This window comes from Ailuropoda melanoleuca, chromosome 9, assembly GCF_002007445.2.
Source record: "Ailuropoda melanoleuca isolate Jingjing chromosome 9, ASM200744v2, whole genome shotgun sequence".
In the NCBI taxonomy this organism is placed as follows: Eukaryota; Metazoa; Chordata; class Mammalia; order Carnivora; family Ursidae; genus Ailuropoda; species Ailuropoda melanoleuca.
In genome coordinates this window covers 89084783-89155995 of record NC_048226.1, presented here as the reverse complement: position 1 = coordinate 89155995, position 71213 = coordinate 89084783, and the positions used below count along the sequence as shown (strand labels likewise).

The window sequence follows — 71213 nt, the reverse complement described above, 5'->3', positions numbered from 1 at the left end:
GGCTGGGGCAGCTCAGTTTTCCCAGGCAGCCCATCGATGAGCACACCGAGGGCTGGGTCCCACAACACCTTCCCACAAGGGCTCCCGGAGCCCGATCCTATCTGCCATCTCCCAGTGAAGCAATCCACATAATTAGCCACATTAATACCAGGGCTGTCTGAGGCCGCCCGTCTCAACGCAGGGCCTGGGCGCCTGCTGCAATGAACACTTTAATGATTATTCAGCGCCCTCCCAACCAGCTGAGTAGAAAAATGGGGTCTCACTCTGGAATGGCTGCCTAGCACCCTACTGTGCAGGACAGGTTTTTCTAGAAAGTTGACCCCCTATGAGCCAGAAGAGCAGTATTTGGACATGGCAGCCAAAATCCTGAAACAACCCCAGGCATTCTGGACCTTGCTTTGGCTCTAGACATTTTTTCTTAACCAACATCTTTTGAGATTTTTTTATGGGCAAAGCCCTATAGGGATTATTAAACTACTCTAAGGAAGGTCCTCTGGTCCAATTTCCTACTGTTTCATAAAATAAGACCCATGTATCAGAAAATACAAATGGGGTGGGTGGGGAGCAGGGCTGATGTCTACACTGAGCAAGGAGGGAAACGCTGCCTCTGAAAGTATTACTCTCCCCATTTTAAAGGCTCAGATTTGTTCAGCAGAACCAGGACCAGAATGTTCTAAGAATACTCCATGTGGCCTGAAGTGATTTGCTTGACCTCTCTGAACCTTCAATCCTGATTAACCCAAGACTAGTTAGTCCTAAGACTAACTAATTATTCCGCCAGCTTCAGTGCAGGTGGGTGTCCTTGCAGGGACCAGACGGCACCCAGGCTCACCTGGCCCTTCCAGAACGATGCTGGTAATGGTACCCACAGCCACTGGCCCTGGGGATGGAGGGGGGCTGGCTGGCTCTGCCCTGGGGACAGAGTGGGGGACACAGGCAATGAGGGACCCTGAAGGGCAGAAAAGGAGGAGGTAGAATTAGGTTTTATAGGGTCTAAGAAACAGGAAAAGCTCAGATGTGGAGAAACAGACAGGGGAAGTTTAGGGAAGAGTAAGACAACGAAAGGGACCCTCACACCTGTGGCTCTGCCTCTCCAAACTCCCAGAACCTTCCTTTCTAGAATCGTCCACTTCCTCGGAGATAAAGCTGCATTGCTCAGCCCTTGTGCTCAGCAGCTCACGGGGGCCCCAGGCCCATTCCCAAGAGGATAGCAGCCATCGCTGTGGATGAGCGCGTGGATCGAGCTCAAGCCAGGAAAGATTCGCGGGATACCTTGCATGGGTGTCTCATCCAGCTGTCCCCATCTCCCCTTGACTTTTCTCTTTCAAAGCCCATTCCAAATGCTACCCCTGGCATACCACCACCTGACCAGCAGCATGGGGTGGTGGCTCTGCGTTCAAATCTGAGCTCTACCGTGTAGAAGCCAAGCCCCTCAGTTTCCCAGACTGTAAAATGGGCCGTATCACAAAGGTTCACTGTGAGTCTTAAGTAAGCCCAGTGCGCGTACTGTCTCCAGAATAGCACCCAACACCTCGTGAGTGCTGCATCAGCGTTAGCAGCGCCTAATTATTGCATGTGGCTTTCCTTTATTCCCTCCTCTGGGAATCACTGTGTCTCTGCATTGGCATAACACCTTTTCCAGGAGGTGCCGGAAAAGATGGGCTAGTCATCGAGGCGACTTAAATCGGAAAGCCAGAGACAGCATGGCGTAGAGGTTCGTGGGTTCCGAGGTCCCACAGCCCGTGCGTGAATTCCAGACCTGCGAATTACAAAGGGTGGCTTTGGCAAGTGACCTAACCTCAGTTCCCTTCTCTGTAAAATGAAGAGTAAAAGAGCTCCCACCCGAAAGATTCCTCGGCAGATCAGCAAGGCGAGGCACGAAGACTTCACCAGAGCACAGGGGCTGGGACACAGGGAGGGCTGCTACGGCTCTTGCTCGCGCAGGCACTTGCCCTCTGAGGGGTCAGCGTGTCCGGTTGGAGCTAGGGCTCGAAATGAAGAAAGGGGCGGGTCTTGGTGTCTTCTTCGTTGGCTCCCCCTCCCACACCAAAACAAAACTTTCCTTCCTTTACTCAGTTAGGTAGCTGTGGGAGGGGTAGCCTTAGTGCACAGAGGACAAAAGTCCTTGCTCTGCCAAGTACTATGTGTGTGGCCTTGGGCAGGTCACCGCATATCCCCAAACCACAGTTGCTGGTAAAACACCACACCAATTAAGTCATTCACATAATTAGACTACCTGGGCCTTCCCCAAAGGAAATAGCCAGAGAAGCTCCTTAAGCATGGGTCCCTACACAAACATTTATTGATCACTGGGCTGGATGCTGGAGATGCAGTGCTGGGGGGGTGCTTCCAGAAGTTTCCAATCTCCTACAGGAGGCAGAGGCTCAGACAGGAAGCTCCACTAGAGGTGCTGAGAGGCTAATGTGCATCGAGTACTCAGGGCAGAAGGCACTAACTAGGCAAAGAGCTGTTCAGACATGATCTCTTTCCACATTGCTACATCTCTCTATTGTAAGTATGGCTGCTATCCTAGCCATTTTACAGCTGCGGACACTGAGGCTCAGAGAGGTTATATACGGTACACAGAGTCACACAGCTAATCAACTGCTCCCAGAGAGGCACAGCACAGAGGAGGACCCTAGCAGGAGCAGAGGGTTTGTCAGGAGAGAAGACTTCCTGGAGGAGGCGGTGTCTGCATCTTGGAACATAAGGAGTCAGCAAAGGGGCAGATGTATAAAAAGAAGGGACAGCAAGGGCAAGAGCCAAGGAACAAAGAGACTGCAAACAATACAAAAGGGATATGACCATGTAAAGCAGGAAGATAGAGGTCAGGTGGCTAAAGGCTTTGCTGCCAAGCTAAGAACTGGGGGTTTTATATAGAAGGCAATGAGGGCCCATTGAAGGGTTCTAAACAAGAGAAAAACAGATCGGATTTATAATTCTAGAAGCTCTGCTCACTGGCTCCCATAAACATCCGGGCTTCCTCAGGCTCCCATCTCCAAGAGGAAGTCTGCAAAAGGCTAGGGGCACCTCTCAGACAGCAAAAGGCCCCTTTCCTTTAGGCCACCACAGCCAGCCCATTCCTTTGACTCCACACTACATACCGGCCCAGCTACTTTATCTCTCTGAACCACAATTTCTTCATCTGCATTGTAAAGTAACAGCAGCCCTGTGGTTGCACTCTTATGAGCAGGAACCTGGGATTGCATCTGTAAATGCCTACTCCAGCACCCAGCACAGCAGACACGCTCAATCAAGGAGCTGCCTTCCCTCCTCCTTTTCCCGAGAGGCATCCTTCTTGTTCCTACGCTGAAAATAAACAATTCACAGACATGTTCTTTGACCCAATGACCGATGGATTGATCGGACCTTTATTATTTTCCATATGGACTAGTTTTGACTATTCATGAGCAACCCGGAAGGCCTGAAATGTAGTGGTTTGGAATTTAGCTGAGGCCTGGCAGAGAATGGCAGAAGCAATAAAACTGGTAAGAGGAACAAATCTTTCAGCTAGTGAGAAAGTCTCACCATAATGACTTAGGTGGACACTGAGCTGCCAAAACCAAGGGGTCCCAGAATGCAATGGCTTAAACAACACTGAGGTTCTCTTTCATGAGACAGACCCGAGATGAGCCAGCCAGGTCATCGATGAGGCTCTGTTCCATGTGGTCCTTCCCACATCCAGTTTCTCTACCATTCCCTAGACTAGAATATTACTGCTGTCTGCACGGTTGAAGTTGGGCCACCACCACGGCTGGGTCCCAGTTGTCAGAGCAAGGAAGAAGTTTGCCCAATGACTGAAGTCTCAGAGCCGCGAGGGGTACACACAACTCCCACCGGCAGGAACTCGGGCACATGGGCCAGCCCAACTGCTGAGAACAATGGGAATGTAGTCTAAGTGTCCACCCACAAGCCTATCTACAACTCTCACAATAGAAAAAATAGAAGAATGGATTTTGATAACCAACTCACAGACAGCAACTGCATCACGGGCTGCCATCAACCATCTACAGGATACGAGACTTTGTTGTAAGTCACCATTGATGGTTCTCAGATGCATTTTATTTACCCAACACAGGGGTTCACAGTTTAGGGGAACTGATGGGCCATTAGGCAGAGTACATTCTCTCCAACTCAGCCACAGAGCTCAGCACTCCCTATTTTCATAACGCTGGCCAAATTTGCATAGTTATTGGCATATTCTTGGCCACTGGCCTAGGGCCCTTGTTCTATAATATCACTTATAATAATAACTATTGAGGCTGGGAATATTATTGAGACATTATGCCTGAGATGCATACCAACCATCTTACCACTTACTACACTCTATTATGTGTCATATCTTTTTATTCCCATTTGCTTTTTATTCCCATTTCCTGTTCAGCGAACCCATGCTCTTCTCTTCATCCTCAGCACACAGCTAGACTAAACTCTATTTCCCAGCTCGACTATAATGCCCAGCCTCTCCTGCAGTGAGGTATGGCCACGTGACTGAATTCTCCCTGAAGCAATATGAACGGAGGGGATACTAGGCCGGACGCATAAAACCTCCATGCACTCTTTAACTACGGGTTGAATAGATGGCTGAAATGAGACCCCAGATGACCATGAAAGCTACATACTTAAGACAGCAAAGCCACTGGAAGCCAGTGTCCCCAAATGACTGCAGGGAGCACAGCCACCGCCAACCTGGAATCACCTTAGACCGTTAGGTAACAGAAAACACCCTTCTTGACCCATGATACATGTGGGGTCTATTTGTTACAGCAGTTTGCCTACCCTAACCAACACACTCCATCTTACAAATAGAGCAACAGACACATTGAGAGGTCAAGACATCTGCTCAGCATCGCAAAGATAATATGTGGGACTCAGTAATTCAAACCCACCAATTCCAAAGCCTGGGCTCAAAATTATTCTTATGACTTGTTTTTTAGGCAGGTTTATTGAGGTATTATTTACAGCAATACAGTTGATCCTTTTAAAAGTTTTATGACTTTTGATGAACGCAGTCATGTACCCCTCTGCACAATCAAGATATGAATATTTCTGTCATCCCCCAAAAGGTCTCCTGTGCTTTTTGGCAGTGAACCCCTGTGTTTCCCCTTCTCCCAGCCCTTGGCAACCACTGACCTGACTTCTGTCTCTATACTTTCGGGATCACATAGTATATGTATATGGCCTTTCAAGTATGGCTTCTTTCATGAAGCATAACAATTTTTTTTAAGGTGGTTTTTTTGGTGTTTTTTGGGGGAGGGGAGAGAGAAAGGGAGCATAAGTGGGGGTAGGGGCCGAGAAAGAGAGAGAGAGAATCCTCAAACAGACTCCATGCTGAGTGTGGAGCCTGATGCGGGGCTTGATCCCAGGACCCTGAGATCATGCATGACCTGAGCCGAAATTAAGAGTTGGACACTTAACCAACTGAGCCACCCAGGTGCTCCACTAAGCACAGCGATTATTAAGATTCACCCACACTGTTGCATATATCAGTATTTTATTCTTTTCTGGGTAGTATTCCAGTGCATGGAGGTAACACTATTTATTTGTCTGTTCACTAGCTGATGAACATCTGGGTTGTTTCCAGGTTGGAGCTATTACAAGTAAAGTTGTTATAAACATTCACATCCAGGTATGTGTATGGACTCATATTTTCATTTCTCTAGGGAATGATGGGTCATACAGAAAGTATAGGTTGAACTTCACGAAAAACTGCAACCATTTTCCAAAGTGGTTTCCCAGGTTTTCATGAAGATGACGACGGAAGTGAAAACGGAAACCCTTGTCTCTACCAAACACTTAACCCAAGGCAAAGGCTTCAAAGAGTAGGAAGACAGTGTTGAAAGGTGTCCACGGCCACCAAAACAGTGAAGATCCACATGTCACCTACTTCCAGCCCATGATGCTGTGGCTCCAAAGGCAATACAAGTAATCTTACAAGAGTATCCCTAGGAGAAACAAGTCTGACCATTATGCCACCATCCAGGACTCCCAACCAGGAAGTTGGCCACGATGATCAGGTCACACTGGTGTTCGTCATGGACATCAAGGCCAACAAGCACCAGATCAAACAGGCTGTGAAGGAGCTCTGTGACCTTGACTGGCCAAAGCCAGTACTCTAACCAGCTCTCATGGCGAGAAAGTGCGTATTTGATCTCTGACAACTAAATACTTTGGGTGTTGCCAAAAAATTGGAATCAGTTAAACGGAACCCCATTGGCTAATTCCAAATATAATAACTTTTTTTTTTAAACATCTTAAAGAAAAGCAGTTATCCCATTTTGTCTACCCCCACCCCCCGTAATGGGCATGAGTTCCAGTTGCTCCGAATCCTCACCAGTAGTTGGCATTATCAGTCTTTTTAATTTTAGCCATTCCAGTGGCTACATACTGGAATTTCACTGTGGTTTTCATTTCCATTTTTCTGATGGCTAATAATACCAAGCATCTTTTCACAGACTTATTGGCCATTCATATATATTCTTTGACAAAGTGTTTATAAAAAATCTTTTGACCAATTCTTACTTAAATTGTTTCTCTTGCAAATATTTTCTCCCTACTTGTGGCTTGTCTTCTTACTTCCTTAACAGTGTTCTTCCAAAAAGCACAAGTTTTCATTTTGATAAAGTAGAATTGATCATCTTTTTCTTTTGGGGGTTGAGTTTTTTTTATGCTGTCATTTTGTCTTTTAATGATTTAAAATTGTGTTTATGCCTCACTAGAGAGAGCTTTCTTTGCAGGATGACACTGGGAAGTAGATTTGCAGAAAGCACTGGGTGATTTTAGAAGGTTACATTTACACATCAAAATTACTTTGTCGGTGGGGTGGGGGGTGTACTGGGTTTTCCTTTGGTGTGTTGTGACTTTTTGAAATCTTTGTTTATGACAAGGGCCACCAAATGAGAAAGAAAAAAGTTAAGGCAATTTGAAAAGCCAGCTCAGAAGTTTTGTGAGCCCGAGACTATTTTGGCAGAAGCCCGATGCAAAAAATACCCGAGGAAGGGGTCTTGCCAAATGAGTAGGAGAATGTGACAGACAAGACCCATGGGCCTGGCACCAGCCACCTTAAACCTGTGGACAGGCCAACCCCCAAACCTGGGCTTGTCCAAGAGCAAACTACTCTACCGCTTAGCTGGACTCCTGCAAGGGCCCGTTTATTACCTCCCATATGGGGCAGGCTTTAATAACCAAAGCATAAGGCTTCTTATAAGTGGCCCTTCCTTCCCCTGCAGTTATAACCAGCGAGGTAATTCCGGAACAATCCGACTCCCAGCTTACCAGGGAGGGACGAGCGTAGATAGCATATTTTCCATAGCTTTCTCCGTGTCCCGTTGGCCCTGGAGCTCACTGGTGCCAGCCCGAGGTATTTCAGGGCTGACAGAACATGATATTACATGGCTGCTAACATCCAAGCCTCAAACTGCTGACCCAGTCTAATTCGAGACCATGTCCGTGCCTGGGGCTGGCATATGGGCCCATTCCACAGCTCGGAGATGGCATAAAAGGTCACACGGTCTGGACTAATTGGATTTTTAGGCCATCTGTCCAAATCTGGATTTTTCAAGAAAGAGAGATATACCCAGGATCATGGGAAGAGTGCCTTCACTTTGGTGTCAGAATGCCTGAGCTTAAAGCCCCTGGTGCACCACGTCCCAGCTGTGTGACCGTGGGCAATTCGCTCCCCCTCTCTGGTCCTCTATTTCCCCATCTATAAAATGGGGATTCATAAAATAACCTGACACATTGTGAGCTCTCAAGCAAGCACTTTCTTCTTCTTCCCCCGACAGACCGTCTGACAGCAAGTCTGTGAAATCAACCACCGGGATTAACGTGGACACGGACCTATTTCTCCACATCTGTGCATCTCAGCTTCCATATCGGTAAAGAATGCTTTGAAGCAAGAGACCTGGAGCTGGAAATACCGATCTGGGCAATGTCACCAAGTGGAAGTAGAACCCACCATTCAGGTGGAGTGAGAAAAAGGAGTGGCCACAGTGGTCGGCCTAGTGGACACACCAGCATTCAAGGGTCAACTGGCGGATGGGAGACAACAGTTGAAGACCAGAGAGAGTGGCTAAAGAGACAGGGAGAGTATGGACACCACAAAGGGCACGAGGAAGAGAAGATCTAGCACATGCTCAGGACACTTGGCTTTTGGGGGGTCATGTATTTCAGGGCAAGTGATGGGAGTGAAGGTGGTGGAAACATTGAGGTGGGCGGATGAGTGAGTACAGAACATGGGGAGAGAAAAAGGACAACAGTTCAAAAGCCAAAGCCAATGGGGTCAAGTGATAATGTCAAGACGGGGAAGATCTTAGAATGTTAAAATGTTGCAGGAAGAGGGGGAGACCAGAGAGTGACAGAAGGCCGTCGGGAACCAGGAGTTTTGTTGGATCCACATGTGGAAGCCAATGTCCAGGCCACGGTTGTTTGGTGCAATCCTTCACAGGGGCTGTTGGATGAGCTTGCACAACTTTGACTCATGAGTGATCGAGAGCAAGGTCAGGGCAGTAAACAGCTCTAGTAACCCTGTGACACAGTGCTGGCCCCGGGACTATCAGGCAATGCATGGATTCCTCCTGGAGTCCCAGTCTCTAGCAGTGTGCTCAGAGCAGGGGAACGGAAAGTGGGAGAATCACTACATTGGCCACATGATCCTTAGAGGACAGTGAGGCTGAAGTCCAGTCAGGAGGGGGGACACTATCTCAGTTCTCCCCTGGGATCTGTCAAATACCATGGGGGCCATTAGGGATGGCAGTGTTAGGAGGAGGAACAGAGAACCTGGGACTGGAGGCAAAAGCTCACCCCTCTGGGCTTCCGCAGCCATAGTGACTTTGACGAATATCTGTCTTGTCCTTTGCAAAGTGCTTTCACGGACAGTATCTGAATTTGGGAAAGAATTAGTCCCATATGACAGAATTGAGAAGTAAGTTCTGAGAAGTTCAGTGGCTTGTTCAAGGTCATGCAGCTGGGGATGGCAGGGCTGGGACCCAGCCCCCTATTTCTGGGATTCATGGTCCAACTTCATCTCCCCACCCAGGGAACTTCTGAAATCAACCCAAGCAAACACACTTCTTAAGCACCCTTGTGTCCTAGGCGCCATGCTAAGGCATGAAGCACGAATTGTGTGAGGGGTAGTGGAGTTAGCTGTCTGCCCAACACCCACCCCACATTCCTTTATTGCTACAGAACTCTGATTTCACTTGGGGGAACAATGTACCTTTGGACTAACCCAGACGTGACAATCCTGCTCCCCAGTGTCCTCACAACTTCAGGGTCGTAACATGACCCTGTTCTGGCCAATGAGCTGTAAGGAGAAATCTGCCAGGTGGGGGTTTCTGGGAGGATGCTGCTTTCTTGATAAAAAGGGACAGACTCAGCTATCTCTCTCAGTCCTGCTTCTCTATGTTCCTTCCCCTGCCTTGCTTGTGACCTGGGACCTGGGGATTCACTTGTGACCCAAGGCCTGGGGATGGTGACCTTGCATTCTGCAATCATGAGTCCACAGCACCAGGATATGGAAGACGAAAAAGACAAAAAGCTCACATCTCTGGCAGCACCGTGGAGCAACCGAACTAATGCCAGCATCCACCCACCTCCAGACTTCTAGCCGCGTAAGGAAAAAAAAAATCTATTTGCCCCAGCCATTGATATTACACTTTTTATTGCATGCAGATAAATACAAAAATACACGGTTAATTCCTAATTGACAAACAGGCCCACTCCAGGGAGGAGGCAAGTCCTGCAGCCAAAAATCAATAATCCAATTCAGTTATATATTCATTTGTGTGTTTACTGATTCCTAGCTATGATGGTTAATTTTAAGTGTCAGCTTGATTGGGCCACAGATATTTGGTCAAACATTATTCTGGTTGTTTCTGTAAGGATGTTTTCAGATGAAATTAACTTGTAAAAAAATAAAACAGATTGCTCTCCCTAATGTGGTGGGCCTTATCCAATCAGTTAAAAGCCTGAATGGAACAAAACACAGATCATCAACCTAATAAAAGGAAATTCCTCCTGCTTGACTGCCTTTGATCAGGGACATCAACTTTTTTTTCTCAAACTCAAACTGAAACATCAGCTCTTTTTGGGTCTCGAGCCTGCCAGGCTTTGGACAGGCACCACACCATCAACTCTCCTGGTTCTCAAGCCTTCAGACTCAGACTGGAACTACAATCTTCAGCTTTCCTGGGTCTCCAGATTGCCAACTGCAGAACTGGGAACTTGTCAGCCTTCATAATCATGCAAGCCAACTCCAATAAATAAAGGATATGTAGATAGATGATACAAACATACATATATATATATATATATATAGATCCTATTGGTTCTGTTTCTCTAGTGAAGCCTGGTTAATACAGATGCCTTCTTTTTCCTACACACAAACTATATATAAATGGTGAGAGCAGCTATATTCATATTAGCCCAGAAATGGAAATAACTTATATGTCCATCTACAGAGGATAGAGAAACAAATTATGATCTATCTATACAATGAAATTCTACTAAGCAGTAAAAAGGAGCCACTGCTGGTATACACAAGAACATGGATAAATCTCAGAATATTATGCCCTGTGAACAAAGCCAGACACAAAAGACCACTAATTGCAAGGTTCCATTTATATGGAACTGTAGAAAAAGGTGAATTTGATATATAGTAGCTGAGAGCATAGCAGTGGTAGCTGGGGCCAGGTATAAGAACATTGGGGTGATAGAAATGTGTTCCATATCATCATTATGGTGGTAGTTACATGGGTGTATACATTTGTGAAACTCATCAAACTATATACTTAAAATGGATGCATTGTACTTAGGTAAATTTCACCTCATTAAAATTGAAAATGCAGGGGCGCCTGGGTGGCTCATTCAGTTAGGCATCTGCCTTCAGCTCAGGTCATGATCCCAGGGTTCTGGGATCAAGCCCCGCATTGGGCTCCCTTCTCAGTGGGGAGCCTGCTTCTCCCTCTCCCTCCGCCACTCCTCACCCCTGCTCGTGCTCTCTCTCTCTCTCTCTCTCAAATAAATAAATCAAATCTTTTAAAAAATTGAAAATGCAAAAAAATATATTTTTATTTTGAAGTGGGTCACATAGGTGGATATAATCCAAATATATATAAATAAGGAAATGGAGGAAAGAGCGGCTGAACATGAGATAAAGCCAGGAGAAAGTCAACTCACAAAACTCACACTGATCATTTGATTGCTCGATGCTGCAAATTGGGGCTGAGCGTCCCAGAAGCCAAAGCAAAAAAAGAAAAAGAAATGTTTACAAGCTTTCATATGTCCACCAGAGAACATCGCAGTGCTCATAAAATAAAGTTGCATCACAGAGATATGGTGGCTTGGAAGTATTATGGGAACACAGAGAAGGAAATGACTAATTCTGTTTGGGAAAACCAGGAAATGCTACAGAGATGAGGGCAGGGAAAAGAAAGAGCTAATGCTGGCTGTGTGGGGAGTGTGGATGTGCGAGGAGGGGGATTGGGCTCCTGGAGGGGAAACAATCAGCTTAACTCATTTCCTAGATGCCCTTCAACTCCAAAGAGGTCGTGGTCTCAGGAAGCAGGAAGAAGGCTGGGCCGGAGCCTGCGTCTCTGCGGGGCCGCGGGAAGGAACACTTGCCCCAGAGCCAGGAGAGGCATGTCGTTTCTTTACCCACCAGTTCGCCACGATCCAGCCAGACGAGGGTCAGAGCCCAGCTGGACCTTGTCTGGAAGGCCTTTGCCCGGTCAGCGTGACCCCTTTCACGGATGGATTGAGGGGCGGCGGGGGTCCCCAGATTGCATGGCGCTCCTGGGGAAGAAGGGATTACTAGCCCACACGGAGCACTTGGGTCTCTTAGCCACCACTCTGGCAGGACTGCGCTCAATTATCAGCTGCGGGGCGTCCCTGCCCACACGGATGACCTCTCCTCCCAGCTGCGTTCCTCAGTCCGAGTCATGCCTGATTATCACCAGCTAATGAGAATTCCTGGCCTTGGTCAACTGCCTACACTCAGGAATTTGCTATTCATGAGAAATGTCAACTTTACGAAAACGAGTCCTGTGTGTCAGCTCTTTTTCCCACATTCAGGGTTTACAGCTGACAAGACTTTGTTTCACATGATTTGCTGATGGGGAAGAGGCCGTAATCCAGGAAACTGCCCTGACAAATCATCCCTGGGCCAGCAGAGCATTCTGGAACATTCTTTTTATTTGTCCCCTTAGAAACCGTCTGGAAAGGGAAACCTTGGCATTTAAACAAGGCTAGAGTGGAAGACGGGATGCCTAAAGGGAGAGGAGAGCTGTTCTAGGAGGACCCCCGCCCCAGGTCACTGTACACACAGAACGGCTCCCGCACTGAGAGGAAAGCTAAGACCTCCATGCAAATCCCAGAGCCCGGCAGAGACGAGAGCCATTACTCGGGACGAGAATGTTCCACACCGTGACCTTACTTCTCATTCATTCATAGGTTTGAAACTACGAAGTCATTGCTACTGAAGGCGACAATCTGCTTTCTGGCTCTGGGTACATAAATCGGGACAATAGCCACAAAGCGCCAGCCCCTCAGAGAGCACACCTGTTCAGCCTCTGGCCACGTGACTCTCTCTTTTTCCTCTAATCTGACTTCCGCACTAACAGAGAACTAATTTCATAAATGATAACAAGTGCCACCCTGTAGACCTCCCGCAGGGCCTGTCCAGAGGACGCATGTTCTAGGCCACGAGGCTGGGAAGGGTTACTTCCCCAGGGGGGATCCTTCCTTAAATGCAGAGGCCCTGGATTGTAGGACGTTGGACATGATAATTCTGGATGGGGCAAAGCACAGGAAATACTAAAGCTGTACAAACAGAGGGAACAGGAGGGCTGGGCTCCCACCGGCCCCTACCCCGCCTCCACCCCCAAGCAGTGCCAGCTCCCCCGAGGGCCCATCCAGCCCATGCGAGTTTCCAAAGAACAGAGATACCATAGTCAACTACATCCTGATGACTGTGTGTGTACGGCCCCTCGCGGTTTCCAAGGGCTCTTCACCAAGCTTCCCACGGCCCAACAAAGGAAGGTCCAGTGGCTTTGCTGAGATTGGGAAACCCAGGCCCAGAAAAAGGCCCCACGTCCCACAGGTAGTCAAGGGGAAAAGAGCCAAGTGGCCAACAGCTGGGGCTTTGCAGTCAGAGGAATCTCTCCGAAATCTTAGCCAGCTGCCTTCAGCTCACTCGCTGGCTCACTGGAGCTTGCTTCCTCCTCTGCGGTACGGAGTACCCTCCAGGAACAGGGTCCCAGGGCCAGCCTGCCAGGCTTCACAGTTCAACCACTTGCCAGTTGAATGACTGTGGGCAGGTCCTTTAATCCCTCTGTGCCTTCCTTTCCTCATTTGTAAACTGGGAAGGATATTGTTACCCACTGCACACGTGACATGGGGAACTCACACACATACGCAGAGAGAAAGAAGCCAGATGTAAAGGGCCACACTGCGTGATTCATTTATTTGATGTTCGAAAACGGGCCAACTGCTTCATGAGTATGGGGTTTCCTTGTGGGGTACTGAAAATGCTTTGGAACTAGATGGAGGTGATGGTTGCATAACATTGAGAATGTACTAAATCCCAGTGCATTGTTTATTTTGAAATGAATAATTGGGGGAGGGTGCCTGGCTGGCTCAATCTGTAGAGCTTGCAACTCTTGATCTCAGGGTCGTGAGTTCGAGCCCCACATTGGGTGTAGAGATTACTTAAAAATAAAATCTTCGAAAATAAATAAACAAATACATAAAGTGGTTAATTTTGTTATGTGAATCTCACCTTAGTAAAATTTTATTGATTTGCTTACTTATTTATTCAATGGGCCAAACTCACCCAACAGGCTAGAAGCCAAAAGAGTGGTTACTTGAGGTTGGGGAAAGATGGTAATAACTGGGAGGTGGCACAAGGGAGCCGTCTAGGAGATGCTCTGTATCTTAATCTAGGTGGTGGGTGGTCACATGAGTAAGAACTAATCGAGTTCCATGCTTGAGATTTACACACTTAGAGGGTTGTTGTGATCATGAAATGAGGTAATCCGTGGCAAGCTCTTTAAATCAGTCCTGGCACGCAGGTGCTCAAAATTCTTTTTTTTTTTTTTAAGATTTATTATTTATTTTGAGAGCGAGTGTGTGTGTGTGTGTGTGCGCGCGCACATGAGCAGGGAGAGGGGCAGAGGGAGAGAAAGAATCCTCAAGCAGACTCCCCTCTAAGTGTGCAGCCCAACGCGGGGCTCAATCCCAGGACCCCGGGATCATGACCTGAGCCGAAATCCAGAGTCAGACGCTTAACTAACTGCCACCCAGGTGCCCCGATGCCTCATAATCTATCTGTATGAGAAGGTGGGTGTTAGCTTAGCCTCCCATGGTGATCATTTCACAGTATATGGAAGTTAAACTACTGTGCTCTATGCCTGAAACTTGTGCAGTGATTTAAGTAAAGTATTTCTCAATAAAACTGGAAAAAAATAAAAATAAGTAAAATAAAATATGATCATTACCTCAAAAAATAAATGGTCAATAATTAGTAACAATCGTTAGGATGATTATTTTCTCATATGTTTGGAGGACTGAATGAGATAATGCACATAAGACATTTAGTATAGGAGCCGGCTTTTCATACACATCCTCCAAACAGAAGCAATTTTCATGCATATTAAACTGGACCCAAATCTTCTGGCTCAAGATTCAGAGCACTTTGCAAAGCACCATCCTGCCCACTCAAGAGGTTGGTTTGACATAAGCTTTGGGGAAAAGAGCCAAGGATTTAAGGATTAGAGGTTGGTACAACATAGCACAGCCTCCGGATAAGCTGAGTTACCTCCCACAGGCCAGCCTGGGTGCAGAGCAAACCATTTGCCCTCACACAAGCAGAATTTGAAAGGGAAAAGTCACCTCTGGGGAAAGACGGTCCTTGCTAAATCCTGCTGACAGGAACCTGTCTCATTAATATGCTCCTTTCTTTTTTAAGATTTTATTTATTTATTTGAGTGATGGAGAGAACTCGGGCACGGGGAGGGGCAGAGGGAGAGGGAGAAGCAGACTCCCCGCTGAGCAGGGAGCCCAACGTGGGGCTTGATCCCAGGACACCAGGATCATGACCTGAGCTGAAGTCAGACGCCCAACCGACTGAGCCACCCAGGCACCCCTAATACCCCTAATAAAATTTGATGGACATCCTACATTGCCCAATTGCATTTGACTGGCAAGCTTCATACAAACCCAAAACAATGGGCTTTTCCCCATTGGGCCACACTGTCCCAGGGACATACATACTCACTTCCCTGGGTATGAGGTGTGACAGCTTTCACTCAATTGTGTGTGTCTCCTTCCAAACCCCAGCTCCTTGCAGGCAGCAGCCCTGTGCCCACCACCTTTTCAGCCCAAGCTTAGCTCCCAGAACATCACAGAGAATTAATACATATATGAGGACTGGAGGGAGAGTGGGAGGGGCTCCCTGATGGGGCAGACCCTTGAGAACAGAATATTTCCCTACCTCTGACGCTGAGAAGATCTGTTCAGGAAGGAAACACTGAAGCAGAAAGAGGCCAGCACAAGCTTCGTGGCTCATTCTGAGTCCATTTAATTCCATTTAGAAAGGATTATCAAGATCCAGAAATTGCAGTAACTGTTGGCTTGGGGTCAGAGGGGAGAATGTAGTTAGGTGCAGAAACCATGGTTCTATGATGTTTTTTGTTTCCAGCATGGGTTCAGTTCTCACCGCTTATCAGCATGGAGACTTTGCAAGCACATAATGCCAACCACAACACATTTTCATCTAGACTAACTGAATTTAGATCTTAAAAATAAGTACGACTCTTTACCTCCAGGGTCTTCCTCCCCAGAGCCCATACCTCCAGACTAATCATGAAAGAAGCATCAGACAAATCCCACCTGAGGAATATTCTATAAAATACCTGCCCAGTACTCCTCAAGACTGTCAAGGTCATCCAAAACAAAGTCCAAGAAACTATCACAGCCAAGAGGAGCCTAAGGAGCCACACACAAAATGTAATGTACTATTAAGAGGGCATTAGACAAAAAACAAGGAGATTTAAATAACATGTGAATTTTAGTTATTAACAATATATCAATATTGGTTCATTAATTGTAAAAAAAGAAAAAGAAAAAGAAACAAGTACCATTCTAACATAAGACAACACTAGGGAAAACTGGTTGCTCGGTATATGGGAGCTCTACTATCTTTGCAATTTTTTTGCAACTCTAAAACTATTCTAAAAAATAAAGGTGTTTTTTTTTTTTTTACAAAAATCATTGCAGAACATTCTTCAAAATGTCAACAACCTTGTCCCACTCACCACCCCCTCCAAAATGTACCACTTAAGGTTAAAGACAGCTGGGAGGGGTTTAGGGAAATGATCGATGCCCGAGCCACCTCCCATTTCATTATTTCAAGAATCAAAATGATTCTAAAATTTATAGCGGCAAACTAACAATTTGCCTATTCCAGGTATCCAAACTTGACAATTTAGTCATGTAAAAAAGCTATTGCTATTTTATTGCATGCCAAGCATTGAGAAATATCCATGAGAGACACAAACAGGGTTCCTTCCCTCCTGAGGCTTATAGTTACAGCCTAGGATGCATGGTGGATAAGTGAGCCAATACGGGGATGAGGGTGTGACAGTGACGGAGAACTTCTGCTCCGAGTTTGCTCCAGGTGCAGGGGTGGGTAGTCAGGAGCCAACCGCACCCTTTGGCTCCACCTTTTTTTGGACCAAAAAGATGGTTAACCGAGGTTTGATACAGCCTGTGGCATTCAGGTTAGAGGTTTTTCCAGCCCTAGTGATTTGGGGCCTGAATGTCATCCTGAAGGCAAGAGAAGATTTCTTATGGAAGCGCCATTGCTTCGACAAGTCATTAAGAACTCTTCATCAGAAAAATTTGTCTTGAGTATCTAGGGAGTACCTGCTGCCTTGCTAGAAGATGCTTCTGTTGTGAGAAAAGACCCAGGGAGCTCAAAGTGTAGCATCAGACATAAACCAGAAAACAGACCGTGAAAATTCGGGGTGGGGAGTGCTAAAATAGATAGCAGAGGCCCGCAAGACATCCCCGAGCCTGATCCCCTGAGTGGAGGCTTCTTTAAAAATCACCTCTATTGAGAAATCATTTCCATCCGTCAAATGCATCTGTTCTAAGTCAAGTCCGACAACTGTGTATACCTGTGTAACCACCACCACTATCGTGATGTGGAATATTCCCATCACCTTAACAATTTCCTTCGTAAATCTTTATACTCAATCCCTGCCCTCCTCACTCCCAAACCCTGGAAACCACTGATCAGATTTCTGTTTTTGTACCTTTGCCTTTCCTAGAACTTTCTGGAATCGTACAGTATGCAGTCTTTCATTTCTGGCTTCTTTCATTTAGCCTAATGCGTCTGAGATCATCCATGTTGTTGGGTGTGTCAGTGCATTCCTGTTTACTGTGGGGCCGTATTCTATCGGGAGGATATACCACAGCTGGTTTATCCATTCACCAGTTGATGGGCACTTGGACTGTTTCCAGCTGGGGGCTATTGTGAATAAAGCTGCTATTCAGCTCAGTCTTAAAGGACAGTGGAGGTTAGTCAGTCAGAGAAGAATGTTCTAGAAGGGGATATCAGCGAAGGGAGGATGAGGAAGATGAGGCTGGAGAGACAGAAGGAACAGCAAGGCACCAGGGCTAAGGGAAGGCGATGGTAAGACATAGAAAGATTTTCAGCAGGAGGATCAGATTGGAGTCTGACAATGACCTCCTGAGAGTTCGAACTGGTTGTTGGTGATGCCTGCCAGACATCCAGGTAGGGAGATTTAATGAGAAGTGGGAAAAGAGCTGTGTTAAATTAACAGTTGGTATATAATGGGTCGAGCCATGGGTGTTGGTGAGATCAACCAGGCAAAGCACATAGAGTGAGGAGTCATTGGGTGCTCATCTGTCTCTCCCATGAGCATGGGAACCAAGCTGAGCATAGTGCGGTGGTTAAGAGCATGAACTGTGGATCCAAACTTTTGGGCTTCAAATGCCAACTCTGTGACATGGGGCAAGTCACTTGGTCTGTTTCCTTATCCATAAAGTGGATTATAATATACCTATCATAGGGTTGATATAAGGGTTAACTGAGCTCATTCATTCCTAGCTCTGGAACATCATCAGACACTGGCACATAAAAAGTACTACATAAGTTTCAGCTACTATTAATACAAAAAATCCAGAAAGTAAGTATCAGAGAGACCTAAATTTGAATGCCATGCTCCATTCATGGCAAGCTGAAAGATACTGAGAAATGTCACATCTTGGGGCACCTGGGTGGCTCAGTCGGTTAAGTGTCTGCCTTCAGCTCAGGTCATGATCCCAGGGTTCTGGGATCTAGCCCTACATCAGGCTCTCTGCTCAGCAGGGAGTCTGCTTCTCCCTCTGCACCCCTGAGCTCGTGCTCGCTCTCTCTTGCTCTCTTTCTCTATCTCAAATAAATAATTTTAAAAAAAAAAGAAATTTAATATCTCTGAGCTGAAAGTCCCTTACCTGAAAAATGAGGATAATAACTGTTACCTCGTTAAGTTATTGGAAGGAGTAAATGAGTACAAGATGAAAAGTAGAAACCACCAGAGACCTCTCCCTCCAGGGTTCATCTTTGTTTCCTCCTCCCCTCCTCTGTGTTCCCATAGAACACTATTCACGTCCTTTCCAGCACTTTCCTCACCACTAGGACAAACTGCTTGCTGATGTATTAGTCAGGATGGACGAGGTTACACTACAGTAACAAATAGCCCCAATTCTGAGTTGCTTACAACAGCACAGGCTTATTTCTCATTCTAGCCTATGTGTCCAGCACAGATCGGTTGCTCCTCTGATCAACTTCGCTCTGGAACCCAGCTGGACTGTGGCAGCCAGTTTGGGCAATATTGTTGGTTGTAATGAGAGAGGGAAGCAAAAAATCTGTTTAAAAAGGTGTTGACTTTTACAGCTTCTACCCAGAAGTAATACACACCCTTTCTTTTTCCATTTCATTGTCCAAAGCAAGTTAAATGACCACATGGGGGTTGACCATGACAACAATGTGCCATCTTCCTAAAAGAGGGACAATACTACTTGATCACAAACAGGCTGCATCTGCCACTCAACTGGGAGCGTCTGGAAGGAAGCACTGAGCACGAGTCACAGCTGCACTCCCTTGCTTGGCATCAGGCCCCTGAGGTTTGATGAATGAAGCAAGACTGAGAGTTCTTTAATATGGCCTGGAGCACATAGGTTTACTTGGCCCCAAGATGGGAAGTCCTCCTGTAGTCACTGCTCCTATAAAAAAGTGAATGAGCCTGCTATCATCGGAGGAGAAGTCTCTTTTCTAAGTCACCAGAAGGCGGTGTGTCTGCTGGTGGGTAAGGAAACTCCCACAGGTGCCCGCGGCTTCCCAGGGGGCTGAGCACCTTTCGTATGTGGGCACGAGAACGGTAATTCAGCAAGTACTCCACAAGCATTGTTGCATTGGAACTTCCAAACATGCCTGGGAACCATATGAGGCAGGCAGGTAGCAGCATCCCCCCAGTGGGCAGATGGGGCCACTGAGACCATGGAAATCCCTGTGCATTGCTGGTAAAAATACAAAACAGTGTAGCCACTGTGGAGAACAGGATGGCAGTTCCTCCAAAAACTAAACATAGAATGACTATATGATCCAGCAATTCCACGTCAGGGTAAATATCCAAAAGAGGTGGAAGCAGGGACTCAAACCAGTATTTACACACCAGTGTTCATAGCTGCATTATTCACAATAGCCAAAAGGTGGAAACAGCCCAAGTGTTCATTGACAGATGAATGGAGAAACAAAATGTGGTTTATACCTACAATGGAGTATTTATTCAGTCTTAGGATGGAAGGAAATCCTGTCACCTGCTACCGCAGGGAAGAGCCTTGAAGACATCATGCTGAGTGAAATAAACGAGCCACAGAAAGACAAATACTGCACGATCCCACTTCTATGAGGTACCCGGTGTAGTCCAATTCACAGAGACAGAAGCCAGAATGGTGGCTCCCAGCAGCTGGGGGAGAAGGGAATGGGAAGTTAGTGCTTAAATGGGTACAGAGTTTCAGTTTGGGAAGATGAGAAATATTCTGGAGCTAGATGGTGGTGATGGGTGTGCAACAGTGGGAAGAGAGTTAATGCCCCTGAAATGTACACTTAAAACATGGTTACAATGGTAAATTTTACGTCATGTATATTTTACCACAATGATAGTAATAATGAAAGGACAGAGTCAAGTAACTTGCCCAAGGGCACACAGGCAGGAAGAGGAAGACTTGGGGCTTAGGAATTGGAGGCCAGAGTGTATCTTTCAATATCACATGGCTTCGCACTGTCCCAGGCTCCGTCTCTGTGCCAACCTGCGTATCCTGCCTCCCTCAGTTCCCTCAGCACCTGATTATGGGCTAACTCCCTTACCTAGACCTAATCCTGGTAGCTAGAACATAGTGTCCTATGTCACTGATGCACTCATTCGTTCATTCATTCATTCCTTCCTTCCTTCGGCAAACAGTATTGGAACACTGGCTATACATCAGGCTTTCCCTATACTCTAGGTGTCGGGGATGAACAGAGCCTAGTCCTAGCTCTCCAGGCCAGACACTCTCTGTGCACAAAGTCCTGGAGAATAGGGGTCAGCAGGAAGATACAGAAATGCAGAGGAGGAGGCTGTCGACTCTGCCTGGAGACATCAGGGAAGGCTTTCAAGGGGAGAAGACATTTGATCTGAGCCTTGGAACATAAGCAGGAGTTTTCCAGGAGGAGAAGGAGAAACATATTCCATATGGAGGGAGCAGTGGGTACAAAGTCACAGCGACAAGACAGAACAGATGGCCGAGGAATCCCAAGTCGTAGAGGCCAAGACAGATACTGGGGGAGTTGAGAAGTTTGCAGGGACCACATCACATCACGGAGGACCTGCTATGTCAGAATAAAGAGTGTCACTTTCTTCTTATGGGCAGTGGGGAGCCACTGCAGGATTAAACAAGGGAATGGCATGATCAGAGTTGCATTTTAGAAAAACTATATAGAACAGCTTACAGGGAGTCCAGGCCAGAGGCAGGGAGCACAACAACAACATTGGCAAGATACAAGAAAGGTCTGAACCAGGAGATGGCAATGGCGATGAAGAGATGTAGCCAACTGGGATGTCAGCGCCACAGGACGGAGATTCTTCTGTGGTTCACTGCTCTGTGCTCATTCCCTGGCACACAGCGGTTCTTATAACCATTGACTGAGTGACCAATAAACATTTGTTGAATGGCTAACACCAGAGACAACTCAGATGCACAGGAAGCAGGACTTTGAGTGAGTGGATGGACATGGAACGAGTGAGGAATTATGGAAAAGCAGACTCTAGAATGACCCCCAGGGTTTCGAGCTGAGCAACCAACTAGGCTGAAGGCCGTGTCTCATCAAGACGGGAACGTGGAAGTGAGAACAGCGTTAGGCTGGACAATGATGGTTGCAGCTTGGGGCTCTCCACGTCTTGGGTGCGACGGTTGATCATCCAGGTGGAGGTGACGGGCACCCGGACAGCACTGGACTTACAGATCAGAGTTGGGAGGCAAGATCTGGGCTGGAGAGATGCATTTCATCTGGGAACAGTAGCCTTTACCATTTGGGCCAAATTTCCTTTTTAAGCTAGGGGGGCGTAGTAGGGCCTCTGCTAGCATCCTCCCCCTGGAAAAATCCCAGAGGAGGCTGTACACACCAGCCCTTGTGGATTTGGCCTCTCGGCCTCTGGCCACACTCTTCCCTCCCCAAAGCAGGCGCCATGCTTGGCTTCCTCCTTCCAACTGCTCGGCCTCCAGGATGCCCCCACCCCTTTCCTCTGTCCTGGAGCTGCCTCCTACCAGCCCAGCCCTCAGAGGTCTGACCTCTAGGTCCTAGATTCCTGTGGCATTTGCATGGACACCCACACTGCGCCCTTTCACGCGATAGTGGTGTTCCTTTGGGTTTGGGCATGCGTCACAGCTCATCCGTCTCCCACTGACTGCCTACTGCACGCGAGGCTAGAGGCTGTGGCAGGGCTGTCTACTGCCCCACTGCCCTCAGGGGTAAGGACAGCAGCCCCCAACCCGTCTCCCACCTACAATCTTGCCTCGCCTCCTCCCCAGATCAATCTAGTGCATCTCCAGCCCGTCTGCCAAAGTCATGTGCCTGAACACAGGTCTGCTGACCTCCCTCCCCTACCCGAAAACTTCCTAGAGTTCAGCAAGGCCACAGGACAAAAGCCAGACTCCTCGGCCTGGCCTATGAACGTTCCTTGAGCTAGCCCCAACCTATGCTTTCAGTCTGACTCTCTGCTCTGCGGCCCCCGCAAACCTGACTCTCTGGCTGGTTTCACATCCCCTCCAGGCCTGCCTCTGTCATCTACCAGCCATGTCACCGTGGGCAAGTTCTCGAAGCTTTCCGGACCTCAGTGGAATAAAGGTAGTAACGGTATCTATCTACCTCTAGGACTGTTGCAAGGATGAAATGAGTTCACGTTTGCAAAGTGTAATGGGGCTGAGCTCATAACGCTGAGTCTGTGGTCATTACTGGCACCACTCTTCCCTCTTTCCAGCATCTCCTTCCCCAGCACCGACATTTGCAGAGTACCAGCCTCTGTCCTTGAAGACCCCTCTGACATGCCGCCCCCTCCACAGATGCCACTCACCCCCCGTCCCCCGCCCCCGGAGACCCGTGGCACTGTCTGCATTATCGCAGGACCACAGTGATTTCTGTTCACCTGTCAGCAGACACTAAGGTCCTGCAGTTAGACCCTGCAGCCCGTTCCCTTCTGGGACCCCCCACGTCCCCCAGCAGAGGTCCGGTACACGCGTGGTGGCATGATTAGCGAAAGTGGAGTCTGACAGTCTCAAGGTCACACCTTGGTTCTGACACTAACTAGCTGTGCACACTCGGGTAAGTTACTAAACCTTTCTGAGCCCCGGTTTCTACTGATGTCCATTGCACTCTCACCGAGCTGCTGTGGGAACAAATCCAGTAATGGCTGGAGACCCTGACGTGTTGTGTGGCACAGAGGAGGCCCTCGCCCCAGGTTAGGTTCCTTTCCCCCTTTACCACGTGCTGAACTGAGGTCTTCTACAGCTTGAATGGAAGCCCCCAGAGGGCAGGGACCATGCCCCGGTCCTATAAATGAGAGGATAGGTGCGCACATAGGAGATGCTCAATAAACACGTGAACCGCAGCAGTACTAGGCTTGAAAGAAGCAACTTCCTGTGCAGTCCCTCCTCGGTCCCTGTGTCAGGGTGGCAAGGGTCAACATCTAAGTGACCCTGGGGGAGGGCAGGCACGGTGGGGGCTGGAGGAGGCAGGAGGACTAGAATGAATTTTATTTCTCGTTCACTTGTCTCTGGGCAAAACCCCTGCGACCTGCCTCCTTCTAAAGGGGGGATAAATGACGTCGCTCCCTGGGGGGCTCCCAGCGTCCCCTCCCACTGCCACCTCCAGAGGCCATGAGACACGACGGAGGCTCCAGACACAGCCAGACCCGGCAGTATCTCCCTTCTGGCTACGGGACGGAGAGAGGAAGCCATCCCTGTCCTGGCTCCAGCTCTATTTGATTTGCGAGGCAAGGCCATCCCTGCAGGCTGCGTTCCGTGGCCCCACGCCAGGCTGGTATGTAATAGGCTCTGGCCACCCTCTCGTTACCTAATGCTTTCCTAATCTGCAGTTTACGCAAGACGAGTACAAATCTCTGAGAACACCGAGAGAAACAGCCCACCAGGCACCTCCCGGGCAGGCCTGCACCCCACTTCTGCACTGGTGGTTTCATCATAGAGGGGCTCACTGTCCATTCCCATGCGGGCCACTTGTGGGTCACTCAGAGCTCCAATTCTCACGTGAGGCTTCACCCCTTCCCTGCCATCCTAATCTGTGACCTCACCCCTTCTCTGCCATCTCTCGTAAAGGATTGGAAATTTATTCTATAGGGAATGGTGGGCAAAGCCTTACATCTTTCTGTCTTGCTACGAGAAAGTAGATCTTTCAACAAATGCCCTTGGAACAATTACATAATCGATTGTTTATATATCTATAACTTAGTTCATGTCATATATAAAAGTTAACTCAAGACCTCAAAATGGATCATTGACCTAAATATAAAACCTAAAACTCCAAAGCTTTTAGAAAAAAGTAACTGTAGGATAGATACAATTTTTGAAGCCTTGGGTTAGGCAGGCCTTTTCTTATAACAGGAAATATATAAACCATCAAGGAAAAAGTGGTAAATTGGGCTTAATAAAAATGTAAAACTTTTTTCTTTGTCTGTTTGTCTTGTTTCTTAAATTCCACATATGAGTGAAATCATATGGTATTTGACTTTCTCTGACTTATTTCACTTAGCATGATACTCTCTAGTTCCATCCATGTTGTTGCAAATGGCAAGATTTCGCTCTTTCACAGTTGAGTAATATTCCATATATATCATATCATATCATACATAATGGAATGAAATATTATATATATAATGGAATATAATATAGAAATCCCATCTTCTTTATGCAGACAAACGAAAAAACAGACTCTTAGCCAAGGAGAACAAACTGATGGTAGTCAGAGGGAGGTGGGTTTGGGGATGGGGAAATAGGTGATGGGGATGAAGGGTACACTTGTCTTGATGAGCACTGAGTGATGTAAGGGATTGTTGAATCACTATGTTGTACACTCAAAACTAATATAACACTCTATACTGATTATACTGGAATTTTAAAAAATAAATCCTTTTTTTAAACGTAGAACTTCACCTCCTCCAAGGTACTCTTCAAGACATGAAAAGACAAGTTATAGAAGAGGAAGAACTATTTGCAAAATGCATCTTAGGTAAAAAACCTGCATCTGGAAAATTAAAAAAGTTTCCCACAACTCAATAAGAAAACAAACATCCCAGTTGAAAAGTAGGCAAAATACTTGAGCAGAGATTTCACCAAAGAAGAGAAGGAGAGGGCAGACGAGCATGGAAGAAGATGCTGGGCCTCCTTAGTCACTAGGGAAATGGAATCCAGAACCCTCATGAGATACCATGACACATTTACCAGGATGGCTAAAATACCAATTGATTCCTCATCAAGTTAAACATATGATCCTGGGATCCCACTTCTAGGTATTTAGCCAAGAGAAATGAAACATGTATCCACCCAAAGATATGTACATGAATGTTTGTGGCAGCTTTATTCATACCCCCAAATTGGAAGCAAGGCAGTTGTTCTTCAACTGATGAAAGGATAAACATGTGGTATAGCCACACAATGGAATATTACTCAGCAATAAAAAAAAAGAACACCCTGGTATACATTCAACAGCACAGAGGATTCTCAAAAGCATTCTGCTAAGTGAAAGAACACAGACACGAAAGATTATATCCATTTGATTCGCAAACTCAAGAGACCGAAATGAGGTCAGTGATTGCTAGGGGCTGTGGGTCAATGAGATTTGCTACAAAAGGTACAAAGGAACTTTCTGTGATGGAAATGTTGATATCTGATGTTTGATATTCATCTGCTTGACAAATAGAAGCATTTGGCAAATCTCATCCAGACAAAGGTGACTTTTATTGTAGGGATATTACATCTTAATGAAAATGATTTTGAAATGACAGCAAATAGAATAAAGTAAAATAAAAGGTAAATCTGATGGCACTTGTCCTTTACATCCTGAAGATAAAATGACATTAATAATATTAACAGCCAATGTGCAGCAGACATGGTCCTAAGAAATTTTCCCACATTGTCTCATGTCAACTTCAAATGATCCTTGCAGGTTCTCAAGCACACCAAGCACTTTCCTGCCTCGGGGCCTTTGCACTCACTGTCTCCTTTACCTTCCATCCGACAACTCCATCTCCCACAACCCTCTGGTCTCTATTCAAATGTCACCTCCTCAGAAGGGGCCTTTCCTCCAAAACAGTGCCTACATAGTCTATCTAAAATGGTCCCTCAACACATCACTCTCTCTTACCTAGTTTTATTTTCTTTGCAGAGCTTAGTACCACCTGCCATTATATCGTATACTGTTTGTTTATATCTCTCCATAAGAATATCATTCTTTCACTTACTCCTTCCATTAGACCAACACCCACTGACTGCACACCCTGGGGCATGTGTGGGCAAAACCCAAGCTCCAAGAGGCAGACAGTTGCCCCAAGGCCAAGAGAATGTTGACCAGGTTCCTGTCTCCCTGCCACAACTCCTCCCAGCACCTGGGCCCACAAGGGGCTTTCCTGTTTTAGGATCATAGAAACTGTAGCCTGGAAAGAGCACTGGTCTAGGAGTTAAGACACCTTTACACCAACCAGTCCTTCCAACATCCCCCTGGAGACCCTGAGCCAGGCACCTCACCTAACAAGGCCTCAGGACAATATAAGGTAGGTGGTCTAGGAAATAAATTTTGGATATTAATGATGTCCCAACTACTTTTCAGCTGCAAAAACCCTCCAAATAAAATTTTACACAGAAAATCACATTTATAACATATAAATCAGAGAGGATCTGGGCAGGGGAAGGGAGCAGAATGATGCTGGTTCCTCTTCAACTTTTTACTCTCACACTCCCTCCATCCCATCATTCAGTGGTCCCAGACACCCTAGGGTTCATTGGAACACAGTTCAAAAACCACCACTCTAGAGGCTCCCTAATTTAATCATTGCATAAATATTTGTGAACATTTACCATGTGTTAGGCATTGTTCCAGATACTGGGTATCAAACAACAAACAGAACAGAAAAATCTCGACTCTAACAGATTTCACATTTATGAGGATGCTTGCACGGGACGGTTTGCATGTATTAGCTCATTTACCTTCTTTTTTTTTTTTAAGATTATTTATTTAGAGAGAGAGTGTGCCCGTGCAAGCAGGGGAGGGGCAGAGGGAGAAGGAGAGAAAGAATCTCAAGCACACTCCGCGCTGAGTGCAGAGCCCGACACGGGGCCAGATCTCACAACCCTGAGATCATGACCTGAGCCAAAACCAAGAGTCCGACGCTGAACCAAGAGTCCGACGCTGAGCTACCCGGGCACCCCTGTATTGGTTCATTTAATTCTCACCAGAACCCCACCAGACAACTACCAACATTTGTCTTATTTTACAGAAGAGGAAACTGAGGCCCAAGGAGAATAAATAACTTGCCTAATGTCATACCCCAAGGTTTGAACCCAGATATGTTAGCTCTGGCCGACACGCTCTTCCGAAATCCTGCCCAGTTCTCTACGAGCCCAGGATGAATGCGGGAGTCCAGGCGGGTCTGTCTGCCTGCCTCTCCCTGTGTAGGCTCAAACCTATCTCTGTAGCACTCGGGCCCTATGGGATTAAGACTCCGAGCCTAGGCTCCAGGTGAAACTAGATCCCACATGACTTCAAGTTGACGCAAGTGGCCTTCTCTACCTGCAGGGACGCTGAGAAGCTCATCTCTGGGGTATAGAAGAATGTTCTCTCTGGACCAGGTGCTGAGTTTATTCTGGTGACCGCTGCATCGCTTGGCCTGCTACGGTGAAGACGCCCGGGGCCAGCAGCTCTGCCAGTGTTCCTAAGTGGACGGGTGACGTCGATATGTCTGCAATGAGAACATCAGCACCGAGTTAGGAAGCAGAGGGGGGACGCAGCCAAGGGATTGCTGAGTACGAGTGGCGCACACAGGGACAGAAAAACTCTTCCAACAGGAGGTAAGGGGGGGCGCTAGAGGTCATTTACACCCAGGCCACTCACTGCCAGCAGGGAAACTGAGGTCCAAAGGGAAGGGGTGGCTTGCGCAGGATCATCTCGGCTATGTTCTCAGGCTCCTGCCATTGCCTCCGAGGTCCAGAGTGACAGGATGGGTGATGGATTGGAGGCAAGGTGACGCAAGGCCATGTCTCAGTCCCATCTTTGGCTAAGCTTTGGGCCTTGAGCACTGAAGAACTGAGTCTCAGTTCCCCAACTGCACAGTAGACATGAGACCATCCCTCAGCGACGCTGCGAGGATCCCAAGAGATAATTCATTCAATACACCCAATGCCAATAGCTACTCAAAATAGTCCTTTCTCTCCACTCCCCTCCTCCCAGATTTACCCAAAACTGACCCATTTTCAGGAATTAGCTCATCTTAACTGAGACCTACCAGGTCTCTGTAAATGGGTTTCAACCCCATGCTGCTCTGACTGGTTGGTAGGCTAGCGGCATTGACTACACCTGGAAACTGGTGGGAAATGCAGAGTCTCAGGACCGACTCGGGCCCTGAGGAATAGAATCTGCATTTTAACAAGGTCCTCCAGGCCCACTCATGAGAAGCATTGCTGAGGATATATTTTTTTTTTTGATGGATTGACTTGCTGCTTTTGCCCATCTTTCACACCGGTTATTGGTAGCCAACATTTGCTGAGTATTTTGTGTATGTCGGGGAAATGCTTTACAGGCAGGATCTCATTTCAACCACACAATCTCAGGAGGTGAGAATTCTTACTAACCCCATTTCACAAATAAGGCAACTGAGGCTGAGGTGGGTAGGCACTTGGGCCCCACTTGAAACCCTGGGCCTCCGTGACTCCAGGCTCCTCTCTTTGCCAGCCTCCTGGCCGGAACTAAGCCACCCCTTCCTCCGCAGAAATGGGCCACATGTAAATTTGTTTAATCCCTTCTCTCCTTGTGGGATCCCAGCGAGACCTCTGTTCTGGGAAACAAGATGGTAGCCCCAAAGTGGCGGTTTCAAGTCACACACCCCCACCCCCCGCCCAGGGTGAGTTTCTGACACCATAGAGGAGCAGGACTGCTAGACAAGGTCAGAGAAGCCAGACTGCTTGATCCTGCACTGCCTAAGGTCAAGGTCGGCAGGCCCCCAGGCAGCAGGTGGTGGGAAGGCTGACCCCCAGGGCACTGCCCTGCTCCCTGCCACTGACTCTCCCCCTCAAGCTGTCCCTCAGGACAGTCAACACTCTGACTTCAGTGAGCCTGTAAACCAGAAGGGAAAGAGTAGGGAAGACCAAGGAGGGAGGGGGAAACACTGAAGAATGACAAGAGGAACGCTAATCTCTGACCACAATCCCAGGCCAGGTCCTTGGTGTGATTTATCGCCAATCCTGCCCGCAGAGCCAGCCGCAGCTCTGCAAAACACGCATTGTTATGCACCATTTTATGGATGAGGACATTCTGGGTCAGAGAGGTTTTGCAATTTGCTGAAGGTCACAGAGCAAATAAGTAGCTAGGCTGGGATCCAAATCCAGGTCTGCCTGACCTCCCTGCCTGGGTTCTTTCCACTTCCAAGGGATGAGCCTGACTTTCAAGGCAACCGTGTGGCACCTTGGGGCTGGCCCGGGACATGCATTACTTCATGTCACCCTCACTGCCACAGCCTAGGGAGTAGTTGTTGCTGTAACTGAGGCAGGGAGAGGTCAGGTGACTTGTCTCAAGGCTAATGAGCTACAGAGCTAGGATTTGCTATCAGGTCCCTCTAACGCTGAAGTTCAAATGTTTTCCTCTCTACCCCTAGCTTTGCAAAGTGTCAAATGCAAAGCGTTTTCCCTCAATGGAGGTCAGGGTGTACTGACATGATAGGACTTTAATTGTGAGAATAAAATATAAAAGGTGAACCCCTGTCAAAATGGGGGCAGCAGGTCACCCACATGTTAAAGGCACATTCTTTAGAGTGAGACTCCCCGGGTTCAGATCCTATTCAATCTCTGTGTGACCTTGAGCAATTTACTTCACCTCTCTGGGCTTTCATGGACTCACCTGTAAAATGGGACAAATAAGAATGCCTGCCTCACAGAGTTGTCCTAAGAATGAAATGGGACCACGCTTATAAAGGGCTACAGCAGCAGCGTTGGGCAAATACCACGAACTCTGTACATGTGGGTTCCTTCCCTCACCGTTACTCTCATTATTCCTTTTCCATGCTCATAGAAGACACCGGCTGTGGAACAACGTGTCTGAGAAATACTGAGTGTTTGGGGGCTGCCGGGGGAAATGTCATCCACAGATTCACTTCCCCAACGAAGAAGTAAGAAAGATGCTTATCAGCAGGAACTTGGGAAACCAACTCTAACTCTGGCTATGGAGAAAGAAATTTCCAGACACAAGACAAGCATCGACTGCGAACTGGCTGTTCGTTCCACTCTCGGGCACGGCTTTCGGGGCTGTAGCACAGGGGTGATGCTGGACTAACTTGCGTCCTTGCTGCTGGGGGCCGCGGCACCTGCCAGCCCGAGCGCAGGGCACAGACTAAGCAACCGTCCCCGGGAAGGCGGGGAGCAGGCCTGCTGGCTCTTCACCTCCCAGAGACCAGACACCCTCTTGACTCGGAGCCTGGATGAGAAATGTGTCTGGAACGTACAGAGCCCCGACTCCCACAGGCCTTCCTCTTCAGACAGAGGGCAAGCCTTCCTTGCACGGATTATTTCCCCAGCTCACCCCCGGGGCCATCAAGCTAATGAGGCGTAGAATTAAAGTTCGGAGGGAGCACAGCCCCCTGCCTGGCTCTGCTGCTATGGCTAAGCAAGAGCCACCAGCAGATGAGGAAACGGACAGAGACACTCGCGGAGTCACTGGTCTAAAGGTCAGACCGAGACAACTGATTTTTCAAAATGTCATGTCCTGTGGCAAGAAAAGTCTCTGACACATTCCACAGAAACGCCTCACATTCACCTCGTTCTGCTCTAGACGCATTCTGGAAGGTCACACCAGCCCGCACCCCAGGGCCTGGGGAGGCTGGGTCTGCAGGGTCCTTGCCGCTCTCTGGCTGTGGCCTCCAGGTCTCAGCCTCGATTTTCCCTTGCTGAAAGTGGGGGCAGTGTGGACTTAATGTGTTTACTAAGAAGCTTGTCATTTTGGAGTAATTTTAGATTTACAGAAAAGTTGCAGAGTCCCTCACTCGGTTTGCTCCAACGTTACCATGTTACCTTCCCGTGGTACAGTTGTCACAACCAGGAAACCAACGCAGGCGTGTTATTATCCATTCAACTCCAGACTTTGTGTGGATTTCACTCATTTTTTCCTCAATAGCTTCTTTCTGTTTCAGAACACCACACCACATTTAAGACTAAATAAATAGTTTCTGAAGTTTAGAAAGTCCCTCCCAGTTGCAAAAACAAAGGGACAATAGGCCTTAGGGGCTGTGGGTGTGTTAATTAGCAAATGAATGCCGTGCTGTGTGACTTTGGGCAAATCCCTTGCCTTCTCTGAACCTCGGGCTCTCCATCTGTTGAAAAGGGATAATAGCAGTACTGCTTGCTTTACAGGGGTGCTGGGAGGTAATCCTTTGCTAATCTTTTTAGTACACCGTAAACACCCTGTTGATAAATCTCAGTTGGTAGAAATCATAGCCTGGAAACAGAACTAATCCAGCATACCTACACTTCCTAGAAAAAAAATGTCCCAGCAAAATGGCTGCTCCAAAAAGAAGACTTTGTGTCGCTGGTCTAGCAGCTGTCAGACCCAATCTGCAAAGCACAAGACAGGAATGGGCAAAGGCCTGCAGTTACCAGGCCTGGGTTGAAGTCCACCCCTCCCCCCACTCGCTGCAGGAACTTGGGCAGACAGTCCCGCCTCTGGGTCTCAGCAATCACATCTGTTAAATGGGAACAGGTCACCCACCTTATGGGGTTGCTGAGAAGATAGAAGGAGGTACGTGCCGTCAAACCTCTAGGAAGATTGAGGTGTGCTGTTTGGAGACATCTTGCCTTTCTACCTCCTCTAAGAACCACAAGTCCTTGACTGCAGTTGGGATCGTTACAGAATCCACGAAAACCTGATGTGGGTGGTTCCATGGGGTTGGTAATGAGATCCCGCCCAAAGGCTTGTTGACAAGCCAATTCCATAATCTTCATTGCTGCAAGGCCTTTCCTTGCCCGGAGTGAAATTAGACAAGGAACCCAATCACTTGGCTGTGCCGTTTTAAAAGGAAGCACAAAACTATTCCCATGGTCAGTCTGACGAAGATCATTATAGGACCTATTTTGACAGAATCACAGAATTGTTCTGTTTTCCCAGAATGGCAGCTGAAGGGACGGAGGAAAGAAATCAAGGAGCATCACTCCTGTTTAAAGATGAACAAATAAGACCCACGGTGTCAGATCTGTTTGTTCAAGGTCATACAGCAGAAGGGGTTCAGAGCTAGGACGAGACCCCAGTCACAAGATTTCTGTTTCCTTGCTTGTGGCTCTGAGGTGCTGGAAGACATCCATCCATCCATCCGTCCATCCATGTTGACGCCGGACACCTTGCTTGAGGCAAGCACTGCGCTGGGCAGTGGGGAGCCGGAAGTGAATACGCCTGTCACAGTCCCTGACCCCGTGGAGCTTCCCATTCAGTGAGCTAGGACCGAGTCTGGGTCATCTGTTTCCCAAAGGTCTACGGGGCCTGGCACATGGTGGGCGCACTGTTTATTCAATCACATATCTCTCACCTTGCGTAACGCTCCCACCTTTATGCTTATGTACTGGGTCTTTTCGAAGAGGTTAACTGGGCTAAAGGCTCAGTATTTGAATTTATCTCAAACCACCTCCTTCAATCATCATCCTACCAGGAGACTTTTATGCTGCAGTGTGCAGACACAACTACAACAACATTGAGCAAGGAGTCCAAAGACCCAAGTTCAAGTCCCAGCTCTGAGCTGCTTGCCCCTGAGTAGCTACTGAAAGACACTTGTGACTCAGTTTTCTCATCTACAGAATGGAGCAAATAATATTTGGCTTGCCTAGTTCACTCAGCTTCTGTGAATATAAAAGGGGGGAGTGGAAGGGGGAGGGCAAGAGTAAACCTTCTAGAAAGTATGCTATGAACAAAAGGTTATGGAGATGTTACTTGCATGATTTAATCCCACAACGTAGGTTGAGGACACAAGGGGAAATAAAAGCGATCGGCTTTCCAGCCGGTGCTCACACACTCTCATTCCAAACTTCTATAGTGTAACGGGGTGAAATTGCCCCAGATTTGTTCCTACCTTGGAAGAGATTACATTTATGTATCTGTGGTATCACATGCCATCCCAGCCAATCCTGACCCATATTTCTCTGCACTTGGTACATGTAACAACAGTACTAAGATATGTTGTAACCTTAATTGCTTGCAAAGTGTTTTGAAATCCTTAGATTAAAAAGCTCAGGGAAGTCCAAAGTATTAGCCTTCTGTACGCCCAAGGAGTTACACAGAGCCTGGTCTAGATTTGTTGGAACAAGGAGACAGGACATTGCATATTCTGAGGCCCCAGAAACTTCGGGCTTTAAAGGTCCTATTCATGGGATGACCCTAGACCAACACCCAGCTTCCTAGTTTCTAAGCTACTCAGGCATTTGGCCATTTCCCCTCGCTGCTTCTGATGTGTTTTTTCCATTTCTTTTAAGTTCCTGGGTCATGAGGCCTGAGTTGCAATTTACTTTGGTGTCATAGGTCTACTTTCCTGGGTGATCTCAGCCTGAGTCCTAGAAAAAGGCAGTCTGTCATCGGTGACATCTGTTTGCCTCTTCATGTAAACCCGGAGTTGATTTATTCCATTCTAATTCTCACTGTGAAAACGAGTTAAAATTCTACCCCATGGTGGGGGGGGGGGGGCAANGGGGACAAGGACTGAAAGGGACAGGGGATCCTGGGATCCTGGCAAGTGTTCCAGATCCTGCTGCTGGTCATGCCAGTGCCTTCCAGTGCTGGGCTTGTGAAAATTCAGAGCTAAACACTTTTTGTGCATTTGTCTGTGTATTTGTTACAACGTTTTCCAGTGTAAAGTCTTTTTTTAAATCACTCTCCATGCTAATTTACTTCATTTAAAATAGACTCTGATGTAACCCAGAAGCTATAAACCTAATTATATAAGAATCCTTTCTTTCTCTTTACCTTTGTGATTCAAAATAATGTCGCTTTAGTTTTTCCTTCCTTTATTTCCATTTTTACTCTTACAGGGAAAAAAGGAAATGCTTCAATTAGCCTTTTTAATGAAATCTAATGGGGGGGAGAGGGTCGTTCTCAGCAGGAAGTCTGGGGTGCCCTCAGGGACACATGCAGACTTCTAACAGTTGTAACAAAATTCTGTTGGATTTGTATGTATCCACTTTTCTAAGTGGCCATAGCTTTCATCAAATTCTCAAGGGCCCCTGACCTAAAAAAGACCAAAAGCCATTCTCCTCTTCGAATGTTTCTCGGCTCTGTACCAACCCACAGCCCTCACCAACCTGATTTCACCAAACTGGCTTCACCCATCAAAATGAATTTGCCCACTTCAACGGAAAAAGTGAATGGGTTCAACTCTGCCAAAGGTCATACATAATAATCATCAGCTGTTTACTTCTGCCTTTCCCTGTGATATTCCAAACCCTGAGGCCAGAGACCTTTGCATCCCCAGCACGAAGTTGCACAAGGCAAAGGCAGATTGGACTCAAAAGGAATGCACTGCGCCTATTTACGAAACCAGATTTATTAAAATTTCTCTACAAGTCAGAAACGGTCGTCTCACTGTTCACATATATACACATGTACAGGAAGGATCTAGTGTTTCGAGCTTTCCCGGCAGAAGCCCCAGCCAGCCCAGAGTCCTCAGCCGGGTAATGTATCACAGATACAACAGTCGAGCAACCACGAGCACGTTAGTACGACAGAGGCTCCGTCCTCTCTCTTCTCCGAGTCCCATGATTCTGTCAAGGTAATATTGCCGATAATCATTCACATTTCACGTGGTTTTAGACACGCAGGTTATTCAGACAGACACAGACAACAAAACAAGCCTCAGAGCCAAAACAACAAAACGTATTGGACGATAGGTATAAAAGGTAAAATATATATGTACAAAGTACACAGTACGTGAGGTATACACAGCATTCTCACAATGCATGTTAATTGTTTGCCTAGGCGTAGCCCTTAAAGATGACTGCCTGGTTTTGTGCCATTTTTTCAGAATACAGTATGTTTGGTTTACCCGTTTAACCACCTGATTTCAGTACTGAGACATTTACTGATATTTTGTGTGTTCTTGTTTTTTTAATGCAAGTTGCAGTTTTCTCCGTTAAGCTCTAGCTTTTGTAGGTAGTGAGCTCCCATCTCTGGAAGCATTCAAACAGAGGCTGGATTCCCCACCTGAGGGAAGCTGAAGGGCGGGCGGGGGGAGGGGGGCAGGGGAGGATTTCTGCTTTGGGAGGTGGCAGAAAGAGGAAAGAAGTCGGATGAGATTAACTTTTAAAGCCTCTTCTGACTTTAAAGTTTTGGGGCCATTTCACTCTAGATGCTGATTACAGAGACGTATTCGTAAACCACACCAAATTTAAAATACGAACAACCCATCACGCAAAACTCCAAACGCACGCACAATGCCAGAGGCAGACCATATCCATGAAGGGTTAAAGTACAATCCTGGAAGTGGGTCTGAGAATCGTCTAAGACTATCCAAAATTCACTTTCTCTAAAGCACGAAGATGTTTAACATTTGCTCTTGGGAGAGGCAAGGAGAGCCTCTGCTTATCTTTCTCCTGCTAGACAAAATGCTCCACCCTGAGATGGTCTTGGGAACAAAGGCTAAATGTTGACAACGTTTGAGGGGAACCAACAAAGCTAACAGTTTCCAAGTGCTCAAGTTGACTTTACAAAATCTGCAGTCTCTCTGTCTGAGCTCAGAGTTCTGAAATAGCCAGGAGTTCAGATCTTTTGTGATGCTTCTCCACGGTCAGCTGGTAAGTGCTTTTCTAGCAAAGAAGGGGACGTTTCAAGGTCAGAAAGAAGGCATTAGTGCAAATGAGGTCTTGGCAGGAAATGGAGGAGAGAGCCTGGGTTCGTGGTTCGGGCAGGCTCCTATTCTCCTCAAACAGTCTGCTCCCACAACGGAGCAGGGTCATTGGTAACTGTGAGTGTGAAGAAAGGGTGTGTGTTAAACCAAACCCAAAAAAGAACTTTCCAATAGAGAAGTTGGGGTAGCGACAGTCTAGCTCCCAAAGACAAGTTCAAAGATGGCAGGTTTATTGGCCCAAATGATTCGTCACCCTGTTAAAATATGGTTATTGCCCCAAAATGCCACTGTGCGACTCACTTCCTCTCCCTTTACAATGTTCCCGTTCCTTTCACTTGACCACGTGCTGTAGGATATCCATATTCTTTGCCACCTCAGGAGACGAGGAACCGCCCCACATCTGACAGCGGGACAGTTGGCGAGGGATCGTTCAGAAGGCAAACAACTTTGCAGGGCAGCCGATCAGAGCGTGTGCTCCTCAGATCCGTACAGTCACGCATCACAACCAACAGGAGGGTGCCATGTTGAGTTCAGCAGCTACCATCTTTATGCCATCACGTATCTGGCTGGCAGCACGCCGAAAGGCCTGTCCATCTTTAGAAATGGAAATGCCATGTGTGAGAATTATGAGGTTTCTGAGGTTTGGGGATTAGCAGAAGAAGGAACTAATGTCACTGTCCTCCCGGTATTCTGGGACAATCTGGTCTGAAGTTCCTATTTCTGAGTCGACGTAGCCAGGTTGCAAGACAGACTCAAACCAGGGATGGAGTAAGATCTCAGGAGCAGTGAGTCTCTCGGAGGGCTCCCGTCTCAGGAGGCTGCGAATGAGGCACCTAGCTTTGGGGGAAATGTGGTCAGGAATGCAGAACTGTCCACGGCGGATTTTGGAGAAGAGGGCACTGGGGTCTGAGTCATGGAAGGGGTAGCGGCCCACCAAAAGGGTGTAGAGCATCACCCCTAGGCTCCAAACGTCGGCCGCCTTTCCGGAGTAGGTCCCCGTGGTGTTCAGAATCTCAGGGCTCACGTAGGCCGGGCAGCCATGTTTGTCTGACAGAGCATCGTCTTCCCCCTTGATTATGTGTGTGTCTTCTAGACTTTCCAGTCTGAGCTGGCTTCTGCAGGAGAGGAAACAAGCTATTACTTCCAGATCAGCTGCTATGAAAAACAAAGCCTTCTCTATAACAGCACCCACAGGCACTAAAGGCAAAGGCCCAAGGAATGCCATTTACCCCTTCATCCAGTAAGCAGTGCCCTGTAACCACCGAGGACTCAGGATTTCACAAACCAATACAAACTGCAATAAACATTTGCAAAGTATCGAGAGAGCGCCTAGGGCGGAGGGTATGATGCAAAACCCCAAATACTATTCATTATGCTAGAGCTTAGAAGAGATATCCTAATAGGGTTACACAATTTACAAAGTTCACATTGCAGAAGTGGGAGCTTGTCTTAGGGGAATGCTGACATTTTCTACAAAGCTATCAGGGAAGAACAGTATATCCCTACTTCTTCGGGACAGAGGGGTAAGGGGCCTGAGCATCCTACAGGCCCATCTTATTCTTATCACTCCACTGACTGCCAGGGCTCCTCGGGCCCCCACTCTGCCCTACAGAACATGGGGCCCAAAGTCACTGCTAGTATGCTCATGTTGTCAGCACTCCTGCTCGCGCGGACACATACCCACAGAGGGAACCCTGTCCACCTGGGCTCAGGCCGGGATAACTGTGACGGGAAAGGCGCGAGGAATGTTAATTACACCGACTGGGGTGTTTAATTGCAAAGAACACTTAGCCTGGACCAAGAGGTTATATGAGCGAACAGAAGCGGCTGCGGAGTTCACGGGTGCAGGGCCCATTTGCACACACGGTCGGCCCACCAGCACCTGAGCCGAGTTCTTCTATGCGGGGGGTTATCTATTCAGGTAACTGCTCAAGTCTGAAAAAAATCTTTAGGCAAAGGCTCTCTTCTGAAGCTGCAGGTGTCTCCTCACTCGGACCCAGCCACCCACAGGTCATGGATCCCCTAAAGCCCAGAGCCACGTTGGGGAACCTCTATCATCTGGTGGCAGACTGTGCTCCTCCCTGCTTCTCTGAAATAGCCCTGTTTCCGTAAGTCGCTTGTTGTGAAGTCGAATGCAAACATTTGGTACTGGCTAATGGGTCAATTTCTTTTCCTCTCAAAGGTCTGGTTGTGTTTTTTTTTTCTTCCTGCCTTCCTGTTCCCTGGAGTGTAGTATACATGTGCTAACTTCAGTATGTCCTCAGCCTGACCTCCCCGTCGTTATGTAAAATACCCATTGGTTCTGTAAACGGAAAATATGACTCAACCCACACTGTCTGCCCCTGATTGGCTGCTGTAGTACTAAAACCCTGCACCTGTGCTGGTTACACGAATAGCGTCAGCCTGCCATTGCTTAACCCTCGGGTTGCCAAACTCCGTGCACATGACATTCGCCTGTGCAATGCTGATTTCAAAAGCTAGTAAGGAGGTGTGTAAGGCATGTTTCAGAAAATACATCAACATATCAAAGGAGCATGTTCCAAGAATTGGAAACTTCTCCATTGCAAACACTTTGCTTTTCTTTGCTAATCGGTATGTTCCAATAAGTATTGCAAGGTCAGATATAAAGCTAGGCTTTATGGCAGTTCAACCCTGTACTCTTTCCTCCAATGTGAAGGTAAAGGTAAAAATGCACAGGTCAGGGCAGCCCCGCGTGAGTAACTGCAACAAAATAATGCACACCCCTCCACAATTCCAGAAGGGTTTCTTGCTCTTAATCTTCCCATAAGGGATATGGCCCACCTCTTAAAATCAGGTACGTTTTATTTTCTATGGCTTTCTGAATTCCCTTGCCTGAAACCCCAACTCTAAATCTTAATGTCTCATTATTCTCTTATCAAGCTCATCCTGTCCTCTATGAGGGAAGTCATGATCTATATTTAGCAACCAATTCCAGCCAACATCCATGTATTATTCAATGTGGCTATTTTCTGAAGATGTATCCAAACAAGAGGTCTAAAAAGTCACCAGAGAATGTGAAGAAAGTACTGGGGGCCAGCCTGAAGTGGGACAGAAATATGGTACAAAGGAGGAGGGCAGAAGAATGCAAATACAACAGCTTAGGTCCGTGATACTATCTACGTACAAAAAAAGCGCCCCCCAACTTGGTATAGCCAAGGATTTGAAATCTTCCTTTAGGCGTCAATGTTGTGAAGGACAGGCTGACCATTTGTACTGCAGAAGAACTGACCTTTCTGACGACAATGGGAAATAAACTTGATCCTGGAGTGGAAGTGGGGAGGGCATCCTGTCACCATGTGACATCCCCCAGAAAGAAGCACCAAGGTGTCCCCAGGCCACATCCACAAGAGTGCAGAATAAACCATCCTTGGTCGTGGCTCCTCGGGAGAGGACTTCTAAATACTAATTCTGGGACAACTGAGCCCTTGGCTTTGGTTTGAACCCACACTCTGCACCTAACCGCTTAACCTGCCCCGAAAGGCCCCAGGAGGAGCTGCGGAGGCTGCTCACCTCTCCTCCGTGGAGAAGACGAATTTCCTAAGTTTCAGGTCCCCAAGCACGATGGCCGACTGGTGGCAGTGGGCAACAGCGGAAACAATCTGCTTGAAGAGCCTGGCAGCCTCCTCTTCCCGCAGCCTCTTGCGGCTGCGCACGTAGGAGTGCATGTCCCCAAAGTCCTTCTCAAAGAAGACGTAGGCCTTGGTTTCCCCAAGGATCACTTCCACGATGCCAGTGATGTTCCTGTGTGATGGCAGCTGGATGTAAGGCCTGATTTTGTCCTGGTAGTGTTTAATGGGAAACACCTGCAGAGAGAAGGTGACCCCCCCCCATTTAGGAGGCTAGGAAAGCAGAGGCTACCTCCTGAATCCCAGTCGGCAGCTCTCAATCTTTGGCCTCTGGTTGACAGTAAGGCTCCCTTCATTGACACCCCCTTTTCTCTGCCGCCCCAGCTGCCTCTAACACCCCAAGCCAGCAACATCCAGGGCAAATATCCACGGGTTACTATACAGATGGTTTAAAGGAACTGTCTTCTATATACGTTATCTCCTTTCATGAGGCCACCCCCCCCCCCACAAGGAGAGCTAGGCCCTAAAGCCCCTACCCTCTGTGGCCCTTCCTTGTTTGCAGGCGAGGCTGCTGGAAGCAGCTGACAGAAGGTCATCCCCTGGGATCTCCAGGAGCTGAAAATGCATGACCTCCGGCAGACCCAAAGCTCTCAGCACAGAGAGCACAGAATGAGGTGACTCTGCAGCCTCCGAGGGGAAGCAGGGGCTGGGTAACATGCAGATCTGTCATTAGTCAGAAGGAACAGATGACTCGCAGAAAGACTGTGACAACACAGCCTTAAACAACCTGCCTACAGTCTGACTCAGGTATAAGCAGCCTTGAGTTAAAATTGTCACAGGAGGGACATGGGATGTTCTCCATGGTTTTTACATTTGTTTATCTCCCCTCCCCCCCCACTGCCCCGGGGAGGGGGCGGGCAGCTCCCACCCCCACCTTTACCAGGGAAATGGTAGTACCTCCTCTCAGAAACTAGCTGGTCTCTTTAAGGGCCTTTTGTTTAGTCCGGTTACTCATATCCTAGACTCAACTGGAAACGGTGACACATGGGCTGTCACCATCTGGATTCAGCTATTATCTGCTCAGAGGAACTGGAAGGGGTTGCACAATGGCCAGACCCACCCCACCTCTGAGGCCTGGCTGCCCTGGCCCCGGCTAGAAAAATCTCTCTGCCGCCCCCCCCCCACTCCGCCCCACAGACATATCTTCCCCCAAACCGCTCTTAGCCCCAGCGACGGAGAAGAAAAGATTCCCTCCCCCCGCGCGCGCTTTAAACTGGGCTGAGCATGCATTTGAAATTTCATTCAGGTCGGACAGTAGGTGGCAGCAGCAAGCCCGGGGGGGGTGGCGGGTGGAGTTCAGGTGAGTTGCGGAAAACCCAAGAGCGACTTTAACTGAGAGGTGACCCTGTCTTTCGGTTGAAAAGGAGCAGCCCGGAGGCTCCTCAGGGATGTCTGAGACGGGTGTCAGGCTCGCAAAGGCTGTGGGAATGTTGTGCGTCTGTGGGCGCTGGGGGAGCACGCGGAGGAGCCTGTTTCCAGGAGTTGTGTCTCCTCCGGAATGGAATCTCTCAGGTTCAAAAGAAAATCGCTGGCCGGTAAATACAGACATGAATGGAAGCGAGGGTTCCTAGCCGGGGCGGGCTTTCCAACATTTCTGCGCCGGGCAAATCCCCCGCCCCGGCTGGAAGACCGCCTCGGACGGCTCTCTGGGGAGGGAGAGGTTCTCATCCCGGCGCGCGTTCAAGCCGGAATCCCCAAGCCCCGAGCCTGACACGGTCTTCCCACCCCCTCACACCCACAGCTGAGCCCAGGTGCCTTGGAGCCCGGGCAAGAGCGCTGCCAGCTGCTCCAAGCTCCAAGGAAGCACCCACTGCAGGGCGTCCTTCCAGGACAAGGGGCGGGGGAAGCCAGGAGAATGAGAGAAGGGGAATGGCATGGCCCTGGAATCCATTTCAATTCCACAACTTATTTGGAACGCCGTGCGCTAAACTGGGAGCTAAGCAAAGAACAGAGATAAAGCCACTGAACACCGCACTTCCTCTTGCCTGCCGAGCCCCCATTATACCACTCCATCCGAAATCCCTCAATCCCTCAAGGTGAACCTGACCAAATGCCTCCCGCCGCGCTCAAGTCATCGCAGGTGGCACCCAGGCCCTCGGCGCCGGCGGGCGAGACCCCAAGCACCTTTGCCCGCCACCGCGTCCCGCAACCCCACGGGGGGTCCCGACCCCCGGGCGCCTACCTTGCAGCGCAGCTCCCGGCCGGTGTGGATGCACAGCGCGCGGGACACATGCTCGCGCTCCGCCAGGGGCAGCAGCAGGTAGTCTGCGATGCGGCTGGGCCCCGGCGCGCTCCCGGAGGCGCCGCCAGCCCCCGGCGCGGCGGGCGGCGGCTGTGGACTGCAGGGCGAGCCGGGGGGGCTGAGGTAGTCCGGGGGGTTCGAGCACTCGGAGAGGCGCGGGCACTTGGCCGCCACCGCCGCCGCGTCGTCCGCGTCCAGCAGGCGTTTGGCCGGGGCGCCCCGGGCGGCCGGGAGCAGCAAGGCCGGGCTGCGGGGCTGCGAGGCGCCGCTCATGGCAGAGCGCACAGGACCGACCCGCATCCCGTCCCGGGCCGGGATGGCCCCGGCTTTGTAGGTCCCGGGATCGGCGCGGGAAGGCGCTGCGGGCTGGGTGCAGGCGCCGCGACCTACTCCAGCGGGCGGGATGGACTTTGCAGACGGAGTTCGGCTCAGCCCCCACGGGGGGCAAGGCAAGAGCCGCTCCCGGGCGCTCGCGTTGCACGCGGGAAGCACGCTGGCGGCGCGTACGGCGGGAGTAGAGGCCGGCTCGGGTCCCGGGACCTCCGCGGGCACCGGCTCGGGGCGCCTGGCCGGAGGCGGCCGCCGCTATTGTTGTCGAGGCCGCCGACAGTCCCGGAGGCAGAGGCGGCGGAGGCTGGTGTTCCCGAGGTCCGGAGCGGCGAGGGCAGGATTCCACAGGCTCGGCGGAGCCGCGGAGCCAATGCACTTCCCAAAGCCCGAAGTCCCGGAGAGAAAGCCGGAGCAACTTTTCCGCGGCGCTCGGGATCCTGCGCGCTCCTGGGCTCCGGGCGTGTGTGTGAGCGAGCGAGACGCGCTCGGAGAGAGTGACTGGGTGTGAGTGAGTGTGTGCGCCGCACCGATCCCGGCCAGTGCACTCCTCCTTCTCCTTTTCCTCCACCTCCTCCGCCTCTTGGTGACTCACGCTGTATACACACACACACTCACAGGCCGGGCTGTGTAAACAGTTGGGAAGCCGGGTTGAGCAATGAGATGGCTGCGACGACTCGGGCCCTGCCGCCCGGCGAGCAGTCACCAAAGCGGAGGGAGGAGGCCGGGGCAAGGCGGGAGGGGGGGGAGAGGAGGTGGAGCTGGGTCAGCGGGGGCAACGGGGGTGGCCCGAAGGCTGGGGATGCTCCGGGGTGCGCGCGCTTCGGCGCAGGTGGTGTGTCCCGAGCCGGCTGGGACGCGCGCACACGCCCCCCAGGCTGGGACTGGCAGGAGGCGGCGCGCGCCCTCCCGCAGGCCCGGAGCTCCGCGCTAGCAGCCGGGGGAGGGGGCGGAGGAAAAGTTCCCGTGACGTCAGGGTCCCGGGGAAGTGGGCGGGAGGGGCGGGGCCGCGGGGGGCGAAGCGAAAGCTGATTGGTGCGCGCTCCTCATTCACACCGAGCACAATGGGCTGCGGGCACGCGCATCACGGTTCTCGGCACCAGCCGCTCGCTGCCGCGGGACGGTTACGCAGTTCGCCCCAGAGATCCCTCCACCGCCGCGCGCCTTGAGACCTCCGATTGGAGGTGTAGGCGCCGCCCAGGCCCGGCTGCAGCCGGAGGACGGTTGGATAGGAAAGGTGATGAATTCCAGAATCAGTCATTCACCCCCACGCGGTAGTTCCGGGGAAGACCTGTGCGTGGTAGTGGATGTGGCTTTTTTTTTTTCCCTTTTCCTTCCCCCTCCCAGCTCTAATCCCCAGCGTCTGTTCGCTTCCACAAATAGAACCTTCTGTTCGATGAAATAAAAGCAAACACTGGGCCTTCTGCGCTGCCTCCACCTCCACGCCCCTCCCGCGCCTGCCGCCCTCCCGGATTGCACGGAAATAGCTTCTCCAGGCTCCCCGGCCGCCCCTTCGCGGTGACTCGCAGAAAGCTTCCTGAGCTGAGGCCGGTGGGAAACAAAGGATGTGGGGAGCTGGCGGAAGGGGCCCACGTGGCTGCCGCCGGATTCCTGCCCCCTCCCCGGCCTCCGCACGCGCAGCAGGGTCTGGGGCCCCGGTGCCAGCCCCGGTTCCCTGGTGGGCGGGTAGGGGAGTAGAAGTCATTCTGGCCACCGACTGTGATACTGCCTACACGCGGACATCCCTGCCAGGTTGTGTACGTACATTCGTGCAACGTGATTTGGGTGAGCATGAAATGTGTGCCAGACCCTGCACCAAGAAACCTCCATAAGAAAATAATTTAAATCTGCCGTTTTTCTCTCTTGAGAGAACCAGGTCAATTTGGAGTCTCTGGACACCCAACATAGATAACTATTTCAGAGAGGCTCTGCACGCCTGCTAAACACTTAATTTTCTAAAGCGAGGTGGAGCCTCAAGGATAAATTCTTTTACATATTAAATCTCCATTCATTCAACAAACACCAATTAAGCATCTACTTAGGGCCAGATGCTGGGGATTAGAAGATGGAAATGCAAATAATGCGAACATTAATTGAGGTCTAGAATGTGTCAGGCACTGTTCTTAGTGCTTTACACATAATACCTCGCTTTGGTTTTACAACCAGCCTGTGGGGTTATTTTTTGCCTCATTTCATAGAAGTCTTCAAAGATTTAAGTTCCTTGCTGGAGTCCAATAGCTAGTGAGTGGTGGAGCTTTCAGGCTCCTAAGCAGTCATGGGGACTCAGGAAGACATGACAATGTGTTTGGTAGAAAAGAGGACTAGGTAGGAGTGCCGGCTAGAAGGCGACATCTGACCTGGGGACGTGAGGGATTGTGAGATCCTTGCTGGGGCCGGGGAGTTGAGGAAGGGGGTAGGAAGGTGGCTATCAAGGGGGAGGCAGGTTGGCTTAGAGGCCACGGCACTTGCAAGGGTGGTGGGAGCTGAGACCAAAGTCCCGACGGGCTCCAGGGCCATACTGAGGAAGGTTGCCCTTGGTCCTGTGGCCAGGACAGAGCCTACCTGAGCTTTTCCTTCTTTCGGTTCTTCTGCGCCAGTATTTAAGATCCATTGAGCTGCCCGCTGGGCACCCGCGCTTGGATGGCAACTCAACGGGAGCCATCAACACCTTCCTCCAAGGGGTACGCTTCCTTCTCTGTCTTGGGAGAGAAAGGCATCACCACCACCACACCCCACTCACCCTCCGGGGCACTCATTTCCCCTTGAATCTGCCCTTTTCCCATTTCCCCCAGCCAGTCTCTGGGGCCATTCTAGACCTCTCAGAGCCACCCCTGCCCTCCCCTGTGCAGCTCTCTGGGGCTCTGTTTCCCATGCTCTCTTGCCCCACTAGCTTCCAGCTGAGTTTTCCAGTGGGAGGTCGTAGAGGGAGACAGGAAGGTGGGTAGCTGCTGCTTCTTCCTTTTCTCTCTGCTCGGGGCACTGGCCGCACCCCTTTTGTGGCCCTAGCCCCACCTAGGCAGCCTCTCTCTGTATGGCTATTGGGAAATGCTGCCAGATCCCTCTTCTGGATCAAAGGATTTATTCCTCCAGTTGCTGGGATTGCCTTTTTTGAGGCTTTCTTGAGAATTGCCTTGACTGAGAAGAGCTGCCTTGCCCAAGGTCACACTCCCTTCCCAAGAGGTCTCTGTCCAGTGGTTGGAGTAAAAGGGTCCAGCCTTCTTGCCCCAACATGGTTGGACTCTGAAGGGCCTCCCAGCTTCAGACCTCCCAACTGATGGTCACCGGAGGCCCTCCTTGAGACTGTACTCAGCCCAGTTTTTCCCTCTGCCCAATCCTGTTCATTCCCTTCTCCTCCAAGAGCATTCCCTGAGAAGCCTCTGCATGCTGGTCTCCATCTCTGACTGGTTCTCCAGGAACCCAACCTTGGCATCCCTCCCTCTTCACTGTCCTGCTTTATTGTAGGGACTCTGGCTCCTGGGATCAAGTGACACCTCTTTTGTCCCTCCAGGCCCTTCTGTGGCAGCAGCTTCCTGATGTTGCTAATCTCTGGGTTGCCCCCACGACACACGTAAACCATGTTGTTCTGTTCTTTCAAAACTTTTGTAAATAATTCTCCACTGTTCGTTTTTTCAATTCTTCCTGGCCTGTTGCATTTCCCAACTAGACCCCGATGGAGACTAACCCTATACGTGTCCCATGTCCATCCCCTCCTCTCCACTCTCACGATCTTTGTTCAGGACCTCCTGTATGGGTTTCTGTAGTAAGCTGCCTACTGTGTCATTCATTCGTCCCTTCAACAGTGAACCCCCACTCTGCCAGCACACCTATGAGGTGTTGATACAGTGGTGTACAAAACAAAATGTGCCCTTTACCGCCTCATGCATTCTCTGCACACCTATCAGAGTACTTTTTCTACAACATGAATCTGATCATATCAGGTCCCGGCCTAAAACTTTGCAGGGACCCTCAGATAAAATCCAAATGTGTGGAAATGGAAGCCCTCTTTTCTGGCCCCGCTTCCCTTCCCAGCCATACCTTTTTTGTCTCCTTACCTCCACTCTTCCCTTGTCAGCTCCTGCCAGGGTCCTAAACATGCCATGCAAATTCATACCTCTGCACTTTTTTGCCTGGGCTGATTCCTCTCACTGGACTCTCCCCACTCCCCCTGTCAATCTAATGAACTCCTATTCATCCTTCAAAACACCACTCAGATTTCCCCCAGGACGACCATCAGATTTAAATGTCCTCCTGTGTGCTGTTGAGTCCTCCATCCAGGTTTCTTTCGTGGCACCTTCCACTCAACTGTGTTCCCAGAGGGCAGGGGCCATGTTTTATTCAGCCCTAGATCTCCAGTCCCCAGCCCAGTGTCCATTGTAAAGGAAGAGCTTCATAAGTGTCAAGCAAATAAACGCACCCAGGGCAGAGGGTCACGCACAGGGAGGGTGCGGAGGGAGAACAGGCATTTGGGCAGAGATGGGGGCTGAGGAGTAGGGCCCAGATTTCAGAGTTGAATGTCCAGCTCCAGAAAGCAACAGGATGTGGTGTTTGGGGAAAGAAAAAAGGGCTTAAGTTTTGGGGCCTCCAACCCAGATGTCTGGGAGGATGGACATGTACCCTTGGCAGGGCTGAGATCAGGTCAGCCAAGGGAACAAGTGAGCTAAAATTGTCTTGATTTCATTGCTGGGGCTTTCTCTGCTGGCAAAGCCTGGACGGACCTTCCATCAGACCTTTTTCAGACACTGATTTGAGGAAGCTCATTATGGGACCTCAGTTATCTCACCTTTGAAATGGCATAGTAAAGGCCAGCTTTTGCTCCCCAATGAGGTTCTTATGGAAACAAATAGGTACCAAGATGTGAAAAGAACTTTTGAGGTATCTCCCCATCCACGAACGTGATTATCAGGTATGGGTATTCCTTTACTGAACTATGTTCCTTTAGTCAACAGATGTTCATTAAAGGTTTGCCATATGCCGGAACTGAAAAAGGGCCTCTACTATGAGAATCCAAGTTGACAAATACAAATATTTGTAGATACGTAAACAAGATGTTCATTAGGAAGCAATTCTTCCCATGTTATAGGAGGGTCTATCATGGGATGCCATGAGCACGCTCCTTTGCTGTACTTTTTATGTGGCTTGGTAACAATGTAGGCACCTGGAAGCAAGAATCACGGCTGTGCGTGAGTACACGTGTGTGCCCACCCCTTGCCTCAGCACAGAGCCAAGCGGATACCAGATGCTCGGTACATGGTGAACTGGGGAAAAACTGATTTGCCTCCAACTTTTCAGGAACTCACATATTACGTAATATGGGGAAAGCTGTATTGATTTTTCTGGACAGGGTTGGACTCATGCGCTCAGGCTTGATTCGTTTTCATTCATGCCCAGGTAAGTGCCCGGCAGTCCTATGAGGAAGGTGCTAAGCAGTCTGCTTATTCAAAAATGCTGGGAAATCCCTGGAGCTGAGACTCCCTGCTTCACGGCATACAAGGCTTCATGGCCACGCACAGGATGCATGACGCTCCCTCACCCAACAAATGAACAGCAACAAAAAATCAGGACATATCTAAGGAAGACAATATTCGTGCTTAAGACAAGGTCCTGGGGCGCCTGGGTGGCTAAGTAGGTTAAGCCTCTGACTTGTGATCTCAGCTCAGATCTTGATCTCAGGGTCATGAGTTCAAGCCCCACAGGGGACTCCATACTGGGCATGGAGCCTACTAAAAAAAAAAAAAAAAAAAGGGCAAGGTCCCAAAAGCCAGGCAAAAAAACCCATTTACTAAGTTCCTTCCATGCTAAACCTTGGCCTAGTCTCTTGTTTGACATTCAAAATAATTTCTGCCATTAACTCCCAGTATGAATTTGGGCAGGTCATTTCCCCTCTTTGGGCTCACTCTTCTCCTTTTTTGCATGAAGATGTAAACTGGTGGTTTTCAAACTGGGTTCCTGGGAACCCCAGGGCTTCAGGTTGGCACCTTAGGAAGAGCACAGGGTGCAATGTGGGATTCCAGGCTACCCATTCCAGGTTTTATCAGATGTTCTACATTATGCTTCTTCTATAAGATCTTATTTGAAGGGGCGCCTGGGTGGCACGGCGGTTAGGCGTCTGCCTTCGGNCCCATTCCAGGTTTTATCAGATGTTCTACATTATGCTTCTTCTATAAGATTATTTGAGAAAAGTTTTCCACTGCTTTAGAGAAAACAAGTTTGAAAATCACTGGTCTGATGATCTCTGAGGCCTCACCCATCTCTAACACTGATTCTTTTATTCACTGTTAGGAGTCAGGAGCTCACAGGGCAGATCCAATCTGCAGCCATGTTTCGTGAGAGGCCCCTGCAGTGATGATACCTCCTTGGGGAGTGAGGCATGCCCTGTCTAGTTCATCACAGTCCCCACTGCTCCTTTTTGCAGAACACCTGCCACCTCACATTTACATTAGCAGCCTGGCCCCGGAGGTGTTTGAGTTTGCTTCTTCAGAAATGCTCCCCTGAGATCCTCTCTTCCCATGAGAACCTCCACTGATGGCAGAAAAGAGAGAGGGCTTCAGAGCCTGGAAGCAGATGTCCCCAGTCTAGAGGGAGCAGGGTGGTCCAGCTCTTTCTTCCTATCCGCCCAGCCCAGAAGACCACTGTGGCAGTTTGAAAAATATCACTGCAACTTCTCTGCCTCTTTGCCCCTCGAGAGGCAGCGTGTCTCAAATCTGGGCAGGCTGATGACCGCTTTGACAAATCAGGTACGGTGACGATGCCTCTCTGAGACTTCTAATAAAAGGCCACGTGGCACCTGCGTTGTTCACTGGGACACTGGCCATCGGAGCCCTGTGTGGCCAGGTAAGAATTCTGTCTCCCCTGAGAACACTGTGCTGGAGAGGACACAAGTAGGCCTTCCAGATGATGACCCAGCCAAGCCTGTCCTGCAGCAGTCCCAGCCCAGCTGCCAGACAGGTGAGTGACGAAGCCAGCTTGAGAATGGTCCTCCAGCCTCAGTCATCTGTGCCTTCCCAGCTGACACCCCCAGAACAAGCAAGAGCCATCTCCACCATGCCCTTTCTGAATTCTTGACCTCAGTATTAGGGTGGTTGGTTACACAGCAATAGATGATGGGAACAACATTCTGGAAGCATTCTGGATAAATCAGGAGGTCTATAAGGCAGGGCCCCACCAGCCCACAGGACACCTTTAGATGCTATCTAGAAAAGGATGCCCTGTCCTCTGGTTGGGTACCACCCCCACACTGGGGCAGAGGGCTCGGCCAGCAGAGTGCAGGCTGGATGTCACAACCATGTGACCAGAGACGCCTTCTGTACTGCCAGGATCAGAGTGAGCTATGCTGATGGGAATGGAGGCATTTTCTAAACACTCACATAATAGCCCTATAGTCCCTTCGAACATCTCCCAGGATTTGGGGGGGCCCCTGTGCTCAGACCTTACTATTTCTGCCTCACCAGTGATCATCTTACCACATGAAGCATTCATTTAAAAAATATGCGGGGCTCCCGGGTGGCTCAGTCAGTTGAGCATCTGCCTTCAGCTCAGGTCGTGATCCTGGAGTCTTGGGATCGAGTCCTACATTGGGCTCCATGCTCAGCGGGGACCCTGCTTCTCCTTCTTCCTCTGCCCTTTCCCCGGCTCCTTCTCTCTCTCTCTCTCTCTCTCTCACTCACTCTCTCTCAAATAAATAAATAAAATCCACAAAAAAATTTAAAATATATATTAAAATATATACAAATATGTATATTAAAACATATATACAAAGATACATTTATACATGCACACACACACAGATCACAGCCTTTTTCTCTTTTCTCATTAAAAAAAGTTCTTACCCTACCGTGATCTAATCTGAGGTCTGCAGGCTGTTTGGAGGTCATTCATCTTGCCTCTTCGAACATACCATTTTCCCTCCCTCAGTGTGAGCTAGCCCCTGGCAGCCAGCCAAGCCCATCTCCCTTCATTCTCAAAGGAAGCTGGCCCTGTGCACAGGGCCGTTTGGATTCTGGGCTTTCCATTGAAAAAACAAAAACAAAACACCCCTATAGATCGGTGGCTCCTCTTCCATGTTCCTGAGGATGTTGCAGACTGTGAACTGAAGGGTGAGAAGGTCTGGGGGCGCGTCACATCGGGTCGCCAATGGCAGCGGCCCATCTCCATGGGCCAGTTCAGAGGAACTGCAGAGAAGGTGGGAAGGCCACGTCAGCAGGGAGGCAGGGAAGCCACCTCCTTCCTCAGGAGAATGTCTGGTTAGAGAGGTTTTGCTTCGTTGGGGAAGGGAAGCCACCTATGTTGATGGTACCCACTCTGTGTCCCTCACCGTGCTCTGCAAGCATTATCTCACCGATCCTCACACCAGCCCCACAAATCCATATTATCACCTCCCTTTGCCAGCTGAGGGGAGAGAGGATCAGAGAAGCTAGGTAACTTACCCAAGATCACACAGCTAGAAAGATGGGAGCCAGGGTTCAAACCCCAGGCTGGCCCATGTCAGGGCACTTATGCTCCTCTTTCTTCTCTCCACCTCCTTCCTCAGGCTTTTTTGTGCTCACTCGCTCTCTCTCTTTCCATTCCTTCTCTTTAAGAAACTACAGAATCAGTGCCTCTGCTTAAACTGTGGGGTGAGATTACCTGGGGCCTCCCCTGTAGTTTTGAGGGGGCGCCCGACCTAGCTCATGTAAAACAACTGTCAGTTGATCAAAACTTGTTTTAAGACCTTTGAAAAATACTCCTGTTTTGTACATTGGGACGAACCTGGACTGGGGCCCTCGAAGGGGTCTTTATCCTTGGCCAGGGTCGTTCATCAGTGGGCCCACATTCCCCGAGCTCCTGCTATGGGCCCAGTGTCAGCTTAGACACCGGAAGTAGGGAGCAGCCCCAGCCCCAGCGAACCCCCAGCAGAATGGGGAGGAAAGCCATGTTACAGAGCACTGAACACGAGCAGAATGAAGTCAGTACTAGAAGAGGGACATGCAGGAGGGTGAGAGGTCAGCTCTCCGGAAAGTCCCGCATGGACCAGACTCTGGAACCCGAACTTGTCCTTGGAGAGGGTAGGTACACAGCAGAGGCGGTTTCACTCGAGCAGGGTTCCCGGAACTTGATATATGTGAGAATGACGTTGCTAAAGGCAGGCATCCAGAGACCAGGATGTATGCATCAGCAGATCAATGAAAACATTCGCTTTGCCTAGATGAGCCACCCACAGGAAGCCACCTTATCGGAAAGCCGTGTGCACTAGCAGAAGCCACGAAGGGGACTTGGCAGATATCAAGAAGTCTATTTCGGGCCGGTAGCTTGAAGCCATCTCTGACCCTACAGGGAGAGTCGTCTTCAGGAAACACTGGTCATCAAGTTTGCTCTGGCAAAACTCCTTCCAGCCTCCGGAGCGAGGCTGCTAGTTAGGGCAATGCTCTGCAGCTATGACAAAGACAGCCCGAAGTGGTTTAAAGAACCCAGAGTCTGTTTCTCTCCCCTGTACCTTCCTGAGGTGAGTATTCCGACTGACAGAGTTTAGGGACACTGGCTCTCTCCATGTTGGGGTTCCTACACCTCATCCACATGGAGTTCCTGGTCTCTGCCACGTCAGGTTCCAGCTGGCTGGAAGAAGACGAGAGCGTCAAGGAGACACACCTACCTCAGCCTGGAAATGGTGCGTGTGCCCTCCACTCATATTCACATGCCACTGGTGAGCATTTGGTCACATGGCCACACCCAACATCCGGGGAACCTGGGAAATGTGTCCAGCCAGGCACATGGGTCGTTGAGAAGAGGAGGTATAGGTGGACCCCTGCCCATCTCTGCTTCAAATGGCAATCAGGAAGTTGGCAGGTGTAACCAGAACCTCCACTTACATCATCTTAAACCCAACGGACAACTTAGGGCAGATTGCAGGGTTGGCTGATTCGCCAACTCAACCATGGAGAGCTCCATGTCTCCACCCCCCGTGTTGGCTGAACCCTCAGGCTGGCTTTAGCCTGGCTGCGGCAGCAAGCCCAGATACGACATCCCAGTATGATGATTGTCAAAGGAAGAAGAAAGCATCTCTCCCTGGGCTATCCTTTAGGGGAAAAGAGAGTTTCCTCAGAGGCCCCTTCTCCCCATCCAGCAGACATCCTCTCTCTCACCATTGGCCAGACACAGGTCACATGGCCACGTCTTAACCAGTGACCGATGTTATGGGCTGAACTGTGTTACCTCCAAATTCCTATGTTGAAATCATAACTCCCAGTACCTAGAACTGTGACTGTATCTGGAGATAGGGCCTTTAAAGAAGTATTTAAATTAAAATGAATTCACATGGGTGGATCCTAACCCAATACGGCTGGTGTCCTTTAGGAAGAGGAGAGTAGGACACAGATAACAAACACTCCGAGAGACAACCATATGGGGACATGGTGACCATCTGGAGGCCAAAGAGAAGTCTCAAAAGAAGCCAACCCTGCCAGCACTTTGATCTTGGACTTCTGGTCCGGAACCCTAAGAAAATAAATTTCCATGGTCTGAGGCACCCAGTCTGTGGTATTTTGCTATGGCAGTCCTAGCTAACTGATATGACTGATAATCGGAATGGATCAAACCAGGCCACTCTTGGGGTGCAGTCAGTGCACGGCAGAGGGAAGTCAGGGTTCTGGAGAAGGCAGTCGACAGGATGGATGCGGAACACTCAGGAGGCGATGCCAATGATTGACGGTATGGCTGCCCTTCACCCCATGGGTGCTGCTTGACTCTTCTTCTCTGGCCAGCTCCCTTTCTACTCACACCATCCCATTCCTATCTTTCTCCAAATAGACATCAGACCAACCGTCTGACTAGATTTCTGCCCAGCAAAGTAGCTTCACTCTCCAGTCCACTTTGCTAAGAGTTGGGGGGCTGCACGGTCTGCCCTCCGGTCTTGACCACAGATGACCGGTCCTTCTTTAATTCTGACAACCTCTTTTCCAAGTTCTCAGGGTACGGTGGGGTGCTGGTAAACCTTTGACCATCGGTTCTGGGTTGTAATATTTGTGTATCTCCATGATGTAAGTAGGGTTCTCAAGAACCCACAGGAGGTCACTGAGCGTGGAATGGGGAAGCACACTGCTGCTCAGGGACACCTCCCCCCTTGCCTTCAGGGATGACAATCATCTGAGACTCCACATCCCAAATGATGCTTGTGGGAAAATGATTCATAGGGTAGGGAAGGGTTAAAAATGTTTTGCAACCCCCCCACCCCCCACCCCCACCATAGGAACAAACAGAGGGCATGGGAAAATCTCGAGGGTGCTGCATCCTGGAGGGGTCCCTCTCCTTCGCTGTTCCCAGGCTGTGAGAATAAATACCACCCTAAAGAATAGAGTGCAAGTGGGGCTCAGCCGGCCCAGGAGGGCGAGGACGCTCACGGCCCCAGGCCCCCTCCCCCATTCACCTCTGCACAATCCTTCCTCTGTTCCCTGAGCTCCACTTCCCTCAGGGTCCCATCCAAGCCCGAGTCATAATAAAGGCCACCATTGATGGGCACTTCCTCTGCACCAGGCACTGGGCTGGGTCCTGCAGACCCATTTTCTCATTGAATTCACACCACTGCCTCCACAGACTTGGTGGGCGTAGTTCCGTCCCAAAAAGGAGGTTCACGGAGGTCAGAGGAACCGTTTCAAGGTCATGGTGGCAGGACCCAAGTGACTGAGACTGTGGATTTTCCACGGTGCTTCTGGGGTCAAACAGGCCAGACAGAGTCACAGAGTAGTAATAACAACAGCCATGGCTAACCCTTTACTGAGGACTTCATTTAAAGGTGCAGGTCCGTATGCACATTGACCTCCCTGTGGGATTGGGGCGGAAATATGGCTCCTGTTGGGCTCAGAGAGGGTGTGCGGCTTGCCCTGTGTTACAGCAGATTCGTGGCTGGGCAGGACTGTGAGTTCCTTGGGGTGGGTTGGAGTGGGGTGGGGGAGCTGCTGCCCAATCCATTCCTGCCCCCTCCCCCACTCCCCAGTCTGGCTTTGGCTTTGAGTCTCTTCACATCCCCCAGAGGACTAGCACTTTGCAGGGGGCATTTAGGATAGACCCGAGGTCCCACCGTCCCTGCCACAGGCACTTCTGGGTGGTGGGAAAGGAAATACCTATCCTTCCCCTTGGGTGTCCTACCTCCTGTTGGCTGCCAAGCCAGCACCTGGGCGGGGAAGAGGATAGAATGGGGCTATTCAGACGGTTTTCGTGACGCAATACCATTGCTAAACCCTTGCATCCCTGAGCGTTTTATGGAGGGTGGGGATTTTGAGCAGAAGCAGAAAACCCCAAACTCACGGCTGCCAGAACAAGGCCCTGGGGGTCAAGTGCTAAGTCCAAAAGAACAGTTACCCCAAGGCTGGCTGGTAGAAAAGCAGCGGGAACGCCACCGACAACCCCACGGTTGATCCAACTCGTCCACACCCCTAACTATATTCGATTGACAAAATCCTCCCGGCCAGGAGGGGCAAACCCAAGTCTCCATTTACAGATGACAAAACTGATTTGCCCAAGGTCACGGAATGAGTAAAGGGCAGAAATGAGGCGCAAATCTGACTTTCACACTCGTGGTCTAGTCCTCCCTTCGCCACAGCTGGGGGCCTGTGCTGGGGACAATGGGGGATGCTGTCAAGAGGGTTCAGAGGGCAGCAGAGGCATCAGAGAGAGAAGACCAAGGAACCCGTAGCCAGACTGACCCAAGAGCAAACCACGGGGCTACAGCTTGGGGCAAGTCACTTAACTTCTCCGAGCCTGACTTTCCTCCTCTGCAGGCGAGGGGCTTGTGGCTAAGAGCTTGAGCCCTGGAGTCAGAGCGCCTGATTTTTCGTCCTGGCTGCCCTACTTACAACCTGTGTGACCTTGGACAAGTCTCTGTGTTCACACCTCTCTGAATGCAGTTTACTTGTCTGTCAAATGAGCATTTAAAAACCCACCTACGGCTTCCTGTCAGAGTTCTCTTTGCTAATAACGCAAGTAAAGCTCTTAGCACAGGCCTGGGTGATGGTAAGCAGTCAGTCGATATTAGCCATTAGTACCACCTGCAGAATGGAGAGCAAAAGACCTTTTGGCGATTAAAGGAGAGAGCATGTTCCTGGGGTGTGTATGTCTGTGCGTCTGTGTGTGTCTCTGTGTGTGTGTCTCTGTGTGTCTGAGAGTGTGTGTCTGTGTAAGGAAGCATGGGGGATTTCTCCACAGATTGAATTGGAACCTTCTAGAAAGCAGGAGAAGGGGCCCCAGGCTGGCCCTGTGCCTGCTTTGCCATGTTTCCCTCTGAAACAACCACCTGGCCTTCACCTGTGTGCTCTATCGACTCTTCCCTATGAGTCAAGTGCTATGTCCTTACAGCCACTCCTCGTTCCAGCAATGATTCCCTGGGGAGAACTATCTCAAGCTGGAAACCTTCCTGGCCAGAGTAGTGAAAGGACAAAATGTAAATACACATGGGCCTCAGAGTTTCATAACTGCCGTGAGTCACTCCTCTTCACAGAAGACATGGCAAAGGGACAAGGGCTCCAAGGTCTTATCAGTGAGGCTGGGGCCAAGTGCCTTTCAGGCATTCCTCATCTGGGTCCTTTCCATGCTCTCTCTCAGTGGAAGCATGTCCCCTCAATGTCCCACTGATGCCATGTCAGGCTAGGGAGGGGAAGCAGAACATGACCAGGTCATATATTGTTTCTGTCTTCTTAATTCTTGGCTGTTCCCGATCCTTTCCCGGTGGCCTCAGAGGCCTGGCAATGTCCTGTGTATTCATTAGAAGTTCTCTTTTTTTTTTCTTCAGTTTTATTTAAATTCCAGTTAGTTAACATACAGTGTAATATTAGTTTCAGGTGTACAGTATAGTGATTTAACAGTTTCATATATCACCCTCATTAGAAAATCTTTAGTTCGAAAAGAACTAGAATTATCGTATTATGACAAATAAGGGTTGATCTTCTCACATAAAAAGAAATTCAAAACGGCCCAAAAACTGTTGTGATTTTGGCAGCACAGTGAAGTCAAAGCCAATCATATCATGATTCTGTTTGTTTTCCCTCGAGGTTGCAAAATGGCTGCTACAGCTCCAGATAATCGTTATCTATGCTCAAGGCAGAAAAGGAGAGAAGAGCACAAAACAGTGGCATTATTAACATCTATTCCTGTATCAGTCAGTCATTTACTGTTGCATAAAATACCACTGCAAAACTTAGTGCCTCAAAAGAGCAATTGTTTATTAGTTCATGACTCAGGGTCGGAGTTGGGGCTGGGTTCAGGTGGCAGTTCTTCTGGTCTTGTGGGCTCCCTCATGTGACAGCAGTCAGGTGATGGCTCAGGAGGGGCTCTGTTGTCCAAGACAGCCTCGCTCACATGTCTGCTACATGATGCTGGCTACTGGAGATACAACGGCAGACCAGAGGTCAGAGTAATGTCACTGCTGGAAGGGGACCGCTAGCCAAGGAATGTGGGTGGCCTCTACAAGTTGGAATTGTCAAGGAATGGACACTTCCCTAAAACTTCCAGAAAGAAAGAATCCTGGGGACACCTTGATTTTACCAGGGGACACCTTCCTTCCAGGAGGGACCATTTTGGATCTCTGACCTCCGGAACCGTAAGATAGTACATTTGTGTTAAGTCGCTGCCTTTGTGGTATCAAGTTACGGCAGCAAGAGCCAACTATCTCCCTCTGATGCTCTCATTCTCGAAGGTCCCACTGCCTGATTTTGTAAAGATAGATTGGAACACGGCCACCCATCCTTCCCGTATGATCTATGTCTGCTTTTGTCCGACGGCAACACTACTAGTAGTTGTGCTGGACGCTGTATGACCCATGAAGCCTGAAATCTTTACTCTCTGTCCCTTTACAAAGAACGTTTGCCAGCCCCTGCTTGCGGAAGCTAGCTGGGGCCTCCTTGCATGGTGGGTTCGGGCTAGCAAGAGAACAAGAGTTTGCTTCAAAGTTCTTGGAAGTCCAAAGGCTTGGAAGGCCCACAACATCACCTCCTCTCCATTTTGGTCAAACAAAGCAAGTCCCAAGGCTGGTCACAGAGGTCAGGAATAAATTCCGCCTCTTAATGGAGGAGCAGCAGGGTCACATTGCAAAGGAGTGTGTTACCGGGAGATCTCATGGTGGCTGTCTTTGCGGTCCGTCTCAGAGCCCCTTTTTTATCAGGGGATCAAAGCCTCCCCAGAGACTCCTCACCAGACATCCCTTCAATCTCAGCGGCCAGAACGGGGCTGCACGGGGGACTGGGGAAGCAGCGACAGGGCTTTATCATGACTGGTTTAGGCCAAGAGCGATCCACCGCTTGTCAGCCATGCTCCATTAGCCAGGAAAGGGGAGTAGAGGCTGAGGAGGCTGTTAGCAAAGGTTGTCCTGCCTGGGCTGTCTGGGTGGTCCTGGATGTGCTGAGTTCACTCACTCCACACATACACAGCCAGATATCAAGAACTGCTCTGTGCCCGTTTCTGAACAGGACTGGTGTAGGGGAAGGTGGCGTAATCCCCGTCCTCACAGGGGCCACAAGGCCCCGGAGAAACTCTCCTCTGTGGCCAAGGAAGGTCTGCGCAAGGATTTTCACTGCAACCCTATTTTTAGAAGTGAGTAAGGGGAAGCACACTCCAACAGAAGAGGGTAAAGAACCTCATTATATGATGGGCACATTTATAGTAATTAAAATACATGAGCCAAATCCTCATACATCAACCTGAATAATTCATGAACGCATCTGAAGTGAAAAAGCAAGGTGCAAAATAGTGCATGGTGTATAATATCATCGATGTGAATTGCGAAACATAAAACAATGCTATAAATTGCTTTTGAAAAAATAGCAGGTGGTCAAAAGACATAAATATGGGAGGGGAGGAGGAGGAGATGGGAACACAGCTGAAGTGCTAATATTTTACCCTTTAAAAAAACTAGAGAGAGCGCACCTGGTGGCTCAGTTGGTTGAGCATCTGCCTTCGGCTCGGGTTGTGGTCCTGGGGTCCTGGGATCAAGTCCTGTGTAGTGCTCCCCGTTTGGTGGGGCGTCTGCTTCTCCCTCTCCCTCTGCCCCTTCCCCCGGCTCTTTCGCTCTCTCTCTCTCTCTCTAAAATAGATAGGTAAGATCTTAAAAAAAAAAAAAAGTAGAGCGTTAGAAAGATACATTGCAATGGTTGTAAATGGGTTATATTATTCCCTGTGTGTGAATATAAGCATGTGTGTGTGTCTGTGTATATGTGTGTGTATATGAAATATTTCATAATATAAAAATTTTTTAAACCTACCAACTAGTTGAGGAGCTGTGACTATCAAACATGAAAGAATTAGGGAATGAGTCAAGGGCCATCTGTAGGGCAAGCCTGCCCTATGTCATTCTCAGTGCTCCCCACCCTGGGCCAGAGGCTAGTCATTCAGTGGAAGTCCTTGTGTCAAGTTTTCGGGGAGGCCCTGGCACATGGAAACTTAAGTGGAAGGTGAAAACTCAGTTGTCCCAGGAGTGCAGAAAAAGGGGGCCCCTGGCGGCCCAGGCTGGAGAAGGGGCTGTGGCCTGAGGCTGGCAGGACCAGCGGTGTCCCCTCACAGAGCTCCTTCTCCTCCCTGAGGAGACTACTTGCTCTGAGTCATGACAGCTGAGGATGCTGGCTGGTACAGAAGCTTGGAATCACCAGGCCTGGGGCGGGGCCCTGAGTTCTGCCAGTCCTAGCCGTGCAACCATCCACCTCTTGCGTTACCTCCCTAGAGCCTCAGTTTTCTCATCAGTAAAATGGGTATCAAAACCCTTGGCCAGCCTCCCTCACGGGGTTGCTGAGGGAAGTGGAAAACATCGAGGGTGTAGCCCCACAGGCCCGGGAGGAATGTGTGGGCCCCAGTCTCTGTAAACTGAGGTTTCCACTGATTTGTCTGCAGGGGTTTCTCTCGGCTTCCACGGGGGCCTTTGGCAATCCACAAGGCAGCATGAGCTTGCTTTATTTACATCATACCAGCACTATCCTCTGTGCTTCAAGGAAAGTCCACGGCGGGGTGGGTACCCAGGAGCGGAGCTGAGGAGATGGTTCTCATCCAGCCCAACGGCCCATGGATTCATTCCACAGACATTTCATGCGGGGCACCAGGAGGTAGGCCTGGAGGACAGTGATGCCAACAGAGTCAGCCTGTAAGGAGCACTCAGCGTCGGAGGGTGAGGGAGGCAGCTAGGAGCCCAGGAGTTCTGAGACCGTCCGCCACCTTTTCAACTCTATGTTGTGAAAGACAGAGTTTCCAAATTCAGATGATGCAATTTGCCACTTTTTCCAGAGGCTTCTTTGGGGGAGGAAAAGACACCTAATGACAATCTTGGAGGCCAGGTAGGATTTTCCTGCTTTGGGAGGGAATTCCGGGGAGAGGGGACAGCTTGGATAAGGCCCCAGAAGCAGGATAGCTTATAACCTAGCAGGATTTCAAAGGGATGAGGCCACTGAATATGAGCTTTTGTGTTTGTCTTTGCTTCGTTTGTTCGTGTTGTCATTTCATTGAAATTTAAGCAGGAGCTGAATTTTGCCATCAGGATTAGAGTGGGGAGGGCCAGAGGTCAGCCCAAGTTCCTCCATGCAAATTCATTCTAAGCCTCAGTTTCCTCATCTATAAAATGGGCTTGTCCCATTTGGAGAGTTGTCCAAGTAAGAAATGGGAAATGGATGTAGGCTTTCAATAAACACTTTTTTCCCCCCAGTAGGCTTCATGCCCATCAGGGAGCCCCATGCGGGGCTTAAACTCACCACGCTGAGACCAAAACCTGAGCTGAGGGGCGCCTGGGTGGCACAGCGGTTAAGCGTCTGCCTTCAGCTCAGGGCGTGATCCCGGCGTTGTGGGATCAAGCCCCACATCAGACTCATCCGCTGGGAGCCTGCTTCTTCCTCTCCCACTCCCCCTGCTTGTGTTCCCTCTCTCTCTGGCTGTCTCTATCTCTGTCAAATAAATAAATTAAAAAATCTTAAAAAAAAAAAACAAAAAACCTGAGCTGAGATCAAAAGTCAGATGCTTAACCAACTGAGCCACCCCGGTGTCCCTCAATGAATACTTTTAGTTGAACTGCTCAGAAATGTATTTGCCCACCTTCTTGTCGACTTCTCCTTCCTTCTCAGCACCCTGAGCCTACTGTAAGGAGCCAACTAAATCTTCCCTCCAAAATGCACCCTCTGAGGTGAGATTTAGCTGTCGTTGACCCAGGGAGAGTGTCCCCTGAACAACAGGTGACATTGAGGGGCCAGGGTGTGTGGGTGCCTCAGAGGGAACTGGGGGAGATCGTGAACAGCCTGGGGAGATGGTGGAGGGGTTACCGCCGCACTGTGTCTTTGGGGGCTGGGCAGGAATCTCCCTCCAGAAGGCCTCTTTCCCCTTTGCCTCTGACCAGCCCATGGAGTCCATCTGGTGGTTTCACGTGCCCCAGGCAGGCGCCATCCCTGACAAGGGCAGTGCCCCGGAGGCCTGAGTCACCTGCCCCCAAGCAGCCATTGCTACCAATGTGTCCCCTGAATTTGCAGAGGGGACATTGAGAACCTTCCCAGAGTGCCCCGGGACCATCTGAAGACCTTCCGCGGGTGCAGAGCAGGGCTCTCCGTGCCCTCCCACTGCCCGTGAGCCCCCGAGATGTGGCCAGCCGCTGGCAGACACGAGGGCCCCCAGACCTCGCAACGCCCTGCAAGGTGGGCTCACTGCTCCTTCCCTCCTGAGCCAGCTCAGCGTGACTCAACTAAGTGGCCAAGGTCACACAGCTGCTAAGGGACAGAGTTAGGGCTTGCCCTGTGGTATCAGTACCCATCTGACTACAGAGCCCTTCTGGTCCCTGGGCCCTATTGCCTCTCTTCCCCTAGACAGGCAGGATGTGGGATCTGAACGCACTTCCCGGAAGGGGTGGCCGGGAGGCTGAGGGTGACTCAGAGCCGGCCCTTTGCCATGTCCTCTCAGGAAACACTAGGTTGATTGTGGTCCATTGTCGCTCTCCCTGCACATGAGTAAGTGTGAGTAGCTGCAGAACAGAAAGGAGGCCATTCCTGGGTAGGGGGCACTGGTGGGGGGGGAGCATTCTGGGGAACATGAGGGGCCCCTTTCCGGAGCCGGGGGGGCGGTGGGCTGAGCCCTATCTCGTCTGGCAGGAGGGGCAGAGACAGGAAGGCCTCTGAGCACCACTCGGGGGTGCCAAGTACGTACGAGCCGACACGGCGCTGGTGCGGGAGGGGGGCACTGGCGTGGGAGGGGGGCACTGGCGTGGAGATGACGCTGAGGACCCTGGGAGAAGTTTGGAATGGCTTCTGTGGGCAGAGCAGAGGGGACTTGGGAAGCAGAGGAGACTGCAGGCAGGGTTGTGAAACAGGTGCATTGGCGGCCCTAGGTGCGTGGGACAAACGAGTGCCGGAGGGGATGGACGATGGGGCTGCATTTGGGGCCTAGATTTGCAGCCGCTCTGCCGGCCTGCTCCCACAGGCAGGACTCACATGCATGGTCTCGGGGCTGCAATGAGGGAGCCTGGACTCCAGCCCAGGTGTTACCACGTGCTGGTGGTGGGAGCTGGGGGACCTTGAGCCAGCCAGTGCATGCTCTGTAAGAGCAGAAAACAGACCTCGAGGGCAGCATGCTTGGCTGGACCTCAATGGCCAATGGCTCAGAGTAAAGCCTGAAGGGAGTAGAAGATGGCTCCATGGGTGGCCAAATGCCACTTCTTAGAATATTTATCAAAACATGTAAAATCTTGATCAAGGGTAATAAAATTCAAACCCCTCCAAGGCTGCTTGGCCCTTCCCCTGCCTACCAGAACTTCATCTCCTCATCATGCTTCAGCCACCCCTTTTTCTCTATATAAAAGTGGCAGATGCTTTCTGCCCCAGGGCCTTTGCACATGCTAAATCCTCCTCTAGAAGCCTCTTCCTCACCACTCATCCCATTTCTTCTCCCCACCAACTCCCACCCATTGTTCAGGTTTTAGCTGAAATGCCCCTTCCCCAGAGATACCTTCTCTGAACCCCTGAACTAAATTAGCTGGGTCACTCTGTTACTCCTGCTCCCAGCATGCAATGGTGCTTCCTTTATTTCACTGACCATCACAGGGAAATATTTGTGCAATTATTTGTTCAATGCCTGCCCCTACCCCCACCCTACTAGATCTCAGGAGCCAGCAGGCCAGCAACCATATCTATTTCACTTACCAGTTTGTACCTCAGCCATCTTTGTTGGTAGGAAAAGGGAGAGGGAGGGAGGGAGGGAGGAAGGTAGGGAGGAAGGGTAGCAGGCTAAGTGAAATGGTGGGTAGACAGAAGGAAAGAAAGAAGGAAAAAAGAAGGAGAAAGGGAGGAAGGAAGGAAAGGTGAGAGGAAAGCAGGCAGGCTAAATGGAATGGCAGGTGATTGGAAAGAAGGAGAGAAGGAGGGAAGGAAGAGGGCGAGCTCCCTGCCCAGCAGCAGCAGAATGGGGCTGGCCCTCTTAGGGGAATGGCGTAGGCCCCCGACAAAGCCCCTACCCTGTATGCTGTCCTCCCTCCCTGCAGGGAGCAGGCGTGGCTGGGCGCACCAGGCAGTTCTTCAGGTGGGAAGGACACGCAGAGAAAGACAGGTCCACCTCCCCCAGAGACCCATGTAGAGCCCCCGGCCTGTGTAGCCCCTTCCAGGCAGCTTGAACTCCGCCCCACAGCAGCTCGGGGTGCTGGGCAAGACCCTTCACTTCTCAGAGCCTCCCCTGGCTCTTCTGTAAAGTGAGATTACGCACCAACCTTCCACTGACGCTGGGCGCTAGGAGATGGACTGAGATGGTGGCCCAGAGGCCCTGGCATCTTACCGGGCCCAGCAGAAGTGTTCAGCAACAGCGAGCTTCTCCCAGGTCCTGTGGCTTCACCGTCTTCTGGCTCCTTCTCAGTCTTGCCCGTAGTCACCACCTCCCGCAGACCAGTGTGTGCACTCAGGCAGAGCCAACAGGGAGACAAGAAGGGAAGGAAAGAACGTGGGTAGGGAGCAAGAGCTCGGAGGTTCGAGTCCTGCCTATGTTGGAATCATGACTCATCCATTCTCTGGCTGTGTGACTGTAGCAAGTGATTTAACCACTCTGTGTCTCAGTTTTCCCATCTATAAAATGAAGATGACAGAAGAGCTCATCTCATGGGCTTGTAATGAGGACTGAATGAGTTGATATTTATAAAGGTCTTAAAACAGTGCTTGGCACATAATGAGCCGTGTTTATAAAATAATTAACATCATAATAGCCATCATTTATTGCCTTCGCCTCCTGCCTGGCTCTGGAGAGCATTTTCCTGCATTATTTCTGTCTCCCAAGAACTCTTGGACTCCATAACCCATCCACAGAGGTAAAGTGACTTGCTCAAGGTCACTGCTGGCTAGAGCCTGGGTTCCCGATGCAAACAGTCAGTTGAATTCTTTTTTATTTCAAGCTACAGCCAAGGGTATCCTAACACAGTCTTGCTCCATCCCTCCATCTCAGTCCTCACTGTGCACGAGGCCGAAGAGATACCAGGAACAAAGTCACTTAGGCGTTCAAGGTGGAGGTTAGCTGTATGCGCCGTATCAGGATTTTGTATTTCCGCAGAAGAGCCGATGCTTTGACTCAAGGAGTGCTGCCTTCTTTCCTCTTTGCTCAGCCCGCCGACCTCGATCTCAGCAGCTGGCTCCCTTAGAGTTAATGCCCTGCGAACCTAGGGAGTCCCTGGCCCCCATTCCTTGTTTCCTTGTTCGGTGGGTAAAGGTTTGGGGAGGGGGGCTTTGGCTGGAGAGCCTGGAAGTCCTGAGCCCCCTCCCTGCGCTGGCCCTAACTCTCTTCCCTTCTCTTAACCTAGCTCCCCCATCTCTGAAAGTAAGGGGTTAAACTGCTAAAGGAGCAGTCTTCCCCCCAAACTACATATTGGGATTACTTGGGGGGAGATTTATTTTTTTAAGATTTTATTTTTAAGCAATCTCTACACCCAATATGGGGCCCTAACAACCCTGAGATCAAGAGCCACACGCTCCCCCAACTGAGCCAGCCAGGTGCCCCCCCCATTCTTTTTTTAAGATTTTATTTTTAAGTAATCTCTATACCCACTGTGGAGCTCAAACCCAGTGTGGGGAGATTGTTTAAATCCCTATGTCTGTCTCCATCTCCCCACCCGAGATTCAGACGAAGTGATCTAGAGTGGGCCATCAATACCATCAGGACTTCTTCCAGGTGATTCTAAGAGCCAATGGACAAGACTTGTGGTTGCAGGAACAGAGTAAAATGTTCTGTTATCCGTGGCAAAATGAGAAAAACGACCAGAGTGCATTTAGTTTTCCTTAGAGAAAAGTGTGTTCAATTTAAAGATATTCTTTATCTGACATTATATCCTTTCTATGCTCTGGACAGTTTAAGTCCTTTCTCTTGGGATGATCTGATGACAACAGAAGGCCCTGGCTTTTTTTTTTTTTTTAAACATCCTTTTTAACCAAATAAAAATTTGGCAATATTGGCTTCCAAAATTATGAGGGAACTATTTCCTGGCTAGAGAAATCCAAACATTCAGAAACTCTCGCCTAGGTCCATGCTGTCCAATACAGTAGCGACTAGGCGTAAGAGGCCGTGGAACCCGTGAAACGTGGCTGGCCCAGGCTGAGTGGTGCCAGCCGAGTAAGATACACACCATGTGTCGAAGACGTCATATGAATAAAAGAATGCACGGCAGCTCATTGATAATTTTTACATCAATCAGGGGTTGAAATGTTAATATCTTGGACACATTGGGTTGGATAAAATACATTATTAAAATTGATCTCCCCAGTTTCTTTGCACTTTTTAGAAATATAGGCCCTCGACAATTTAAAGTTACGTACAGGGCTCCTGGCTGGCTCAGTGAAGCGTCTGCCTTCAGCTCAGGTCATGATCCCGGGGTCCTGGCATCAAGCCCCACATTGGGCTCCTTGCTCAGTGGCAGCCTGCTTCTCCCTCTCCCTCTGCCCCTCCCCCTGTCTGTGCTCTCTCTCTCTCACAAGCTCTCTCTCTCTCAAATAAATTTTAAAAATCTTTAAAAAATAGAGTAAAATTACACGTACTCACATCTGTGGCTTGCATTACATTTCCACAGGAAAACACTGGCCAAGTGAACTCTTCAGGCCTTGGATACAAAGAGGAGGTAACATCCTGTCCCTCTTCATTCACAAGTCCTTCCTCAGGACAGATAGCAGTGGAGTCAGTCAGGCTTTTACTGCAAACAGAATCACCCAAGGGGCGCCTGGGTGGCTCAGTTGGCTCAGGTCATGATCCTGGGGTCCTGGGATTGAGTCCCGCATTGGGTTCCTTGCTCGGCGGGAGTCAGCTTCTCCCTCTGCCTGCTGCTCCCCCTGCTTGTTCTCAGTCTCTCTCCATCAAATAAATAAATAAAATCTTTAAAAAAATTAAAAAATTAAAGCAAGAGAGTGGAAGCTGTCAGACTCTTGAGGCTGAGGCTCAGAACTCACCCAGAGTCACCTCTGCCACGTGTATTGTCCAAAGCAAGTGAGAGAGCCAGCCTAGCGTCCAGGGCTGGGCAAACGGACTGTGTCTGTAGTAAGAAGGGCTGCCGGGGACTGTGGCCACTGAACAAGCTCCTTTCTCCTGCTCCGTGGCCCCAAACAAGGAACGGACTTGTCTGCTCCCTGCACCTTGGCCTTTGTCAGGCCCTTGCTGGGACTTTCCTGGATGCTCAGCACGTTTCCCTTCATGGGCCCCTGCCCCCCTAAGATTGACAGACAGACGACAGACAGACAAATAGAGATTATATTTTATGATGAACGTAATCGAGGCTGGATTCATTGTTACATATTCATTATTATTATGTTCTCTTTTTTTCTGGTTTCAAAAAAAATGAAAATTGAACCCTTTTTCTGGGTCTCCGTAAGCATCCTGGGCACAAGGCTCTGTGTCTTATGGGCCACGTGGAGAAGTCGGTCCTGCGTTTTGTGGCTGATCGAGCACAGGACACCCCAGCCCCAAGTGGTTCAGAGTCCCAGCCACTGCTCAGCAACCTGGGAACTGTTCAGGGTGACAGAGGGCGGGGCAGGTGTCCTCGGAATGAGTTACATATTTTCCTAATGAACTGTGTTCCAAATCCCCTATAAGGGCATGGGTACTTTGCCCTTCCTTAAGTGATGGGCCATGACTCCACTTCTAGGGAAACTCATGGAAGCCAGCTGAGACCAGGAAGGGCATCCAGGGCTCAGATGGTGATAATAACATCAGGGAGCCTTCTCTTTGGTGGATCGCTTTATGGGCGGCCGAGGGCTTTCCCCCATCTCCCTGCCTATGAGCCTCACATCAAACTCCGAGGTACCTGCCGCAAGTGGTTCTTTCACAGAGACAGAACCTGAGGCTCGGCGATGTAAAATGACTCGCCCTTTTAGCGGTGGGTTCTTTGGAAGAGCGTGCCGGCTAGCTCGCTGACACCATGTGAGGCCCACGTGAGCTGACCCTGGAGGCGATGACTGCGACCACAGCCCGAGCAGTGGAAGCTTCCTGCACCCCTGAAGGAGGTCCTGCCTCAAGGGACAGGCCCGGCCGGGTTAGCGCAAGCAGGTTCCCGGACAGCCACAGAAGCCGCGAGTATTTGGGGTGGGGGAGGGCTGGGTGGTTCTTCAGACTCTGGGGGGCTATGCAGCTCTTCAAAATCAGAGCCTGCTTTTTGCTTCTTCCCATACGTGCATGCTGGTCTGTTGTTTTTGACAAGGTTATGTCCTTAGTGGGGCGCCTGGGTGGCTCAGTCGGTTAAGCATCTGCCTCTTGATTTCAGCTCAGGGTCATGGGATCGAGCCCCACATCGGGCTCAGTGCTCAGTGTGGAGTCTGCTTGAGATTCTCTCTTTCCCTCTCCCTCTGCCCCCTGCTCATGTTCTCTCTCTCTAAAAATAAATACATAAAACCTTAAAAAAAAACCCAAAAAACCAAGGTTTTGATATTACCACTCTTTACTTGGAGAGCACAACAGAAAGAACACAGTCCAAAGCCAGACAGCCCCATCTCTTGTGCCATCTTCTCCCAGAGAAACTGATTCAGCCGCTCGGACCCAGTTTCGTGAATCTGGAATGAGCCGGGGGTCACCCACCTCCTGGGGCCCCTTTGTGGGGATGAACTGAGGAAAGAGGTGGCAAGTGTTCAGCCAGTTGCTCAAAGGCATGCTCCAGGCTCTGAGGTGCTCACGGTCCGGACTCTTCTTGTCCATGTTTATCTGCCCAAGACCCACGTGGACCATCACGGGGGGCCACGCTGACCACAAGGCAGGGCTGCTCAAAAGCCTGTCCCCTGCCCTGTTCCTGGCCATCTTCACGTGGCCTCCGTGGTGAAACATGTGGCCCATTGCCTCAGACCAACGTAGGACAGATATTCTGAGCACATGAGAACATGAGAAATTGGGGCTCTTGCCCCTGCAAGCCCCTGTCTGGGGTGTGCGGGAGGGCCCTGGCCTGTGTGAGCTGAGGGGCAAGGGCGCTGGGGCGGGCCAGCGGGCAGCAGCATGGGGCCTGCGTGTTAGTCACATTTCCTCCATGCACCCAAAGCCATTTCCACCCACTGCTAAGGATGTGAGAAGGTTCCCCCCCGCCCTGGAAACCACTCTCCTCCCAGCTGGCCCCAGTGTACCTCAGCCGTGGTGACAACCTGTTTCCTGCCGCAGTCTTGGGGCCCTATGAAAAGTCAGCTCAATTCAAAGAGCTCCTGACTGCTGCACACATAACAGACTCTGGGGCATAGAGACTGACTGGACGCAGTCAGGACCCTGGAGTCGTTTGCAGAGGAGCTCAGCAGAGCGTGGAGAGGAGCAGGGGGCCGTGGAGGCACTGAGCAGGACCACGTAATCAAACCCAGTTGAGATAGGCGTAGGTGGGGTGAGGTCAGGGAAGGCTTCCTGGTGAAGGTGGCAGCGGAGCTGCGTTTTCGATGCCACCAGTGAAAGGCGTTCCAGGCAAAGGGCTCAGCCTGAGCAGAGGCTCAGAGGTACTGTGGGCCATGGAATGCTGGGTAGTTTGCTGAGGGGGAGGGGAATAGGAGGAAATGGAGGGGGGGCAGGGCTACCCTGGAGGAGGCTGTATTAAAGGAACATGTGGGAGTGGAAAAGCTCTTTTTTCTCCCTCCAGCCTCTCTTGGGATCTCTCTCCTGACCACCCCGGCCGGGCCCACGGATGGCACACTGTGTGTTCTCAGTGCCTCGTGACTCTGCTCACGGGCCCCGTGGGCAGGTGCGGGCTTGGGTCAGCCAGTGGGAAGGGAGCCAGCTCAGCCTCTCGGGCCGGCAAAGGGCAAGCTGGGAGCCTGAACTGGGGGTGTGGATGGCAACAGTGAGCGATGACCTCACGACATCCCAAGTGTCCTCGGATGCCCTGGAGCCATCCTTGGGTATGCCATCCCGATGAAAGAGTCAAGGGGAAGAAGTGGATGGCAGCCACGGCCGCCTTCCCCACGGGTGCATGGCATCACCGTAGAAAGATAGTGTGGTTTAGGCGCGGCAGAGATGGGGCTGCGAACCTGGTTAGCACCCACTCCACTGCTTCCTGGGAAGGTGCAGACCACCTGCCCAGAGCCGCGGAGGAGCCCCCGCCCCTGAGAACACGCAGCGTCCCACGCACACCAAGCTCATAATAGCCCACGTCAAGCCTTGTCTTTCTGTGCCAAGACCTTCACGAACCTCATCAAATTTATCCCCAAAACAGCCCAGGAAAGTACGTATGTGGATTGTCTGCATTTTATAGGTGAAAACACTGATGTTCTGAAAAGTTAATATTCCTCAAGCTCCTGTGTCTGCTTAGCGGTGGAGCCAGGATTTAAACTCAGACTTATCTGACGGACACCAGAATCTCGGCGCTTGACCCCTCTGCCGCATTGTCACTGTTTGTTATTTCTGGAACGGCCTTGTTGAGATATCATTCACATACCACAGAGTTCACCCTTCAAAGTGCATAATTCGATGGTTCATAGGGTCACGCAGCCGTCCCCACAGTTAATCGGAGAGCATTTTCATCATCCCCCAAAGAAATCTCATACCGGTTAGATACCTGCCTCCGCCACCCCTGCCGTCCCCTCCCAGCCCCACGCAACCACTACTCTACTCTCTGTCTCCATGGCTTTGCCTGTTCTGAGTATTTCACGTAAATGGAATCATACACTACGTGATCTTTTGCGGCTGGCTTCTTTTCCTTCGCACGATGTTTTCAGACCTCATCCAGATGGTAGCGTGGATCTCTCCTTCATTCCGTTCCACTGCTCAGTCATCCTCCGTCGTACGGATACGCCACATTTTCTGTATCCATTCATCCCCTGATGGGCCTTTGGTTTGTTTCTACCATTTGCCTGTGACGAATAAGGCTGCTATGAGTATTCACGTACACGTTTTTTGGTGGAAACGTTTCTCTTGGGCAGATACCTAGGAGCAGAATTTCTGGGCCAAATAATAACTGCGTGTACACGGCCAACTGTTTTAAGGGAAACAAAATCAGTCTGTTTACAGATAGGGAAATAGAGACTCCAAAAAACCCAAAGGCCTGCCCAAGTTGTGCAGAGCCCAAGTGGCCAAGGAAGGCTTTGCTTAGAGGTGCATCCAAGCCAAGATTGTCAACGTACTCACTGTGCATCGTAGGAGCTCAATTCCTACAACTTTAAGATAGGTGCAGGGGTGAGGGGAGTGGGGAGATGCTGTCAGAATTAAGCCAATGAATTAAGCAGAATCTCTGTTTCTGAGTGACTTACCTTTACTTGGCCATTCACACCTCGAACATTTTCCGGAACGTGCTATGTGCTGAGCTCTGTGCTGGGCATGAGGCTGGCCACAAAGGTAAAGGCTGTGCCATCCTGACCTCAAGGAGCTCCAACTCTACTGAAGAAGGCCCTGGGCATGGCAGTGAACAACACTGGTGCGTGACAAGTGCTGGGACCGAGGAAGGTGCTCAGGACACATGTCAGGGCTGGAGAAGACCTCCCAGAGCTTCTGGCCAGTGGGCTGGGAAATGAACAGTGAGCATAAGCAAAAGGCATTTTGAAGTGGGAGGATATCCGTTTCAAGGCCTTACAGTGTTGGTGGGTCTGGTGGAGGGTAGAGGCAGAGGCCGGGACAAAAAGCTGAGCAGCTGGTCAGGACCTCAAACACCACACCTGGAAGATCGGACTTGCTCCTTTGAAGTGTCTGAGGCAGGAATGACACGGGGTAATTTGGTGGTTAGCAAAATCCCTCTGGAGCAGTAAGAAGAATGAGAGATGAAAGTGGAGCAGATTGGAAGTCTACTGCACCAGTCCCAGCAATAGAAGAGAGGGCCTGAATAGGACAATGGCTCTCGGGATGGAAAGGGAAGAACAAATGGGAAGGGCCTCTAGCAAGGAGGGAAGTGTCTGTGCCATTATTTGGCACTGGCAGAGGCAACTTCTGGGAGGTAGGGGCTGAAGGGTGGCCCCCCCCCAAATATTTGCCCACTGGGAACCTGTGAATGTGACCTAAGGGTCTTTGCAGATGTTATTAAGCATCTTGAGGTGATCTTATCCAGGATCATCCCGACAGGCCCTTGATTTCGGGCTTCTGGTCTCCAGGATTGTGAGGAAATAAATTTTTGTTGTTTTAAGCCACCAGTTTTATGGTAATTTGTTACAGCAGCCCCAGGAGACTGATAATACATGGGTGCTGTGGGTTCCCGGGGTCAGGAGACCCGGCACCACATTTCCACATCTCTGGGCCCCAGGGAAGGAGGCACCCAGCTCCCAGCCTGCAGACCCAGGCAAGGCAAGGCTGCAGGGAGAAAAGCTCCCACTCGGGCCCTCCCTTGTGCTAAAAAAACAATCTCCAGTGTGTTGCCACACGAGGATTAGTCAAATAATTACGAGCCCTGACTTCCCCTGAATGAATCGGTGGGGCTGAAGGCTGAGGCCTTGGGAAGAGTGAGGGGAGTCGCTGCCTGGTCAGGGAGGAAAGGCACATTAGATGCCTCCCAGAAGAGGCCGATCTCCGTGGGAACCTACGAGAAACCCAAACCCAAATTACAGTCTCACAGGTGACACACCCCAAACATGAGCCAGTCAGGTGAACCGGAGGCCACTCGCCAGCCTCCAGCCTGACACATTCTGCTCTGCGTGGTGAGCTCACCCTCTCATCGTCCACAAAGCCCTCTCAGGAGCAGCACTGCTGGGAGCAAGGTGAGCCTTGCCAAGCGCTCTTGGAGGCTCCGTCTCAGGGGGCCCAGGGGTGAGGGGGAAAGGTCAGGCAAAGTCTTCCCCTCATTAGAGGCTGGGGAGCCCAGTGTGGCAGCAAACTCAGCGGCTTCAGAGTCTAGTGAACTGGGTTCAGGTTCCAGCACCGCCTCTTCATAGCCCTGTGTGCCTGGATCCCTTAAGTCATCTCACCCCACCTCAGTTTCCTCATCTCTAAAGTGGGGATGATTAC

General features: G+C 50.0%; 1 protein-coding gene across 2 annotated transcripts; it reads right to left on the bottom strand.

The window, feature by feature from the left end:
- Positions 1-34373: 34373 nt before the first annotated feature.
- On the bottom strand, positions 34374-41915 carry TRIB1 (tribbles pseudokinase 1). 2 transcript variants are annotated; one of them, XM_034668608.1, is made up of 3 exons: positions 41520-41915; positions 39222-39514; positions 34374-36805 (listed from the first exon to the last, which is right to left on the bottom strand). In XM_034668608.1, exons 1-3 carry the CDS (start codon positions 41877-41879, stop codon positions 36340-36342), a joined length of 1119 nt encoding a protein of 372 aa, XP_034524499.1. In that variant the 5' UTR covers positions 41880-41915; the 3' UTR covers positions 34374-36339. The 2 variants fall into 2 exon arrangements, with proteins under 2 accessions (XP_034524499.1, XP_011225174.1); XM_011226872.3 differs by lacking the exon at positions 41520-41915 and adding an exon at positions 39814-41501.
- Between the last annotated feature and the right edge of the window lie 29298 nt (positions 41916-71213).

Bases quoted from the DNA above. Each gene is read 5' to 3' on its own strand.
- TRIB1 (XM_034668608.1), bottom strand. From the start codon at position 41,879: ATGCGGGTCGGTCCTGTGCGCTCTGCCATGAGCGGCGCCTCGCAGCCC. The intron at 39,515-41,519 runs GTAGGCGCCCGG...TTCTCTCTGCAG, and splicing joins GCCGGGAGCTGCGCTGCAAG to GTGTTTCCCATTAAACACTA. The intron at 36,806-39,221 runs GTGAGCAGCCTC...CCTCTCCTGCAG, and splicing joins GTCTTCTCCACGGAGGAGAG to AAGCCAGCTCAGACTGGAAA.